Source organism: Ranitomeya imitator, chromosome 2, assembly GCF_032444005.1.
Source record: "Ranitomeya imitator isolate aRanImi1 chromosome 2, aRanImi1.pri, whole genome shotgun sequence".
Taxonomy (NCBI): Eukaryota; Metazoa; Chordata; class Amphibia; order Anura; family Dendrobatidae; genus Ranitomeya; species Ranitomeya imitator.
In genome coordinates, this window is record NC_091283.1 from 508990906 (window position 1) to 509062994 (window position 72089).

The 72089-nt window shown below is 43.6% G+C and overlaps 2 protein-coding genes across 3 annotated transcripts in view; one reads left to right on the forward strand and one right to left on the reverse strand.

Moving 5' to 3' along the window:
* Positions 1 to 14117: 14117 nt before the first annotated feature.
* Positions 14118 to 48168, forward strand: FBXL20 (F-box and leucine rich repeat protein 20). Of its 2 annotated transcripts, none has more exons than XM_069751670.1 (15): positions 14118 to 14413; positions 21217 to 21278; positions 21386 to 21440; positions 21636 to 21710; positions 21808 to 21902; positions 22989 to 23057; positions 25057 to 25152; positions 30598 to 30724; positions 39912 to 39986; positions 41799 to 41929; positions 43778 to 43838; positions 44378 to 44422; positions 44527 to 44583; positions 46879 to 47091; positions 47188 to 48168. In XM_069751670.1, the coding sequence occupies exons 1-15, from the start codon at positions 14372 to 14374 to the stop codon at positions 47293 to 47295; spliced, it is 1311 nt and encodes a 436-aa protein (XP_069607771.1). In that variant the 5' UTR covers positions 14118 to 14371; the 3' UTR covers positions 47296 to 48168. The 2 variants fall into 2 exon arrangements, with proteins under 2 accessions (XP_069607771.1, XP_069607770.1); XM_069751669.1 differs by having other exon boundaries at positions 14124 to 14413; positions 41796 to 41929.
* An 18082-nt stretch (positions 48169 to 66250) lies between these two features.
* Positions 66251 to 72089, reverse strand: part of LOC138664728 (transcription factor CP2-like protein 1) — a 22097-nt gene continuing 16258 nt past the window's right edge. The window contains exons 13-15 of the mRNA XM_069751671.1: positions 71926 to 72071; positions 68890 to 68941; positions 66251 to 66524 (exon numbers count right to left, since the gene is read on the reverse strand). Coding sequence (XP_069607772.1) covers positions 66487 to 66524; positions 68890 to 68941; positions 71926 to 72071 — 236 coding nt within the window. The 3' untranslated portion in view covers positions 66251 to 66486. The remainder of the gene's footprint in view (positions 66525 to 68889; positions 68942 to 71925; positions 72072 to 72089) is intronic.

A 72089-nucleotide genomic window follows, 5' to 3' on the forward strand; every position in this document is an offset into this window, starting at 1 on the left:
AAACGAAATGACACAGGATTAAGAACTTCAGAAATCTTATACGGACCAATGAAACGAGGCTTAAACTTAGGAGAGGAAACCTTCATAGGAACATAATGAGACGACAACCAAACCAAATCCCCAACACGAAGTCGGGGACCAACACAGCGCCGGCGGTTAGCGAAACGTTGAGCCTTCTCCTGGGACAATGTCAAATTGTCCACCACATGAGTCCAAATCTGCTGCAACCTGTCCACCACAGTATCCACACCAGGACAGTCCGAAGGCTCAACCTGCCCTGAAGAGAAACGAGGATGAAAACCAGAATTACAGAAAAACGGCGAAACCAAAGTAGCCGAGCTGGCCTGATTATTAAGGGCAAACTCAGCCAAAGGCAAGAAGGACACCCAATCATCCTGATCAGCAGAAACAAAGCATCTCAGATATGTTTCCAAAGTCTGATTAGTTCGTTCGGTTTGGCCATTTGTCTGAGGATGGAAAGCCGAAGAAAAAGACAAATCAATGCCCATCTTAGCACAAAAGGACCGCCAAAACCTCGAAACAAACTGGGAACCTCTGTCCGAGACGATGTTCTCCGGAATGCCATGCAAACGAACCACATGCTGGAAAAACAATGGCACCAAATCAGAGGAGGAAGGCAATTTAGACAAGGGTACCAAATGGACCATCTTAGAAAAGCGATCACAAACCACCCAAATGACCGACATCCTTTGAGAGACAGGGAGATCTGAAATAAAATCCATGGAAATATGCGTCCAGGGCCTCTTCGGCACCAGCAAGGGCAAAAGCAACCCACTGGCACGAGAACAGCAGGGCTTAGCCCGAGCACAAGTCCCACAGGACTGCACAAAAGAACGCATATCCCGTGACAAAGAAGGCCACCAAAAGGATGTAGCCACCAAATCTCTGGTACCAAAGATTCCAGGATGACCAGCCAACACCGAACAATTAACCTCAGAGATAACTCTACTAGTCCATCTATCAGGGACAAACAGTTTCTCCGCTGGACAACGGTCAGGTCTATCAGCCTGAAACTTCTGCAGCACCCGCCGCAAATCAGGGGAGATGGCAGACAAAATTACCCCCTCTTTGAGAATACCCGCCGGCTCAGGAACACCCGGAGAGTCAGGCACAAAACTCCTTGACAGGGCATCAGCCTTCACATTATTAGAGCCCGGAAGGTACGAAACCACAAAATCAAAACGGGAGAAAAACAGCGACCATTGAGCCTGTCTAGGATTCAACCGTTTGGCAGACTCGAGATAAGTCAAATTCTTGTGATCCGTGAAAACCACCACGCGATGCTTGGCTCCTTCAAGCCAATGTCGCCACTCCTCGAATGCCCACTTCATGGCCAACAACTCTCGATTGCCAACATCATAATTGCGCTCAGCAGGCGAGAACTTTCTAGAAAAGAAGGCACATGGTTTCATCACCGAGCCATCAGAACTTCTTTGCGACAAAACAGCCCCTGCTCCAATCTCAGAAGCATCAACCTCGACCTGAAACGGGAGCGAAACATCTGGCTGGCACAACACAGGGGCAGAAGAAAAACGACGCTTCAACTCCTGAAAAGCCTCTACAGCCGCAGAGGACCAATTGACCACATCATCACCTTTCTTGGTCAAATCAGTCAACGGTTTAGCCACACTAGAAATATTAGCGATGAAGCGACGGTAAAAATTAGCAAAGCCCAGGAACTTCTGCAGGCTCTTCACAGATGTCGGCTGAGTCCAATCATAAATGGCCTGAACTTTAACAGGGTCCATCTCGATAGTAGAAGGGGAAAAAATGAAACCCAAAAATGAAACCTTCTGAACTCCAAAGAGACACTTTGGCCCCTTCACAAACAAGGAATTCGCACGAAGGACCTGGAACACCATTCTGACCTGCTTTACATGAGACTCCCAATCATCCGAAAAGACCAAAATATCATCCAAATATACAATCATGAATCTATCCAGGTACTCTCGGAAGATGTCATGCATAAAGGACTGAAATACAGATGGAGCATTAGAAAGCCCGAATGGCATAACCAGGTACTCAAAATGGCCCTTGGGCGTATTAAATGCTGTTTTCCATTCATCGCCCTGTTTAATACACACAAGATTACACGCCCCTCGAACATCTATCTTGGTGAACCAACTAGCCCCCTTAATCCGAGCAAACAAATCAGACAGCAGCGGCAAAGGGTACTGAAATTTGACTGTGATCTTATTAAGAAGGCGGTAATCAATACAAGGTCTCAAAGAACCATCCTTCTTGGTCACAAAAAAGAACCCTGCTCCCAACGGTGATGACGACGGGCGAATATGACCTTTCTCCAAGGATTCCTTTATATATCTCCGCATAGCGGCGTGCTCTGGCACAGATAAATTGAACAGTCGGCCCTTAGGAAACTTACTACCAGTAATCAAATTAATAGCACAATCGCAATCCCTATGAGGAGGTAAGGTACTAGATTTGGGCTCATCAAATACATCCCGGTAATCCGACAAAAATTCATGGACTTCCGAAGGAGTGGAAGGCGAAATTGACAGCAATGGAACATCACCATGTACCCCTTGACAACCCCAGCTGGACACAGACATAGATTTCCAATCCAATATTGGATTATGGACCTGTAGCCATGGCAACCCCAAAACGACCACATCATGGAGATTATGCAACACCAAAAAGCGAATATCCTCCTGATGTGCAGGAGCCATGCACATGGTCAATTGAGTCTAGTACTGAGGCTTATTCTTGGCCAAAGGCGTAGCATCAATTCCTCTCAATGGAATAGGATACTGCAAGGGCTCCAAGAAAAAACCACAGCGCCTGGCAAACTCCAAGTCCATCAAATTCAGGGCAGCGCCTGAATCCACAAATGCCATAACAGAATAGGACGACAAAGAGCAAATCAGAGTAACGGACAAAAGAAATTTAGACTGTACCATACCAATAGTGGCAGACCTAGCGAACCGCTTAGTGCTCTTAGGACACTCGGAGATAGCATGAGTGGAATCACCACAGTAAAAACACAGCCCATTCCGACGTCTGTGTTCTTGCCGTTCAGCTCTGTTCAAAGTCCTATGACATTGCATAGGCTCAGGCCTATGCTCAGAGAATACCGCCAAATGGTGCACAGCTTTGCGCTCCCGCAAGCGCCGATCGATCTGAATGGCCAAGGACATAGACTCATTCAGACCAGCAGGCGTGGGAAATCCCACCATGACATCCTTAAGGGTTTCAGAAAGACCCTTTCTGAAAATTGCTGCCAGGGCACACCCATTCCACTGAGTAAGCACAGACCACTTCCTAAACTTCTGACAATATACCTCCGCTTCATCCTGACCCTGACACAAAGCCAGCAAGATTTTCTCTGCCTGATCCACTGAATTTGGTTCATCATAAAGCAATCCAAGCGCCAGAAAAAACGCATCAACATCACGCAATGCAGGATCTCCTGGTGCAAGGGAAAATGCCCAATCTTGAGGGTCACCACGCAGCAAAGAAATAATGATTTTTACTTGTTGAACGGGGTCACCAGAGGAGCGGGGTTTCAAAGCAAGAAACAGTTTACAATTATTTTTGAAATTCAGGAACTTAGATCTATCCCCAGAAAACAAATCAGGAATTGGAATTCTAGGCTCTAACATAGGATTCTGAACCACAAAATCTTGAATGTTTTGTACCCTTGCAGTGAGATGATCCACACAAGAGGACAGACCTTGAATGTCCATATCTACACCTGTGTCCTGAACCACCCAGAGGTTAAGGGGAAAAGAAAGACAAAACACACTGCAGAGAAAAAAAAATGGTCTCAGAACTTCTCTTATCCCTCTATTGAGATGCATTAATACTTTGGGCCAGCTGTACTGTTATGGACCTGGTGGTTAGGAGCACCTGGAATGACCTGATGGTTAAACTAACAAGAACAAGCTCTGGCAAGTGGGAGCTCTGCTGACCGCAACCCCTAATCCTATCACACACACTAGAAATAACCGTGGAGCGTACCTAACGCTACCTAGACGCCTCTTCACAGCCTAAGAGCTAACTAGCCCTAGAGATAAAAAATAAAGCCTACCTTGCCTCAGAGAAATTCCCCAAAGGAAAAGGCAGCCCCCCACGTATATTGACTGTGAGTTAAGATGAAAGTCACAAACACAGGAATGAAACAAGTTTCAGCAAAGGGAGGCCAGACTGTCATGATTCCAATGGCAGGGAATCACAAAAGGACAAGCACCAACGAGCTCTAGGGTGATGGAACCTGAGCTGACCGCGACCCTAAACCTGAACACACAAATAACAATAGCCGGGGAACGTGCCTACGTTGATCCTAGACGTCTCGCACCAGCCGAAGATCTAACTTCCCCTATTAGAAGAAACACAGACCTCTCTTGCCTCCAGAGAAATACCCCACAGAAATAGCAGCCCCCCACATATAATGACGGTGAAATGAGAGGAAGGCACATACACAGTATGAAAACAGATTCAGCAAAATGAGGCCCGCTAAAACTAGATAGCAGAGGATACAAAAGTAAACTGCGCGGTCAGCAAAAAACCCTTCAAAAAACCATCCTGTAATTACTTGAACTCATGTTCCAACTCATGGAACATGAGGAGCAATTACAGCCCACTAAAGCAACCAGCAGCAAAGAGACAATTATATGCAAGCTGGACAAGACAAAAATAAAGCAAAACGTGGAACAAGAAAATCAAAACTTAGCTTGTCCTGAAGATTACTGAAGCCAGAAGCTGAGGTAACAAAACACTCTGATAACCTTGATAGCCGGCGGGGAAATGACAAGAAAGCCCGGTTAAATAGGAAACTCCCAAATCCTAATAGAACAGGTGGACACCAGAGACAGCAGAACACAAATCACCCAGTACCATCAGTAACCACCAGAGGGAGCCCAAAAACAGAACTCACAACACCAGACTAACTAAACAGACTGAGGATAGGAAAGGTATCTTTGCGGTCAGCACAAAAAACTACAAAAGACCACGCAGAGTGTGCAAAAAGACCTCCGCACCAACTCACGGTGCGGAGGTGCCACTCTGCATCCCAGAGCTTCCAGCTAGCAAGGAAAAATCATGATAGCCAGCTTGACAAGAAAACAATGAACAAATAATAAACTAGCAGGGACTTAGCTTCTGCTGGAGTAGACAGGTCACCCGAAAGATCCAAGAGCGAACTGAACCAGTACAAGAACATTGACAGCTGGCATAGAGTAACGATCTGAGTGGAGTTAAATAGAGCAGCCAGCCAAAGAATAAGCTACGTCACCTGTGGAAGGAACCTCAGAAGCAGCAGCTCCACTCACAGCCACCAGAGGGAGTCCATGGACAGAACTCGCCGAAGTACCATTCATGACCACAGGAGGGAGTTCGATAACAGAATTCACAACAGGCTGTGCTCACAGACCAACACTGTGCAAGACACTTTACATTTGCCACAGAACACCAGGATTGGCAAATTTGCCACTGGCGCCCTGTGCTCTTCACAGATGAAAGCAAGTTCACACTGAGCACATGTGACAGACATGACAGAGTCTGGAGATGCCGTGGAGAGCGATTTGCTGCCTGCAACATCCTTCAGCGTGACCGGTTTGGCAGTGGGTCAGTAATGGTGTGGGGTGGCATTCCTTTGGAGGGCCGCACAGCCCTCCATGTGCTCGCCAGAGGTAGCCTGACTGCCATTAGGTACCGAGATGAGATCCTCAGACCCCTTGTGAGACCATATGCTGGTGCGGTTGTCCCTGGGTTTCTCCTAATGCAGGACAATGCCAGACCTCATGTGGCTGGAGTGTGTTAGCAGTTCCTGCAAGATGAACGCACTGAAGCTATGGACTGGGCCGCCCATTCCCCAGACCTGAATACGATTGAACACATCTGGGACATCATGTCTCGCACCACCAGCGTTACATTGAACCACAGATTGTCCAGGAGTTGGCGGATGCTTTAGTCCAGGTCTGGGAGGAGATCCCTCAGGAGCATGCCCAGGCGTTGTAGAGAGGTAATACAGGCATGTGGAGGCCACACACTACTGAGCATCATTTCCTTGTCTTGAGGCATTTCCACTGAAGGTGGATCAGCCTGTAACTTCATTTTCCACTTTGATTTTGAGCAACATTCCAACTCCAGACCTGCGATATTAGTTGTGATTTACGTTAATAATTTGTAGATTTTATTGTTCTCAACACATTCCACTATGTAATGAATAAAGATTTACAACTGGAATATTTCATTCAGTGATATGTAGGATGTGGGATTTTATTATTATTATTATTATTATTTATTTATATAGCACCATTAGTTCCATGGTGCTGTACATGAGAAATGGGTTACATATAGAGTTATAGATATATTTACAGTAAACAAATTTATATTGACAGACTGGTGCAGAGGGGAGAGGACCCTGTCCTTGTGGACTTAGACTCTATGGGATAATGGGGAAGAGACAGAAGGTTGGGGGTGCAGCAGCTCGGGTGGTTGCTGAGGCGGTAGCTTCAGTAGTGGTGAGGCGGCAGAATGGTTATTGCAGGCTGTAGGCTTTCCTTAAGAGATGGGTTTTCAGGTTCCGTCTGAAGGATCCGAGGGTGGTGAATAATTGGACGTGTTGAGGAGTGTAATTCCAGAGGATGGGGGATATTCGGGAGAAATCTTGGAGGCGGTTGTGTGAGAAATGAATAAGTGTGGAGGAGAGTAGGAGGTCTTGGGAGGATCGGAGATTACGTGAGGGAAGACATTGGGAGATTAGTTCAGAGATATAGGGAGGGGACAGGTTTTGGATGGCTTTGTAGATCATTGTTAGTAGTTTGAACTGGATTTGTTGGGGAATTGGGAGCCAGTGGAGGGATTTGCCAAGGAGAGAAACAGAGGAGTAGCGAGGAGAGAGGTGGATTAGCCGGGCAGCAGAGTTGAGGACAGACTGGAGTGGTGCAAGAGAGTTAGCGGGGAGGCCACAGAGTGTTCCCTTCATTTTTTGAGCAGCGTGTATAGTTTGTTTTACTCTCTTCATGTCAAATCAAGGAGGTATTGGCAGAAATGTAGAATTGTATGAAATGTCATTAACTGTCTCCACTTTTGTCTGGTCCAGCCACTTAATCCTAATCATTGCACCATTGCTGTACTGGACTGGGAGGTCCCAACCCAATTAAAATATCCCAGATGGATTTTCCCTTGTAAGTGGTTGTACAGGATTAATAACGCAGGGCTATTTTCTTTCAGAGACGGCGCCACACTTATTGACGGCGCCTCTCATCTCTTCTTCTCACAACCACATCCAAGACTTCTCCCGTGATTCCCCCATACTCTGGAACTCTCTACCCCAACACATCAGACTCTCGCCTACCATAGAAACCTTCAAAAAGAACCTAAGACTCACCTCTTCCGACCAGGGTTGCCATCAGGGCATTACAGCCGTTACTGCTGTATGGGGCCCGGTCAGCAGCAGTACACAGAGGGGCCCCACTGTTGTGCGTCTACTGATCGGGCCCCATCATGCACTAAAATACTGTGCACTGCGGCGCACACGTCGGCGCTGGGGCCCGGGAGCCGTTTTGGAGCTGTGCACGGCCGTCTCACCTAGTCGGCTGCGCAGCTCCTGCTCGGCTGTAGCATGTATGGGCTCCCTGCAGGTCCTGACTACAGCCCATACATTCTAGCCGTCTCAGTAGTGAATGTGCTAGAATGTAGGGGCTCCTGTCAGGTCCTCTCAGCAGCCCATACATTCTAGCTGCTGCTTCACTGCTGGAAACACTAGGCGCCTCGGGAACGACTGAGGTAAGTATAAAAAACATTTTTGTTTTTTAAAATAGGTGAGGTGAGGTGGGGGGGAGTGAGACTGCAGATGATGGAGTGTGTTTTAGGGAGTACTGCACATGATGAAATAATAGGGGCTGCAAATGATGAAGTGTATTTGAGGGGGTACTGCACATGAAATGATAGGGGGCTGCAAATGATGAAGTAAGGGGGACTGCAGATGAAGTGAAGGGGGGATAGGGGACTGCAAATGATGATGTGGGGGTGATGGGAACTGCAAATGATGATGTGGGGGTGATGGGGACTGCAAATGATGATGTGGAGGAGATGGGGACTGCAAATGATGATGTGGGGGTGATGGGGACTGCAAATGATGTGGGGGTGATGGGGACTGCAAATGATGTGGGGGTGATGAGGACTGCAAATGATGTGGGGGTGATGGGGACTGCAAATGATGTGGGGGTGATGGGAACTGCACACGATGTGGGGGTGATGGGGACTGCAAATGATGTGGGGGTGATGGGGACTGCAAATGATGTGGGGGTGATGGGGACTGCAAATGATGTGGAGGAGATGGGGACTGCAAATGATGTGGGGGTGATGGGGACTGCAAATGATGTGTGGGTGATGGGGACTGCAAATGATGTGGGGGTGATGGGGACTGCAAATGATGTGGGGGTGATCAGGACTGCAAATGATGATGTGGGGGTGATGGGGACTGCAAATGATGTGGGGGTGATGGGGACTGCAAATGATGATGTGGGGGTGATGGGGACTGCAAATGATGTGGGGGTGATGGGGACTGCAAATGATGTGGGGGTGATGGGGACTGCAAATGATGTGGGGGTGATGGGGACTGCAAATGATGTGGGGGTGATGGGGACTGCAAATGATGTGGAGGAGATGGGGACTGCAAATGATGTGGGGGTGATGGGGACTGCAAATGATGTATGGGTGATGGGGACTGCAAATGATGTGGGGGTGATGGGGACTGCAAATGATGTGGGGGTGATCAGGACTGCAAATGATGATGTGGGGGTGATGGGGACTGCAAATGATGTGGGGGTGATGTGGACTGCAAATGATGATGTGGGGGTGATGAGGACTGCAAATGATGTGGGGGTGATGGGGACTGCAAATGATGATGTGGAGGAGATGGGGACTGCAAATGATGTGGGGGTGATGGGGACTGCAAATGATGTGGGGGTGATGGGGACTGCAAATGATGTGGGGGTGATGGGGACTGCAAATGATGTGGGGGTGATGGGAACTGCACACGATGTGGGGGTGATGGGGACTGCAAATGATGTGGGGGTGATGGGGACTGCAAATGATGTGGGGGTGATGGGGACTGCAAATGATGATGTGGAGGAGATGGGGACTGCAAATGATGTGGGGGTGATGGGGACTGCAAATGATGTGTGGGTGATGGGGACTGCAAATGATGTGGGGGTGATGGGGACTGCAAATGATGTGGGGGTGATCAGGACTGCAAATGATGATGTGGGGGTGATGGGGACTGCAAATGATGTGGGGGTGATGGGGACTGCAAATGATGTGGGGGCGATGGGGACTGCAAATGATGTGGGGGTGATGGGGACTGCAAATGATGATGTGGGGGTGGTGGGGACTGCAAATGATGTGGGGGTGATGGGGACTGCAAATGATGATGTGGGGGTGGTGGGGACTGCAAATGACGTGGGGGGACTGCAAATGATGATGTGGGGGTGATGGGGACTGCAAATGATGTGGGGGGACTGCAAATGATGATGTGGGGGAGATGTGGACTGCAAATGATGATGTGGGGGTGATGGGGACTGCAAATGATGTAGGGGTGATGGGGACTGCAAATAATGATGTGGGGGTGATGGGGACTGCAAATGATGTGGGGGTGATGGGGACTGCAAATGATGTGGGGGTGATGGGGACTGCAAATGATGTGGGGGTGATGGGGACTGCAAATGATGTGGGGGTGATGGGGACTGCAAATGATGTGGAGGAGATGGGGACTGCAAATGATGTGGGGGTGATGGGGACTGCAAATGATGTATGGGTGATGGGGACTGCAAATGATGTGGGGGTGATGGGGACTGCAAATGATGTGGGGGTGATCAGGACTGCAAATGATGATGTGGGGGTGATGGGGACTGCAAATGATGATGTGGGGGTGATGGGAACTGCAAATGATGATGTGGGGGTGATGAGGACTGCAAATGATGTGGGGGTGATGGGGACTGCAAATGATGATGTGGAGGAGATGGGGACTGCAAATGATGTGGGGGTGATGGGGACTGCAAATGATGTGGGGGTGATGGGGACTGCAAATGATGTGGGGGTGATGGGGACTGCAAATGATGTGGGGGTGATGGGAACTGCACACGATGTGGGGGTGATGGGGACTGCAAATGATGTGGGGGTGATGGGGACTGCAAATGATGTGGGGGTGATGGGGACTGCAAATGATGATGTGGAGGAGATGGGGACTGCAAATGATGTGGGGGTGATGGGGACTGCAAATGATGTGTGGGTGATGGGGACTGCAAATGATGTGGGGGTGATGGGGACTGCAAATGATGTGGGGGTGATCAGGACTGCAAATGATGATGTGGGGGTGATGGGGACTGCAAATGATGTGGGGGTGATGGGGACTGCAAATGATGTGGGGGCGATGGGGACTGCAAATGATGTGGGGGTGATGGGGACTGCAAATGATGATGTGGGGGTGGTGGGGACTGCAAATGATGTGGGGGTGATGGGGACTGCAAATGATGATGTGGGGGTGGTGGGGACTGCAAATGACGTGGGGGGACTGCAAATGATGATGTGGGGGTGATGGGGACTGCAAATGATGTGGGGGGACTGCAAATGATGATGTGGGGGAGATGTGGACTGCAAATGATGATGTGGGGGTGATGGGGACTGCAAATGATGTAGGGGTGATGGGGACTGCAAATAATGATGTGGGGGTGATGGGGACTGCAAATGATGTGGGGGGACTGCAAATGATGTGGGGGTGATGGGGACTGCAAATGATGTGGGGGTGATGGGGACTGCAAATGATGATGTGGGGGTGATGGGGACTGCAAATGATGATGTGGGGGTGATGGGGACTGCAAATGATGTGGGGGGACTGCAAATGATGATGTGGGGGAGATGGGGACTGCAAATGATGATGTGGGGGTGATGGGGACTGCAAATGATGTGGGGGTGATGGGGACTGCAAATGATGTAGGGGGACTGCAAATGATGATGTGGGGGTGATGGGGACTGCAAATGATGTGGGGGGACTGCAAATGATGATGTGGGGGTGATGAGGACTGCAAATGATGTGGGGGTGATGGGGACTGCAAATGATGATGTGGGGGAGATGGGGACTGCAAATGATGATGTGGGGGTGATGGGGACTGCAAATGATGTGGGGGTGATGGGGACTGCAAATGATGTGGTGGGACTGCAAATGATGATGTGGGGGTGATGGGGACTGCAAATGATGTAGGGGTGATGGGGACTGCAAATAATGATGTGGGGGTGATGGGGACTGCAAATGATGTGGGGGGACTGCAAATGATGTGGGGGTGATGGGGACTGCAAATGATGTGGGGGTGATGGGGACTGCAAATGATGATGTGGGGGTGATGGGGACTGCAAATGATGATGTGGGGGTGATGGGGACTGCAAATGATGTGGGGGTGATCAGGACTGCAAATGATGTGGGGGTGATGGGGACTGCAAATGATGATGTGGGGGTGATGGGGACTGCAAATGATATGGGGGGACTGCAAATGATGATGTGGGGGTGATGAGGACTGCAAATGATGGGGACTGCAAATGATGTGGGGGTGATGGGGACTGCAAATGATGATGTGGGGGTGATGGGGACTGAACGTCTGAAGTCAGATGTGTAGTGTAGAAGAAAGGGAAAAAATGGGGAATGTGCTCTGGAAGCGGTGCTCTAGATAACTGTGTTATTTTATGCAGAGACGAGTCCTGGCAGAAAGAAGTGATAGCGGTCTGCGCTGGATTAAAAAGAAATGCAAAGATGAAAGACTTTAGCTAGAGACGTCACTGGTGAGTATGTTACCTGTACACTGACACCATACACTGTATACTGTATACAGAGCTCATGTCACTGGTGATCACTATATTATCTGTACACTATACACTATATACAGAGCTCCTGTGTATAATGTAACTGGTGATCCCTGTATTACCTGTACACTGACACTATATAAAGAGCTCCTGTGTATAATGGCATCGGTGACCACTGTATTACCTGTACACTGACACTATATGAAGAGCTCCTGTGTATAATGGCATCGGTGACCACTGTATTACCTGTACACACACTGCATACTAAGTACAGATCTCCTGTGTATAATGGCACTTATGGTGATAGTATTTTTTTAAAATTAATGATTAGTATTGTACTATTCAGTCACAATGTGGTGGTAATATGTTTTCCGGCCATGGTGTAGCAGTATTTGTTCCTTGTACGTGCTATTATTCGGTCACTGTGTGGTGGTAATATGTGGTCTTTTCATGTTGTGTTGGTATTTGTTCCTTGTATGTAGTTGGTCACCATGTGATGGTAATATGTGGTCTGGACATGCTGCGGTGGTATTTGTCCCTTGTATGTGATATTGTTCGGTCACTGTGGTGGTAATATGTGGTCTGCACATGGTGTGGCGGTATTTGTTCCTTGTAGATAGTATTATAGGTCGCTATGTTGTGATAATATGGTGTCTGGTCATGGTGTTGTGGTATTTGTCCCTTGTATGTGGTATTATTGGTCATTTGAAAAATTAAAAAATAAATAAAAATACACCTAAATTGTATTGCATATTTTAACAAATGTTTAATAGGTTAGAGTAGAGTAGGGCCCGGCCAAAAGAGTCTACCTTGTTGTCGTCTCAGATTAAAAAACATCTTTTGGACAAAACAAAAGCTGCTGGCTATGTGTTTGATCTGGTGATGGGAACTGTTAATGTGTGATTTGTGAGAAGTGTAGTTTTGCCAAGAGACAGCGGTGGGGCTGTGGACAGTTCGAGGGGTGGAGGCGGGGCTGGGGTGGAGCCTGGGCGGAGTCTTAAGGGGGCCCTGAAAATTTTGCCAGTATGGGGCCCTGAAATTCCTAGTGGCAGCCCTGCTTCCGACAAGCCTACAGCCTGCAGTGATCCTGAAGTTACTGAACCGCCGCACAACCTGCCCTACCCTCTCCTAGTGTTTTATCACCCACCCCCTGCAGACTGTGAGCCCTCGCGGGCAGGGTCCTCCCTCCTTATGTATCCGTGTGCCTTGTTATCTGCTCATGCTTAATGTACTTGTCTATATTTGCCCCGTATTCACATGTAAAGCGCCATGGAATAAATGGCGCTATAAAAATGTATAATAATAATAAAATTGATAGGTTGTGTCTGGTACTGCATCTAAGCGCGCCATTTTTTTTCTAATCTCATCCATGCATGACTTTTCCAGGAGAATCTTAGTTACTTGATTGCAGACAATAAATAGGAAACCGTTTCTCCGCTCCTGATAAATCTATCGATGGACCTAGGTCTTTTTCCGACCTGTGTAATATGGAGGTAGACTTTCCTGACAACAATGGACATGGAGGAAGCCAATCACCAGTTCTGGTCTCTGAATTCGTCGCTATATTCATTTCGTACAGACAAGGCCGGATGGTGATCCGCTGCCGGAGACTTTCTACCTCCTTTCCTGAAATTGATTTAATCCTCCAGGTGACTGATCTATTCTCTCTCTGAAATCCCCGGCTAAATCTTCTTACTCACGGGTTTAAGATAGAAAAACGCAGCGGACAAAGAGGATTAACCCATGAAAACACTTGGCCATGAGTCCACAACCCTGCACCTATGAAAAAAAATAAACTAATAAAAAACCCCGCAGTGACCCTAAAGTGTGCAGATACTAGAGAAGAAGTGCAGCTGGTACACGGGGGCAGACCTCATCTCCACGAGCATGTAGCTGTGACTGGATACAGAGCAATGATCCCACCACAGCCAGCCTCGCCCTAGTCTGCAACGGCTGCTTACAGGGAACAATAGATTGCATACACTTCAGGGTACGAGCCCTTTAAATCTCTAGTCTTCACAGTGTAAGGATTCCCGCGATAATGACGTCACGTTTAAATGCCCGTGCTCTTTCTTATTGGCTAAAGCTATACTAAAGGAAGGAGGGGAACTCGGGGCCCCTAGGGGCCCGATCCGCCGGCGGAGCGTCAGACTGTCAGCCGGGAGTAGGCGGCAGTTTCCGGCCTCTGCTCCAGTCCCCGGTGCCGGCTTTCCCATTAGTCCCTGGGGCTACGATCAGCTGTCAGCTGGTAACCCCGCCCTCTTTTACCTCACTCAGCCAATCACAGGCGCCGATGCTGGCAGGTGCGGGTGTTATTGTTTTGGGCTAAAGTTAAAGGCCTTAGAGACGGGAGAGGATCCCGGGCAGCCCCGGTGACAGCACAGGACACAGCCCGGGGAGCGGAGCTCCTGCCACGGCCGCTCTGCTGCCTCTACCCGGTCACTGCTGCTGGGACAGGCGGCGCCCCTGTCACTACTCGGCGGATCCCGGACACAAAGGGGCTCAGCACCCCGAGAGCGCCCACAGCGCCCCCATGCGGAGAGAGATGAACGGGGTGACCAAGAGCCGGTTTGAGGTGCGACTCCTGTACCGGGTGTTGTGTGTGGGTGATGGGAGGGCTTTCTGGGGGTATATGGATGATGGAGGGGCAGGATGGTGACAGTGACCTCTGATGTTGGGGTAGTTCTGGGATGTGACCCATGGCCTTTACCTGTAACCATCACACTGATGGCTCTGACCTCAGGAAACCATGGGATCGGCTCTAAAATGTATAATAATTCCTGAGTGGCATGGTGCCGCTTATCCCAGCACTGTAACAGTTAATCGTGAGAGGAAGCGATTCTCCATAGCGAATTATTGTAACGTTGCGTCTATCACCAGTTTTGGGACTGAGCGATGGATGAAGTCCAATGTGTCTGCTCCATCCCCCGCACCCTGGTAACATTAGTGCCATTCAGGCTGATGTCCCCCACTACGTGAGGGATCGGGGGTCTCTGGCAGCCCCTCGCCTCCCTCACATCTGCACCCACAGGTTTAGTTGGTTTTAGGGTGCTGTCCTCATCTTTGGCCTCGGCTTATGGAAATACAACCTTATTGTTCATAGACTGCGCCCCCTCTTGTGCCTGCAGGGGGTCCCAGGGGCTGTGCGGCACCTCTCACTTTCACATCCGGCATTAGGAGACACTGCAGCATGCTGGGACTAGTGGTGCTTGTGTCCATGGAGCTGGTGGTTCATGGCTGCAGCGTCAGGTGTCTCAATGGCAAAGTAAAATAAAAATCTCCCATCAGCTCCACCTGTCTGGGTATCGTGTGATAAGGGTGCGGACCACGGGCCAGCTCCAGGGTGGAAATGCTCACGGAGAAGGCAGGAAGACCTCCAGCAACCGTAATGGAAAGGACTATAAAAACATTATTAGTTCCTATCAAAATGGGGAAAAATAGAAACCCGCTAGGCCGATGCGTTTCACTAATCGCAGCCCATTAAGAACCTTTGTGATCAAAACGGGTAGCCCTGGTGTGTTTCTATTTTTTTATTTTGATATTTAATAGGTACTAATAATGTTTGTATAGTCCTTCAGCAAATCAAGTCTGTGCAGATTTTCAGTCTCTGTGAATGGAAAGTATTGCCCTGATTCACTGACCAGAAACAGCTCCTGAAAACGGCAAATAAGGTTGCCCAAGTTCTCCCTGTTCGGGCTCGCTCGCACTGCTGAATATTTTCTCCTGCTAGAGAATGAGGCCGATTATTCTAATGACACTCGGATCAAACCCTGTCAGAGATGGATCTAGCTCTCGCATGAGAGGATTGTAGTACAGGTACGGAGAAATTAATTTCTCCATCTTCTACTCTGTGTCTATGGATGTCGGACTGCACTCAGATGACGTCTGAGTGCAGTCCGATGTTTCACAATCACCCATAGACTTATATGGGTGCGAGTGATCTGAAATTCTGAGCCGACATGAGAAAATATTCACTGATCTGCGCTGTCCCCTAGCACTTGGCACAAGGTTATACTATCAGATAAAACATTGGAGAGCACTCAGCTGTGTTATACACCAGTGTACGCTAGCTCTAAAACTGATAATTTTGTAGTTCTGATGCAGGAAAAGAGTCGGAATAAAAATTCCCACTTTTTTATACTTGTATGTAGTTGATTGCAGCTCTGAAGGTCCAGGGTATGCAATTCTGCCTGGGCCTGCTCTGATAATCTGGGTGTAGGGCTTATTATAGGGCTGCACTCCTACATCAGTAAGAGGAAGATTGTCACATGTCTCAACAGGCCTCTTGTGGACTGTAACAATGGGCGCTTGGGGAACTGCCTAAATAACAACTCCTAGGAAATGCTCCCTGTAGCTGGAATGTAGTAAAGGGCATTTCCTCACATTGTGCCACCATTATCCGTGGTCGGATCAGTGTGCCCCTTGGTGATTACTAGAAGGAAGCAGTCGGCTCCACAGGGCTATTGTCTGTCACAAAGATGATGCCGTCCTTCTCTGAGTAGGGCCTCAGTGGGCACCAACTGCAGTGTGACTCCGGGTGGGCACTACAGACGATATGTGGTGTTAGATGGTGCCTATATGCTATAGAGGGCAGCCATATATGCTATAAATGACTATGTTGGGATAACACAAGCGAACTCCCGAGGGTCTGTCCGTTTAATGTTTGGCTGGTGGGGTCCTACGAGTGTGATGTCCTTCATTATTATCAGTGGCTCTCCCATATGGGTAGCTGCCGCTGGTACCACTGCTCTTACATAAATGAGACTGGCGGACCCCCCTTCACGGTGCTGGAACATTGATGGTCTACCCTACAGCTGCCCACACAGCTATTTCTCCTTTTTCCCCCTCTAAAGTGCCCGCTCATATGCATATGGTTTATTGGGGGGAGGTAAATGGCCTTCTTTCCCTGCCGACTACTGTCTGAGGAGATTTAGAAAGCCCCCTCATTGTGTACTGCTGCCTAGGTCATTACTCTTTCTAATGCCCCTTGGTGCCAGCCGATGCCAGCAGCAGGCGAAAAGGCACATTAATGACTTGTATGTTCTCCTGTTGCTAAACTCTGCAGGGCTTTCTGGGCCATGTAGTGCACCTCTGCCTGCTTCTTTCATGGTAATACCCTGTGTTATGGGTGGTGGTGGTATGATGGCTGCCCTGGGAGGTTCGCTTTATATGCAGGCTAACACTGAAATTAATTTCTGCTGGTGCCAACGCTGTGTAACTTCCCTGAGAGATGTAATGATGCCGCGGGTTCGGCTGTATGTTTAATTAAACCTGCCACCTCCACCCGGCCATCAGCGTGGAGTCTGGGACCGTGTATCAGAGCGATGTCTCCTCGCCATTCAATGCAGCTAGATGACCGAGACGGGGGGTGTTATGAGAGGATCAGAGGACTACTGGGACATAAAAGCTTGTGCGTGCCCTCGTCACCCTCACAGGAGGAGCCTGGAAAGCCTCTGCCAATTGTGCCCCGAGTGTTCAGCCCTTTATAGACGGGCAGAATAAGACCACCAACTAATATCGCTCACATAGATGTAAGGAGGTATAGGAGGGCAGAGACTTTCACTGTAATTCCGTTGCTGGTTTGATGCGGCTGATAACAGAGAACAATTGACTACATAGACACCAGGTTATTGTTCCTTTCACAAGCTGAGGTATTTGCATACTGACATGTTGACACGGAGATAAAGCGAGCAGCATTGTGTTTCTAGCTGTATGCAAAAGTCCCTGCCCTGTGTATACCGCCATATATGTGGCTCCAGCCGCCACTGTACAGGAATGTTATCAGCTCCTCTCCTGCCCGACTACAGGAATAACGACATTTCTCTACTTGCCCTGCAGACTTCTGGACACAGACTGTCCTAAAGGCTATGTGCACACGGTGCGGATTCGTGTGCGGATTTTTCCACACAGTCTTTGAAAAATCCACAGGTAAAGCGCACTGTTTTTACCAGCGGATTTACTGCGGATTTCTTGCAGTTTTTTTTTTTTTTGTGCGGATTCCACCTGCGGTTTTACACCTGTGGATTCCTATTATGGAGCTTCCCCAACATCAGAACTACTACAATTTAAGCTACCTGCATTTTCTTCTGAGATTCCATAAATTCCTTATGGGGTCATTCCGCTTTTTAAGAGGTTAGGGCCAAAAGACTCTCTAGGGGGGCTACCACTTTGGTAGTCCTGGCCCATCTACTCATTATACACTGTCGTCATTCCTGTAAATGGCTTTCTGATAATAGCTGCTCTCCGGCAATTGGAGGACCCGGTTCAGAGGTGATCAGCCGGTTACCAGTTTGGTAGATTAGCAATAAGCAGAGGACGGGTGAATGGGAGTGCAATGGCAGGATCAGACTACACAAGCATTGTTGTCATCTGTTACTATGGAGACAGATTTCCATAGCAGCTATAGATTAACCCATAGTAATTTTTTAAAAGGTTTTATACTGATGACTGATCCTCAGGATAACTCACAAGTATCAGATCAGTGGGGTCCACCACCAGGCAATCCCACCAATCATCAGTTGTGGAGCTGAACAGCACAGATCAGTCACCTGTGTATCAGCCAGGTACCGCCGATGTCCAAGAAAAAAAAAAAAATATATATATATATTATTCTTTCTTTTAGATGACGTATGAGCAGGCCTGGAGGTCAGGAAGGGTTTTCATCCCCTAGATGTAAATGATCTTGAGACTGGTGGCCCAATGAAATATACAACCCCTAATGCCACTATATGTGAAATGTTAGCAGATCATTCTGGATTGATGAAGGGGAGTTGTAGGAGAGTCTGCAGATGGCTCATTGCTGAGCTCCTCAATCTAGCCTGCCGCTACCAACCCAATCATTATTCCTACTGAACTGCCCAGCCACCATGTGTTCCTCTATAAATCCCAGAAATATTCTATATATCAATTAATTCTGTTCACATCCTGTAATTATAATAAATGACTAGAACTCCTCGGTACTTATATTCTCTTCCCCCCCCCCCGCCCCCAGTGTGCTACTGACCTGAATGATGCATAAGAAATAATTCCTAAATTGTCACTTCCTATCTTTTACCTGTGTCTATAGCAGCCCGCAAGTCGGCAGGAGGCGCCTCTTACAGCAGAGTCTGAGCAGCACCTATATAGGAATAATTTGTTTCTATAGCGCCAACATATTCCGCAGTACGGTACATTTCAGAGGGATATAGTAACATCATACATAAATATAAAGCACCAGCGCCCTCTCTGTGCCACCAGGAAACTGCAGTCCTCATTGGGTTGCACTGTAATCCCTGTCCTTTGGAGTTGGGCTATGACCAAGCTGTCTGGGCCATAGAAGGACATGTGTAATAGTCCAGCTGCATGCACTAGTTACCGGGCATACATCTATTCATGGCTGGCCACACGGCTCCCACCAGGGATGTTTCTGTAGCATTTGTTCAACCCTGGATTTTGAGGTTTCGTGGAAGTTCTAGGAAGAATCCTTTCTTTAAAAAAAAAAAAAAAAAAAATTCTGTTTATTTGCCATCTTATGACCTACAAACGTCAAGTGGCGGTTTCACACCACTTTAAGGCTGGCTCACACTATACTGGGCAGAGCTAAGGCGAGGCATGACGAAGCCCACCCATTAAACTCATCAAAACTTACATCCTCTTCTAGCAAACTTTTAGCTTTGGGCTCAGTTGTGTACCTCCAAAGTCTGTGGGGTGCAAAATTTCGACTCCTCCACCACTTTCAAATCGGCAGCACTGGCAAGTAGTGTCCCTGCGTCTTGGAGCAGTGCTAACAGCTCTGTGCTGCCTGTGCAGGAGCGGAGATGGGGTTTGTCATCGGCTTTTGCTCTCTGCATGGGCAGCAGCAGAGATAGCAGATGTCGGTACAATGAAGTGAGCGCTGTCATCTGTTACTGCCTATGCAGAGCCCATTGGGGATATAAAAGTTCAAATCGCCGCCCCCCCCCCCTTTTTTTTTTCCATCTGTAAAAATATAGAATAGTGGTATTGTTACGTCCATAAAAGTTCGATCTGTCATTGTATGAAATTGATTAACTCGATCTGTCAACTCTGCAGCAATAAAATAAAACCAAAACACTGGAACTGTGGTTTTCAGGCTGCTGCAATATCTCAAAGAATGTGATCAGAAGCATCAAAACATCGTTTCTACCCGAAAATGGGATAAATAAATGCGTCTCCTCATAGGACAAAAAACAAGCCCTCACCCAGCCCCGTCTACTGACGGCTGAACATGGCACAGGTCTCGGAATATGGGGACATCAGAACTTATTTACTGATTTAGCTTACAAATGTATTAATTTGTTTAACAAAAAAAAAACAAAACCTATGAATATCTGCTATCCCCATGACTGTACTGACACTGAGAATCGTACATATTTCCAGGTAGTTTTCACGGTAACGAACACGTAATGAACACTGTAAATAATCCCCCACAAAAAAAAAGCAATGCCTTTTTTTTTTTTTTTTTTTTTCTTTTAAAGCACTTTTTCTAACCCTAAGGTATGTGCACACGCTCCGGATTTTTTGTGTTTTTTTTTTTTTTTCCGGCAGCTTTTCGCTGCAAAAAAAGCTTAAACGCATACATTAAGCATCCCATCATTTTTAATGGTTTCCGCAATTTTTGTGCACATGTTGCTTTTTTTTTCCGCCAAAAAAAAGCATGCGGAAAAATACACAGCATGTTCATTAATTTTGGGGATTTTAAGTTGATTTCCCACTATATTGCATTGGAAAGCTCCAGGAAAAATCGCACAAAATACGCAATAAAAATGTGTGCAGAATTCCTGCGGAAAACCTCCATGATTTTCTCAGGAAATTTCTGCATTCTTTCCGGACGTGTGCACATACCCTAAATAGGGCTAGCATTAGGAATACGGTTCAGATAATTGTATAAATAAAAATAATCACAAGGAACAGAACAAATTAGAGGGGCAAATTCTAATTGCATCAGTATTTAGTGGACTGGTGGAAAGGACTGGTGGAGTGCTAATGATTCGCCAGATACTTTAGATTTCTTTAGTATTTCCATGTTTTTCAGACTTTTATTAAACATTTGCCCTTGAGGCTAAGTTCACACTAAACGTTTTTGCTGCCTTTTTTTATGCTAATTTCAGAAATCTGTATTTTGTGCTTTGCTTGTTTGGTTTATATGTGGAAATACGTCACTTCTTTCAGCGGTTTTTTTTTTTTTTTCTTTGTGTTTTTCACCCATTGAATGGGAAAAAACGCTGCAAAACTTGCAGCTTCTTTCCTGCCAAGCACTCAGGTTTTGCTGCAGGAAAAAAACTCAGCGTGTACTTGGCCTTGTCCCCCCCCCTTCTTGTTTCCTCTTATTAGCCTTTCCATTTTTATTTATTTATTTTCTATTGCTTGTCTTTCTTTCAGATGTTCTCAAACAATGATGAGGCTCTAATCAACAAGAAGCTTCCAAAGGAGCTTCTGCTTAGGTAAGCTATTGCCTTTAGCAATGGAAATGTGGCTGAACATCCATTACTCTGGTCATTCTTGGCAGGACAGTTCATAATGTTGTCTTGTTTTATCTTCCTCTCTCTAGGATCTTCTCCTTTTTAGATGTTGTAACCTTATGTCGATGTGCTCAAGTCTCCAGGGTAAGTGAAGACCAGTGAGGTCAATCGATCCCTTCTCATTGACCATGGCTGTCTCCCGTGATGAAGTCCTAGGTGTAGTTGGATCCCAGTAATGCCCCCGTGAGGAGGATTACACTTTTTGGATGATGTCCATAGATCCAGCTTGTCTCTTATTTTAGAGATAAACATCTCTAAGATCATTGATTTCTCTTTCAGGCCTGGAATGTTCTCGCACTTGATGGAAGCAACTGGCAGCGAATTGACTTGTTTGACTTCCAGAGGGACATAGAGGTAATTAATCAATCGAGCAGTTTTTCATGTTTTTTTTCCTTCCCTCAGGTTAAATATTTTGATTCCTTCATCTCTTGTTATCACTATTATGTTCCAGGGTCGCGTGGTAGAGAATATATCAAAGAGATGTGGGGGCTTTCTCCGAAAGCTCAGTTTACGTGGATGCCTTGGCGTAGGGGATAATGCTCTGAGGTATGTGTGGACCAACATTGTGGAATCTACTGTAATGAGATGACTTTACTACAGAGACTATTCGTATATCTCCATGACCAAGGCTATGTAGAACGGCAGTAGAAATACATGGGTTTCTCAGCAGATTGTACATCACACACAAACTCGAAAATGCCTTAAGGTGCTTACAACGTTATTGCCCACGTTCAGTGGTCCCTTCGGTTGTTGCATCCAAACTCCCCCACAAAATGGGTTTTGGGCCTACGTGGGACCATTGACTATAATGGAGCAGACGGGGTCACCTTGTGCTCTGTCATGAATCATTTTCGGATGTATACGAACACCCAGACGTAGTCATTATCACACTAGCCGATACCAGTTTTGACGGGGATTCAGACGTAAGCCCTGACTGGACCACTGAACTTGGTGAAGAACGCAGTGTGAAAGGGCCCTTACACTTCAAACTACTGTGCGATAAGGCAGGCTATGGGAAATTGCTTCCTCAGAATATGTAATTGAACGCTCTCACACTTCTGGGAATACAGATTATCGCCTTGTGTGGCCATTTACTTCAGGGCACATCATGGTTGTGCCAGTATTGGCACTATACACTGTGCCATCATTGGGAATATACACTGTGCCATCTGCCCCCCCCCCCCCCCCTCCACCCCATTGAGAAAAATCATTAAAAAATTTAAATTCATCAAGAGCTTTTTATGGTGCACACAGCCTGATATGACTTTGTGTCTAGGCCCATCCCTGACCTGGCAATGGCTGATTGTAAACCCTATGATCCTTCCTCTATACCATCGACCTCAGCCAGCAAGAACGTAGCTATGGGAGGCCAATCGGCTGCTTCACACTGTAACCTTCCTTCTGCCTCTCTGGTTAAGGGTTGTCGAACTCCATGGCTTCCTGACTGTTCAGGAGAGATCGCTCCTCTTCTCTCTATGATCAGTGTACAGGAGGACCCCAGCCCTGGAATTGGCCTACAAGCTCAGTACTATCTGCTGCATTCCTAAATGTCTGGAAACCTTTTTTTAATTTTCAATGCTTTTCTTCTCCTTTCAGATACTTACAAAGTCTTTTTTTTTTTCCCCTTTACAGAACATTTGCCCAGAACTGTAGGAATATTGAGGTATTAAATCTAAATGGCTGCACCAAAATCACTGACACGTGAGTAATAATGCGTGGTATATGGGAGGTCCACGTAACAATGGACTTTGTTGGTGAGTCATCCTTATTGGATGAGACCTAGATTAGAAAAGGGTTATTCTTTTGTTATATTTTCTAGGCACAGCACCACTTCTACACATGGGCTGTGTCTGGTATTGCAGCTTAGTCTAAACGCAGCTCATGGACAAGTGTAGTACTGTTTCTTCCCATCGCCCCTCCCCATAAATATATAATATGATTGTTTTCTAATTCCGTACACACTCTCTAATGTATAAGCTTCTTAAGATTATATGCAATCAAAGGTGTTTATTTTTAAATGGGTGGTATTGTAAAGTGCTTATATAAAGTGCTTTTTCAGATTACCGCTTAATAAAAATCCTCTCCATTCTTTGAACGAAGGGATTTTTATTTCTCTTGTGTACTGCTAATTCCTAAGGTAACTGGCTACCTCGTAGGTGGTCGGTCTCCTTGGCAAAGGGCACGCTGAACATGCGGAGCATACTGCTGGATCCGGCCAGCCTCTGTCTTTCCACATGTTCTCCTGTGTTGCAGAGGGAAAGTCGCTTCCGTTAGCAGCGTCGAGTAGCGCTCTGTTTGGGCCGTCGGGGAGTATTGTGAGCCTTTAGGAGCACACTGCCCCCGTCAACCAGGAAGTTGAGAGGCAGGGTAGCGGTGGGCTCCTGAAGACTGGAACATCAGACAACCTCGTCATTTGTGGTTTACAAAAATCATATCCAGGCTCACATGTTGAAATCTTCTTGGTGCCCAAGTGGGCATCATCCAGTTCATTCACTTTGTTTTGGTTTTTTTAAAGGGTGGCATGTTGATATAATGGCAATGCCACATCCCCAGCTCTATAATGTAATAGTTATACACAGGAAACCGTGTCACATAACTGTAGGGTCGACCGTTTTAAAAGGGATTTACACTTGGAATGTCTCATCAGAAAATTTACCTCTTGTTTAATTCAGGTTTTTATGTTAATTGTATTTTTTATAATCTTGTGAGTTGGTGGTGGTTGTTTTAATTTTTCTCCAATTTCTTATCACTATCTGCATAGAAAAATCTAAGATCTTACTGTTTTCACACTGGTATCTAGGCCTTCTGCTAAACTTGTGCTTCCTGTGCTATTCAGATGACGTCTCATCAGTGTTAATATTGTCACAAACAGGATTACAATGGAGGGATTATATATATATATACTTTTTTTTTTTTTTTAATTCTTTTTAACCTTACATATTTTTACTATTGATGCTGCCTAGGCAGCATCAATAGTAAAAAACTCGGTCATACAGGGTTAATAGCAGCGGTTACAGAGTGCAGTATCCATGGCCCGTTACCGCTGGCATTAACCCTGTGTGAATGGTGAGTGGAGAGGAGTATGCGGGTGCCGGGCACTGACTGCAGGGGAGTAGGGAGGGACTAATCAGACTGTGTCCGTCGCTGATTGGTCGCGGCAGCCATTACAGACAGCTGACGAGACCAATCAGCGATGCGGGATTTCCGTGACTGAATGAAAATATATATTCACTATGGATGACACAGGATCCACCATCTGCCATTCACAATACACTGTTAAAATTTATTATAGCCTTTGCCTGGATCAGAGCATGCCCATGTTGTTCTTCTAGACAGGAAGCAGGAGTCTAATATTAGGCCTAGTGGCCAGTATGAAAATTGCAAGAATAGATGTTTTGTTTGGTTTGGTTTTTGTTTTTTTTCAAATCCGTAGCCCAAATGTCTTACAAATACCATTATTATAACCGGTTTTCTGATTACACATTCCCTTTAATATGGTGATTGTGCCAGTGAGGGGGTCATCCCTACAGACCCAGAATAACGTCCAGTGCACAGGGGTCTTTAGTGACAGCCAGATCTCTTCTCTGATTGGGTATGGGTCACTTGCAAAGCTTGTAATAGTCTGTGCAGAAATCTTTGATCCCAGCCTTTTGCAGGCTGTATGGCGCCACTGACTTCTTGTGCTTGTCCTTCCTTCCAGAACCTCGTCTAGTCTCAGTAAATTTTGCTGTAAATTGAAACATTTGGACCTGGCCTCATGCACATCCATTACCAACCTCTCCCTCAAGGCTCTCAGGTGAGCATTACCTTTACCTTGCAGGGCACAAATATAACTTGCTGCTCCATCCCATGTGAACTGTGCTCTTTCTATACCTCTGTTTGATCTTTATGATTTATTCCATAATATTCTTATAGTCTGAATGCATGTTATTGGTTGAGTACTATAATGGCCCTCAGGACGCTGAAGGGTTAACACTGAGGCTGTTGCCTATGGGCAGTTCCTAGTATTCCAACATGCCTCCATAGCACTGAGCTGCAAAGCTAGACATTGCATGTACTCCAGAAACTGAATTCCCCCTCCCCCAATTGTAGACCACTTCTTGCAAGGAAGCTATAGCTGGTAATATCGCCACTTGTGCCCTAGGCTGCATGGAGCGGGTGGGAGGCAGAGAAGGAAGACCTGGCCGAGCGCTCACACACAGAAGATTTTAGTTCTCAGTTTCAATTTAAAAATGTGAAAAATGAGCAATGGGGTCAAAGTGAAGGATGACTTTAAGGCTATGTGCCCACGTTGCATTTTTTTCCCGCTGCGGAAATGCTTACAAAACGCATCCCATTATTTTTAATGGAATTCCGCGTTGTTATGCTCATGCTGCGTTTTTTTTCCGCAGCCAAAACACATCGCGGAAAAATCCAGAATGTTCATTAACCCCTTCATGACAGTGGGATTTTCCGTGTTCGTTTTTCGCTCCCCTCCTTCCCAGAGCCATAACTTTTTTTTTTTAATTATTTTTCCGTCAATATGGCCATGTGAGGGCTTGTTTTTTTGTGGGACAAGTTTTACGTTTGAATGACATCATTGGTTTTACCATTTCTTGTACTAGAAAATGGGAAAAAATTCCAAGTGCGGTGAAATTGCAAAAAAAAAAAAAAAAAAAGGGCAATCTCACACTTGTTTTTTTTTGCTTGGTTATTTTGCTAGGTTCACTAAATGCTAAAACTGACCTGCCATTGTGATTCTCCATGTCATTGCGAATTCATAAACACCAAACATGTCTAGGTTCTTTATCGAAGTGGTAAAAAAAATTCCAAACTTTGCTTAAAAAAAAAAAATTGCGCCATTTTCCGATACCCGTAGCGTCTCCATTTTTTGTGATCTCCGGTTGGGTGAGGGCTTATTTTTTGTGTGCCGAGCTGACGTTTTTAATGATACCATTTTGGTGCAGATACTTTCTTTTGATCGCCCGTTATTGCATTTTAAACGTGATTCTGAACGCGGCGATATCAATTGTGTAGGTTTTATTTATTTTATTTTTTTTTATTTTAATATTTTGATTGGGGCGAAAGGGAGGTGTTTTAAATATAAATATATATATATATATATATATATATATATATATATATATATATATATATATATATATATATATATATATATATATATATATATATATATATTATTTTTTTTTTTTTTTTTTTTTTTTTTTTTTTTTTACTTTTGCCATGCTTCAATAGTTGAGGCTAGAAACTGGCACAACTGGATCGGCTTAGCTACATAGGAGCAATCATCAAATTGTTCCTATGTAGCTGAATTACAGGCTTGCTATGAGCACCAACCACAGGGTGGCGCTCACAGCAAGCCGGCATCAACAACCATAGAGGTCTCAAGAAGACCTCAGATTGTCATGCTGATGCATCGCTGACCCCCGATCACGTGATGGGGGTCGGTGATGCGCTCATTTCCTGCCCAATGGCCAGAAGCTGTAGTTATTCTGCTGTCAGCGTTTGACAGCGGCATTTACCTAGTTAATAGCGGCGGGTGGATTGCAATTCCACCTGTTGCTATTGCGGGCACATGTCAGCTGTTCAAAGCAGCTGACATGTTCCGGCTTTGATGCGGGCTCACCGCCGGAGCCCGCATCAAAGCAGGGTATCTGACTTTGGACATGCTATTCCGTCCGAGGTCAGAAATGGGTTAATTTTGCAGAATTGCGCTGATTTTGCTGCTATATAATTGTATTGGGATGCATGGAGGAAAAAAAAAAGCATGAAAAATGCGAGAGAAAAAGGCAAAAAAACGCTAGAAAATGCGAGCAGATTACCTGGCAAGGGACTCCGGTTTTTGTCAGGGAAATTCTGTTTGCATTCTGCAACGTGGGCACATAGCCTAAAAGACGAATTTCCGGGATATATATATTTTATGTTTTGTACATTTACTGTACTATTTAAATAAGATTAAAATAGATAAATCTCCGGGTCCGGATGGCATACACCCACGAGTACTAAGGGAACTAAGTAATGTAATAGATAAACCATTATTTCTTATTTTTAGTGACTCTATAGCGACAGGGTCTGTTCCGCAGGACTGGCGCATAGCAAATGTGGTGCCAATATTCAAAAAGGGCTCTAAAAGTGAACCTAGAAATTATAGGCCAGTAAGTCTAACCTCTATTGTTGGTAAAATATTTGAAGGGTTTCTGAGGGATGTTATTCTGGATTATCTCAATGAGAATAACTGTTTAACTCCATATCAGCATGGGTTTATGAGAAATCGCTCCTGTCAAACCAATCTAATCAGTTTTTATGAAGAGGTAAGCTATAGACTGGACCACGGTGAGTCATTGGACGTGGTATATCTCGATTTTTCCAAAGCGTTTGATACCGTGCCGCACAAGAGGTTGGTACACAAAATGAGAATGCTTGGTCTGGGGGAAAATGTGTGTAAATGGGTTAGTAACTGGCTTAGTGATAGAAAGCAGAGGGTGGTTATAAATGGTATAGTCTCTAACTGGGTCGCTGTGACCAGTGGGGTACCGCAGGGGTCAGTATTGGGACCTGTTCTCTTCAACATATTCATTAATGATCTGGTAGAAGGTTTACACAGTAAAATATCGATATTTGCAGATGATACAAAACTATGTAAAGCAGTTAATACAAGAGAAGATAGTATTCTGCTACAGATGGATCTGGATAAGTTGGAAACTTGGGCTGAAAGGTGGCAGATGAGGTTTAACAATGATAAATGTAAGGTTATACACATGGGAAGAGGGAATCAATATCACCATTACACACTGAACGGGAAACCACTGGGTAAATCTGACAGGGAGAAGGACTTGGGGATCCTAGTTAATGATAAACTTACCTGGAGCAGCCAGTGCCAGGCAGCAGCTGCCAAGGCAAACAGGATCATGGGGTGCATTAAAAGAGGTCTGGATACACATGATGAGAGCATTATACTGCCTCTGTACAAATCCCTAGTTAGACCGCACATGGAGTACTGTGTCCAGTTTTGGGCACCGGTGCTCAGGAAGGATATAATGGAACTAGAGAGAGTACAAAGGAGGGCAACAAAATTAATAAAGGGGATGGGAGAACTACAATACCCAGATAGATTAGCGAAATTAGGATTATTTAGTCTAGAAAAAAGACGACTGAGGGGCGATCTAATAACCATGTATAAGTATATAAGGGGACAATACAAATATCTCGCTGAGGATCTGTTTATACCAAGGAAGGTGACGGGCACAAGGGGGCATTCTTTGCGTCTGGAGGAGAGAAGGTTTTTCCACCAACATAGAAGAGGATTCTTTACTGTTAGGGCAGTGAGAATCTGGAATTGCTTGCCTGAGGAGGTGGTGATGGCGAACTCAGTCGAGGGGTTCAAGAGAGGCCTGGATGTCTTCCTGGAGCAGAACAATATTGTATCATACAATTATTAGGTTCTGTAGAAGGACGTAGATCTGGGTATTTATTATGATGGAATATAGGCTGAACTGGATGGACAAATGTCTTTTTTCGGCCTTACTAACTATGTTACTATGTTACTATGTTACTATGATTGCTCCATGATGAGACTGATTCTGCCTGGTCAGTGTCTCTAAGGTTTTAACCTCCTTTTACAGTGTCCAGCACAATAAGGAGACAGTTTGAGCAGATTGGAAAGTAATGACATTACCATAACTCCTTCTCATCATATGACGTACGCGACTCCTTTCGCTTCAATGGGCTTCTTGAAGGCCTCCATGCCCCCCAATAATGGTGCTCCTGTGAGGACCAGTGTGTAACTGTACTTCATAAGAGTTTGTGAATTATTATTATTATATTTTTTTTATTATAACTATGCTGCAATACTATGGTGTGCAGTCGGGGCCGGACTGGCCATCGGGTGCCAGTAGTGGGCCGATGCACTCTTCCCCCCCCCCCGTCAGTGCCGCCGCCGCATTCAACTATACCGCCGTCTGACGCCGGTACAGTTGAATGCAATGATGGAGGAGAGGGCGTCTGCTGACGCTCCCTCTCCCATCATTCCGCGCTCTGCCTCTGACACTGCGGGTGCGCGATGACGTCATATCATCGCACACCTGCTGTGTCCCGGGCAGACTGCAGCCGCAGACAGGCAAGAGGAGAGAGGTGTGTGTTTGTGTATGTGTGTGTGTGTGTGTGTGTGTGTTGTTTTTTTTTTTTTGTTTGTTTTCTTTTTTTCCTCTGGACTGTGGGGCCATTATCGGGGGGGGGGGGGGGTGGGGGGGGGGACAGATGAGATGTGGGCTGTGCTAGTCTGTCATTGCCTCAGTTACAGTTGTGTGGGCTGGGCTGTGTATATACTACTGTGTGGGCTGTGCTGTGTATATACTACTGTGTGGGCTGTGCTGTGTATATACTACTGTGTGGGCTGTGCTGTGTATATACTACTGTGTGGGCTGGGCTGTGTATATACTACTGTGTGGGCTGGGCTGTGTATATACTACTGTGTGGGCTGGGCTGTGTATATACTACTGTGTGGGCTGGGCTGTGTATATACTACTGTGTGGGCTGTGCTGTGTATATACTACTGTGTGGGCTGGGCTGTGTATATACTACTGTGTGGGCTGGGCTGTGTATATACTACTGTGTGGGCTGGGCTGTGTATATACTACTGTGTGGGCTGGGCTGTGTATATACTACTGTGTGGGCTGGGCTGTGTATATACTACTGTGTGGGCTGTGCTGTGTATATACTACGGGGGTATACTATATCCTATGGGGGAGGCTGTGATATATACTATTGCGGGGTATATTCTATTCTATGGGGAGGCTCATTTGCATAACCATAGGTTCAAGTCCTTGAAAATCCATTTTTTTTTTCTCTCTTCCTCCCCCAATTGAAAATATATATTTTTTAAAATAACATTTATACATATTTGGTGTTGGGTACTGTAAATTAAAGAAATTTAAAAAAAAAAAAGCTATCTTTCACACTGCTCCACTGACCAAAAAGAAATTAAACTGTGGAAACTTGGAAAATGGCGATACAAGCAAAAGTTTTTTTTTTTTTTTTGTTTTTTTTTCCTGCACAATGAATTGAATGCCACAAAAAGAAAATCCAAAGGAACAATTACAGAATTGTTTTGTTTTTTTTTTTCTACAATTTTACCAATCTTCAATTTGTGTTGTGTTTTTTTTTTTTTTTTTTTTTTTTTTTTCTATTTTCCATTATATCATATCATATAAAATGAATTGTCCTGTTTTTTTCCATGTGACAGTGAGGGCTGCCCCCTTCTGGAGCAGCTGAACATCTCTTGGTGTGATCAGATCAGCAAGGACGGGATCCAGGCTCTGGTAAAGGGCTGTGGGGGGCTGCGGTTTCTATCCCTCAAGGGTTGCACTCAGGTATGACCTACTTTTTTTTCTATTTTCTTTTTTTTTTTTTTTTTTTTCTCTCTGCATTTGATTTGGGGTTAAATCAATTAGGCTACGTTCAGACTAGCGTTGCGCGCCGCTGCGTCGGCGACGCACACAAAAACGCGGCAAAACGCACGCAAAAACGCTGCGTTTTGCGACGCGTGCGTCGTTTTTTGCCGAAAATCGGACGCAAGAAAAATGCAACTTGCTGCGTTTTCTTGGTCCGACGCTAGCGGCAAAAAAGACGCAAGTGTTGCAAAACGCAACACACAAAAATGCATGCGTCCCCCGTGTTAAACATAGGGGCGCATGACGCGTGCGTCGCCGCTGCGTCGCCCGACGCTAAGGCGACGCACACTAGCAGAACGCTAGTGTGAACGTAGCCTTAAAAACCGTCATCTAACGGTAATATTCCTTTAAAAGGGGGTTGTCTGGGTTAACATGAGAAGTCTGCAGTCACTTTGTGTCCCTGCAGACTTGTGAATCTTCTCAGGACACGCTGTGGGGATTCGCCCTGGGAAGGGCGGTCCAGTATGAGATATGCATACTCCTGGGCAGAACCTGTCTGGTGGGTGCAGCCTCGCGCAATACACTCTTAATTTTAGATTGTACAACCCCTTTAAGATAACCAAAATTGTAGAAGCTCCACTGACTTATGGAGATGCTGCCAGGGGAGGTCAGGTGGTCCGATGCCAGAACCGCGTTTATAAAGCTCCTGCTTCAGCATTTGACAATGGCCCTGCAGCATCCTCCCCAGAAGTGTTGCATATCCTGCATAAATCTACAATTGTAACAACCAAATAAACTGGACTTGCAGATTTGTCTTAATCTCTTAAAGGGAAGGTACCGCGTTTGTAGGTCATTAATAAATCACTGTAATGTAGCATAACATGCTGCTATAAGCAAGTTTGAAATGCATGTGAAACAGATTTCATGTGTGTTATGAGTTTAAAGAATGCACTGGGGGCTGACATCTTGGTTTTGCAGCAGTAGCAGGGCACTATCCGTGTCAGATTACGGCACCCCATGGACATAGGGTCAGCGCCGGTCTATTGTCTCCTATCTGTAACATTGCAGCAGCATTAGCAGTGAGCTGGGCACGCCTCTGTGGGCTGCCCAACTCACTGCTGTAGGTGTGACTAGCTGCCATTTTATTATAGCCCTGTGCTATGTGCCGAGCTCCACTTACTCTCCATCGCAGGACAGAAGAAGCGCTCACTGCTCCTCTGTACTCCAGTCCAGGCATGCCCTGGGGCAGACATCCTCTGCTCATATGCTGCCCTGTGTGCTTCTCCTGCTGTGTCTCCGCCTCCCCCTCACACACAGTCCCTGTGATCTCCAGTAAGCTGCACTCACAGCCTGCAGAGAGGGAGGTGACACCTTGAGAGAGAGAGCAGGGCAGCTGACAGGACAGGGATTAAGATGGGGGAAGGGGGATAGCAAGAATGTTATTCACAAAAAATGCTGCTGAGTCCACTGTTCTGCTCCTCTGTAAACAAGCTGTGCCTCTGATGCAGTAACTGCTGGTGATAGCAGGTCACAGGGCAGTCACACACAAAATGGCGCTGTCCTGTGATGCTGCTCTTCATTCTGCCCCAGGGATATTAGACCACCCAAAAGGGGAGGGAAATGGTGATGTCAGCAGTTACTGCCCCAATTTTGCTGCTGGTAAATCTTACTATAGCTGCTTGAGGTCTAAAACGGAAAATGCTCCCCCTAGTGGTAAATATGTATATTTGTAGAAAAATATATAATATTTTTCATATAGAAATGTGTGCAAACATTGCATTAATACATTTTAATTACTATTTTAAGCTTCATTTCACAAAAAAACAAAATACAAGAAAACTGGTGGCACCTTCCCTGTAAGCCCCAAGGGTGGTTTGCACGTTAATGACCGGGCCAATATTTACAATTCTGACCACTGTCCCTTTATGAGGTTATAACTCTGGAACGCTTCAACGGATCCTGGTGATTCTGAGATTGTTTTCTCTTGTACTTCATGATAGTGGTAAAATTTCTTTGATATTACCTGCGTTTATTTGTGAAAAAAATGGGAATTTGGCGAAAATTTTGAAAATTTTGCAATTTTCCAACTTTGCATTTTTATACAATTAAATCACACAGATATCTCACACAAAATACATCAGCACAATTTTGGAACCAAATTTTTTTTTAGTTAGGGAGTTATAAGGGTTAAAAGCTGACCAGAAATTTCTCATTTTTACAACACCATTTTGAGGGGTCTATATGATAGAAAATACCCAGGTGTGACACCATTCTAAAAACTGCACCCCTCAAGGTGCTCGAAACCACATTCGAGAAGTTTATTAACCCTTCAGGTGTTTCACAGGAATTTTTGGAATGTTTAAATAAAAATGAACATTTAACTTTTTTTCACAAATTTACTTCAGCTCCAATTTGTTTTATTTTACCAAGGGTAACAGGAGAAAATGGACCCCAAGAGTTGTTGTACAATTTGTCCTGAGTACGCTGATACCCCATTTGTGGGGGTAAACCACTGTTTGGGTGCATGGCAGAGCTCGGAAGCGAATGAGCGCCATTTGACTTTTCAATGCAAAATTTACTGGAATTGAGATGGGACGCCATGTTGCGTTTGGAGAGCCCCTGATGTGCCTAAACATTGAAACCCCCCAATTATAACTGAAACCCTAATCCAAACACACCCCTATCCCTAATCCCAACGGTAACCCTAATCCCAACCCTATTCCCAACCGTAAATGTAATCCAAACCCTAACCCTAATGGGAAAATGGAAATAAATTCATTTTTTTAAATTTTTCCCTAACTAAGGGGGTGATGAAGGGGGGTTTGATTTACTTTTTATAGCGGGTTTTTTAGCGGATTTTTATGATTGGCACCGTCACACACTAAAAGACGCTTTTTATTGCAAAAAAATTTTTTTGCGTTACCACACTTTGAGAGCTATAATTTTTCCATATTTGGGTCAACAGAGTCATGTGAGGTCTTGTTTTTTGCGGGACGAGTTGACGTTTTTATTGGTAACATTTTCGGGCACGTGACATTTTTTGATCGCTTTTTATTCCGATTTTTGTGAGGCAGAATGACCAAAAATCAGCTATTCATGAATTTCTTTTGGGGGAGGCGTTTACACCGTGCCGCGTTTGGTAAAATGGATAAAGCAGTTTTATTCTTCGGGTCAGTACGATTACAGCGATACCTCATTTATATCCTTCTTTTATGTTTTGGTGCTTTTATACAATAAACTTTTTTATAGAAAAAATTATTTTTTGCATCGCTTTATTCTGAGGACTATAACTTTTTAAATTTTTCTTTGACGTTTTCAGCGGTACCATGGTTATTTATATCAATCTTTTTATTGTTTTTTTTATTTATTTATTTTTTTTTATTTAAAGAAATGTATTTATAGGAAAAAAATAAATATAGATATATAATTTTTTTATTTTTTTTTTTACACATGTGAATATTTTTTATTTTTTATTTTTACATCATAACATTGCTCCGGGGGGGGGAAGGGGCATCATGGTATTGTGTAAGATCGCTGATCTGACACTTTGCTGTGCACTGTCAGATCAGTGATCTGACGTGTACTCCTGGAGGCTTCCCGGCGCCTGCTCTGAGCAGGCGCTGTGAAGCCACCTCCCTGCAGGACCCGGATGCAGCCCTGTGGCCATTTTGGATCCGGGCCTGCTGCAGGGAGGAGGAGGTAAGAGACCCTCGAGCATCGCGTTGCTCCGGGGGTCTCGGGGAAGCACGCAGGGAGCCTCCTCCCTGCACGATGCTTCCCTATACTGCCGGAACACTGCGATCATGTTTGATCGTAGTGTTCCGGGGGTTAAGGTGTCGGGGGTGGTCCGTGACCGCTCTTGGCAGTTAGTGCCGAATGTCAGCTGCGATAGTCAGCTGACACTCGGCCGCCCACCAACCCCCCCCCCTCTGAGCGCAGCTGATCGTGCTGGATGTACTATCCCATCACTGGGAATTAAGTCCCAGGTCACCTTGACGGGATAGTACGCCCAACGGGATTAAGGGGTTAATGACAGCCAATGCGTCTTTTAACTGACCTGAGATATGAGAATAGCCTCCCCACACATGTGACAATCCAGCAGCTGACGGCTGTCCACTATAGCTGACAACTTGCTGTATCAGCCACAGTCAGTGTTTGCACCATCCAAATCTGTTTAACCCTTTAGATGCTGCTGTCAATAGTGACTACATCATTATAAATGGTTAACAGAGTGTGGGGGCTTCCTCTTAATCCCAATTGGTGCCCTCAGATCATGATTGTTTGGTCCTGATGTTTGCCATGGCTATTAATGACCAAATAGCGGCCTTACAGTCTGACAGCTCCAGTAATCTGTTCAGAAGTTAGAGGCATTTAGGTGGTAAAAATACACATTTTCATTTGTCATACCACTTTGCATTAATTCCTGAAAAGCACCTGAAGGGTTAATAAACTACCTGACTGCAGTTTTCAATGTCAGGGGGTGCTGTTTTTAAAATGGTGTAACGTTTCCAATATTAGACCCCTAAAGGCACTTCAAACATGGATAAGTGCCTTTAAAGAAAAAAAAAAAATTGTAAATTTCCTTGAAACAAATGAAAAAATTACTGCTACATTTACTGATGTGGGAAATGTCATTTATTAATAGTTTGCTGTGGTATGACTATCTGGTTTAAATGGGATAATCATTCAAATTGGTTCTTGGAGACAGGAGTACCGCTTCAAGTCCAAGTGGGTGTACTTCGATATTATTCTCTGTGGGCGTGTACTTCTGCTTCCTTTATGACGCTGACCAATCATAAGCAGGCAGCAACAGGGACGTGCAGAAAGACCTGTGATGTCATCAGGGTCACATGACCAGAGGTCATGCCTTAATAAGCACTGTGGTTATATTACACCGCACAGAAGTCCTGGGAGGATCAGCTGGAGTTAATGGCTGCACACTTTGGTGGAATAGAAAACAAAGAAAAACTTTATTCTGCTACCACAATTCTATGGTGTCCAGTTCAATATAAAAAATAAATGTGGTGACGGGTCCTCTCCTGAGGGGGCTGAACCAGTGTTTAGCTTGGTGTCTGGAGGAGCAGACATCGCACATCATGGCAGAGGAGTTCTTGGCAGGCTGGTCAGGGCACCAGATCCGATTCCTTCTGCTCCTCTGGCCATGGGGCAGTGCAGTAACGCTTGATAAGTGGTTTGCTTTGCAATGATGGTGTCTTAATTTCAGCTAAGGACAACATCTTCAAGATCCCTGAATAGCCTGCAAGTAGGCCTTCTAAGTAGGCCAGGGTCCTCACTGCTCCAGCACGCTGTCACTTGTTTGTCTCATCCACACAGTTTTAGCCTGTGTGCACACGTTCAGGATCTTTCGCGTTTTTTTTCGCTATAAAAACGCGATTTAAAGACACATGTATGCATCCCATCATTTATAATGAATTCCGCAATTTTTGTGCATATGTCGCGTTTTTTTCACTGAAAAAAACGCATTGCGGTAAAACGCAGCATGTTCATTAATTTTGCTGATTATTTTTTATTTTTTTTTATTTTTGCGTTTTTCCCACGATATTATTGCATTGGGAGCCTCCAGGAAAAAACCCACGAAAAACATGAAAAAAATGCATGCGGATTTCTTGCATTAAATATCCGGTTTTGTTCAGGAAATTTCTGCAAGAAATCCTGACGTGTGCACATAGCCTTAAGGCTGAGCCATCGGACTCTGGTTTGGACAGTTATTCTCTGATACTTTCTTCCAAGCTGTCCACCATAGTCTTGTCAATGACAGTTTGCAGGTACAGGCCCTTCTCCTGCCTTTCTCTACCAGCTAACACTTCTATTGTGTGTGCCATGATGTCTTATCCTTCCAGGTCTGCAACAGCTAAATGCCTTTTCCTGAAGTGGGTCCGTTTGCTTCTTCAGAGTAAAGGTACCTTCACACATAACGATATAGTTGCTTTTTGTGACGTAGCAACGATATCGTTAAGGAAATTGTTATGTGTGACAGCGACCAACGATCAGGCCCCTGCTGGGAGATCATTGGTCGCTGAGGAAAGTCCAGAACTTTATTTCGTCGCTGGATCTCCCGCTGACATCGCTGGATCGGCGTGTGTGACGCCGATCCAGCGATGTCTTCACTGGTAACCAGGGTAAACATCGGGTAACTAAGCGCAGGGCCGCGCTTAGTAACCCGATGTTTACCCTGGTTACCAGCATAAACGTTAAAAAAACAAACACTACATACTTACCTTCAGCTGTCTGTCCCCGGCGCTCTGCTTCTCTGCACTCCTCCTGCATCCTGTGTCAGCTCCGGCCGGCCGGAAAGCACAGCGGTGACGTCACCTCTCTGCTTTCCGGCTGACTGGCGCTGACAGTGCAGAGGAAAGCGGAGCGCCGGAGGACAGACAGCTGAAGGTAAGTATGTAGTGTTTGTTTTTTTAACGTTTATGCTGGTAACCATGGTAAACATCGGGTTACTAAGCACGGCCCTGCGCTTAGTAACCCGATGTTTACCCTGGTTACCGGGGACCTCGGGATCGTTGGTCGCTGGAGAGCTGTCTGTGTGACAGCTCTCCAGCGACCAAACAGCGACGCTGCAGCGATCGACATCGTTCTCGGTATCGCTGCTGCATCGCTTATTGTGAAGGTACCTTAATGTTTCGGGTCTACCCTTTGAGGACTGAAAATACTGCTCAAACGCCATGATAGACCACCTTGGCTTTACTGCAAGCCATAGACAAAAGCCTTATCAATCCTGAATGATTGTCTTGCTGGGCTATCTTTTTCATGACAAGTTTTGTCTAATCTGTCTTAAAACATTATCCTGCTAAAGGTACCTTCACACTAAACGACGCTGCAGCGATCCAGACAACGATCCGGATCGCTGCAGCGTCGCTGGAGAGCTGTCACACAGACCGCTCTCCAGCGACCAACGATGCCGGTAACCAGGGTAAACATCGGGTTACTAAGCGCAGGTTCGCGCTTAGTAACCCGATGTTTACCCTGGATACCATCCTAAAAGTAAAAAAAAACAAACGCTACATACTTTCCTACCGCTGTCTGTCCCCGGCGCTCTGCTTCTCTGTACTGGCTGTGAGCACAGCGGCCGGAAAGCAGAGCGGTGACGTCACCGCTCTGCTTTCCGGCTGCTGTGCTCACAGTGAGTGCAGGAAAGCACAGCGCCGGGGACAGACAGCCGAAGGTAAGTATGTAGCGTTTGTTTTTTTTTTACTTTTAGGATGGTATCCAGGGTAAACATCGGGTTACTAAGCGCGGCCCTGCGCTTAGTAACCCGATGTTTACCCTGGTTACCAGCGAAGACATCGCTGAATCGGTGTCACACACGTCGATTCAGCGATGTCAGCGGGAGTCCAGCGACCAAAGAAAGTGCTGGCCCTCTAGCCCCGACCAACGACATCACAGCAGGATTCTGATCGCTGCTGCGTGTCAAACTGAACGATATCGCTAGCGAGGACGCTGCAACGTCACGGATCGCTAGCGATATCGTTTAGTGTGAAGGTACCTTAAGAGCTGTCCCTATTCCTCAACATTTCCCACAGGACAAGGCCCAAAAAGATTACAGAGATCTTCCTCTGGACAGCACCTTTCGTGGGGTACGTCGTAACTGCTTGTGGGTTCCTCATCGTAAGGCCACGTTCACATGTTCAGTATTTGGTCAGTATTTTACCTCAGTATGTGTAAGCCAAAACCAGGAGTGGAACAATCGGAGGAAAAGTATAATAGAAACATATGCACCACTAAGGTATCTGTCACCCACTCCTGGTTTTGGCTGAGACATACTGATGTAAAAAACTGAACATGTGAACGTGGCTTAACATTAGAGCAGCAAATTCCTAACTCTTTTCTGTGGGAAGTATAGACCCTTCCTTATCAGCATATATTGCCCTTTAATGTCTTGGGGTTTGATCCATTTTTTTTTCTGGGCATCGAGACAGGATTTTGTTTTATTCGCTTGATATTTTATATGGGCAGTGTTGCCCAGATTTCATGCAAGTCTTTTGCTCTCTTTCCATGAGGTTTGTTCAGCTCCGCCTCAGACTGGCTGTTTTGATCCATCCTCTAGACAGTCTTGCCGAGGTTGTCTTCACACCTCTGTCCTTTTCTGGAATGAGCGAGGTATCTAGCCCTAGCCTGGTTGTTGTTTTCGAACTCCGCTATATCTGTGCCCTTCCTATTTGTATTTTCTACATCACTATGGGTAGGCACAAGGGTACGTTTCATCCATTTTCCATACCTGGACCTCATGATGAGGGCGTCCTTACCTTGCCTGACCTCGGCTATCCTCAACTCCAGTTCAGACAAGGACCATTTGTTTTTCGGGGAAAAACTCTTCTCCCTTCAATAGATTGTCCGGCTGTTTCCAGCATACATGCAAGTTGTTTCCTTCGTTGTGTTTTTTTTTTTTTTTTTATAAATATGAGCGTTGGTCCTCTTGATCTTTCTTGGACTTTTTTTTTTTTTTTTCACAGCTCCATACTCCACCCCTTCAATTTATTTATTTATTTTTTTTTATCCCACCTACCATCTTTCTCCGTGATACAAGTTAGCAACATTTTGGGTAACATCGTTATTGTTCTTTGGTCACTTCGTGGTTCTCCAACAGTGATCTCTCTACCCCAGGGTGACACTAGCCACTCTTTTTTCCAAAACTATTGTTGGTTGTATTTCAGATGGGCTCTCCTGCGACTTATTGGTTCAAGTCATATGGACTCCACCCTAATCCATTCTCCTCTCGATTCTCGATCTGCATGAACAGGCCCACCTTCTTGTCAGGGGTTGAATAAGCAATGCCAATCCACTTGACTACCTTAAGGTCTTGCAGCAACTCGGTCATTTCATAATTTTTCATAAAAATCTGTTTCACATGGGTGTAACACAGTCTGGGCCTTTTAGATAACAGTCTGATTCATTCTGGTCGCAGATTGAAGATTTGGTATGATTTAATTAACAGGGGCAGATCTCCCAGTTCTGTAAATGCTGAGCTCTGTATTACCTCACCCACACCACAGATTGGCAGCTTTCTGCCTATGCACAGTGTACACAGAAAGCCACCAATTGTTGAGGGTGGGTTGTTCACAGCTCATGAATATGAGTATAACAGTCTTGTATGTGGATAATAATTTTACATGTCTCCTTTTGTTTGCCTCCTGTGTAGCTAGAAGATGAAGCTCTTAAGTATATTGGATCACACTGTCCAGAGCTTGTTACATTAAATCTACAGGCGTGTTCAGTAAGTGGACTTGAGATTCAAAGGTTGCATGTGTAATTATCACTGTCTGCTAGGTAACTTGAAGAATCTCCCAAATAAAGTGTCTTAACTGTCAGTGAGGAGCCATCTAATTTTATTGGGTATGGATGGGTAAGTCTCAGCCACTGAAGTAACGTGAAGCTCTTGGTCTTCAATGTAAAAAATTAACTTTTTTTATGTCGTTATTAGTAGTGGCCTAACTAATATAGGGCAAAAGTATCTTCTGAGGCCACTCAGGCTCCTCGATCCAGCTACAACTACTGCACTTTCAGTATAGTCACACACCTTGTCTGGGCCACACACAGTTATTTACACTCCTAAACATAGAATTTGCAACACTAAGAATTATTTAAATCAATGGACATGTTGATGATGGAATAAATGGAAGCAAAATTCTCAAAACTTCTTGATTATTCATTGTCGAGTATGAGTGCCTCGCACAGAATTCCCTGCACTTAAACGCATTGGTTGCTATCAAAAAAGTTATTAATGGTTGTCTGAGGAATGTTCTTAAATTTAGAATGCACTTGGGCACACTAATTGTCAAAATCCGCTGCTGGCAGCTACCTTTGCAATTGCTGATCAATGACGTCTCAGACACTGTAGACCAAGGTAGCAGGTTTAAGCCAACGCAGTCTGCTCACATTAGTACAAGTAATAGCCTGGCTTTGATGTGTTAAACAACGTCTTAAGGGACACTTTGAAGAAATGGCTGTACAATTGGTTCCAAGCTGTGTGAGTATTTCTGCACAGCTTGCTCATACTCCAGATACTGAATGAATCAAGCTGTTTTGACATTTTTGTTTCCATTTTTTTTTCATGATCTGCATATCATTAGCATGTCTATCAATCTTGTGATTTCCATAAATCCATGACTTTTCCTTCTTGTTGTTGGAATTTCAATGTTAAGTGTAGATTCCGATTCAACTAGTCACAAAAAAGCCTAATATGTAAGAGGAGACAGCACAAGAAATGACCGTGTTGAAATCTCGATTAGATTTTCCTTTTAATCACATTGTCGTTTACTATGCGATAATCTCATCAAAATCAATAATTGGGTTGGATACATTTTTATGCAGGTCCGATTAAATATGGGAGTGCCTGATGTCCTGGATTAGTGATCTCCAATATGTTAATCGCCAGCTTTTAGAAAACCGCTATTGCCGTAATTCCAGCTGGAATTTTACATTTTGCAAAAGCTGTAGAGCCACAGGTTGGAGACCGATGATCTGAACCATTTAAGATTGGCGATTATTGGTTGGGAAAATGATGCTTGGTAAATCCAGCCTGACATGGGGTCACTTAAAGGGGGTTTTCAATGCCGAAATACATTTGATGGTTTTAAAAGAATAAATGAAGACATACTCTCCTTTGATACAGCACAGGCGGCTGTGGAGGTCTGCGCCAGCTCCAGAAGCCACTTTTGTATGGATGTTTCAGGACTGCTGGAGCCGATGATGGTTTTCTGGTGAGTCGCTCATCTAGTCTCCTGACCACTGCAGAGGTCCTGTGACTTGTGGATGGAGCAGACATGCCTTCCAATGCTGGGGCAGACCTCCGGGGCTGGATCTGTGGGGAGTGCTCTCCAGCTGGTTTGATATTGAGGTACTTAGATTTTTAGGGTTCCTTCTATTCACCTCCCTGTCTATAACCTATCTGAGGTCTGTCTTATAACCCCACTCTCTAAATCTGGTGACACCTGACTCTTCCATCCCTGCCCACTCGCCTGGGCCCAAGCCACGGCAGCGCTGCTTTTAGCTCATGTCCCAGCTCTCACTGCCTCTGTCCCAGCAGCAAATAACGGATGACGGTCTCATCACGATTTGCCGTGGATGCCACAAGCTGCAATCTCTCTGTGCCTCCGGCTGCTCCAACATCACAGACTCCATTCTTAATGCACTGGGACAGAACTGCCCCCGGCTCAGGTAACGGGCAGGGTTGAATTGTATATACACAGTTACTGAGGCAGAAATGTATATATTCCCCTCCCTATCCCATATAGAGCAATATTCTACACTTTACTGACACCATTCAGGGGTAAAATGATTAATTTGCTTTATTTAAATGGTAGGACCTAATGAATAGAATAAACTATTTCCAATAAAATACTACTCTTCATCTAAATGAATTATTTGAAAAGAAAATAATTTTTCAGGGTCTAAAAGGGTAGTCCAGGGCTTAAATATTGAAGATCTATCAGATCGACGGACGTCTAGTAGCATTTAACAGTTGTTTGCAGGTACACAATGGCCGGAAATAATTTGTGTACAGAGCAGGGACACCACAGGTCCATACTTTATAGTGGCTATTCTTGGCTAAGCGCCCGTACATTTCAGTAGGAGCTGAGCTGCAGTACCTGGAATGGCCACTACAACGTGTATGGAGCTGAGGTGTTGCCGCTCTGTACACTATTTGTCTTTGGCTACCGAGGGGAAGAGGGCCCACAAATGATTGTCGGACGCACTGTCAGTTACTTATTGATTGCCTAAGTGCTTTCACATTCAGATAGATCTCTACACTTATCCTATCCTCCATTTTTAAGAAGTCACGGGGTTGTTCAGTAATTTTTTATTAGTGGTTTATCCTTGGATTGGTCATCAATATCAGATCTGTGGAGAACCCCCGCCAATCAACCAGTTTCTGGCTCCGGCGGTAGCAGAAGAGCACAGCTCTGCTAACTGTATAGTGGCTGCAGTGAGGTACTGTAGATCCAGTCCTGTTCATTCCTTCAATAGCCATGCATGTGCAGTACCCACTGTGGCCACTATACAGTTGATGGAGCTATACTGTTCTGCTCAGATACTGATGACATCCAGACACCGCTGGAATCGCGAACAGCTGATCTGTGGCAGTGCCAGATGTCGCACGCCCACGGATCTGATATTGATAAGCTACCCTAAGGATTAAATCGTCTTTCTAAAAGTAGTGGACAAACCCTTTTTAAAGTGCTTTTCCTTCCAGCTTACTCGGGTGTAGTATTATGTAGAGTAGTTTCATCCTTTTTATTAACTAGTTTTGTTGCTGCATTATGTAACATGTATTGTAGGCTGTCCACTATATAACATTTGATGACCTATCCTTAGGATAGGTCATCAATGTCTGATCGGTGGAGGTGCTACACGCAGCTATCCCCCCCCCCGATCAGCTGTTCTTGGTGGCTGGATGTGCTCATATCGGTAGGGGAGGATGTGCCTTACCTGGCCGTTGCCCCGATCAGTAGATTGAGCAGCTCCGTAACTGAGCCCTTCCGGCCGACTACTGGAACAGGTGATCGGTGGGTGCCGGGTCGGACATTGATGACCTCTCCCAAAGAGAGGTCATCATTGTTAAACTAGTGACAATCTCTTTTAAATTGTGTACAGGTCCATGCCCTGCTGGCCTTGGCCAGTTTGGTGAATTTTTCAAAAGGAAGCTTACAAAAAAAAAAAAAAAAAAGATTCCCAAGGTCCAGGCATTAAAGGAATCTCCAATTAAATCTAATACGTTGGGGAGGTAGTAAATGATCCTGAACCCAGAAAGATGACTCTGTAACTAATTACAGTATTATCAGGGGGAAAGTGTCCTTCAGTTTCCACCATTGTGTTCAGTGCAATCACTGAGGATTATGAGAACTGTGGGGCTTTGCACTAAAAGTTAATTTCTGTAGCCATGATAGACGTATAAGCGGTGACCGGAGCAGTTATCATGATGCCGGAAATCCAATATTGTTGGTGGCCATGAATGTTGTCTATATTACGTACATATAATATGTTATATATTTTTTTTTCTTGCAGAATACTTGAAGTAGCTCGATGTTCACAGCTGACAGATCTGGGGTTCACCACTCTTGCAAAAGTAAGGCTGGTGATTTCTGCTACGGCATTCATATTGGTGGTCTTACCTGCTTTGTTTTCTATGTCCTTACGTCATCTAGGGTGGGGAATAATCTGTTCTACCTGTCAAAATGCTATAGGGGAAATTGGTGACAGATCAGATGACACTCCATGTATACAATGACCATGAGTCTTATGGTGCACTCAGTGCTGTGTGCCGGTAGGATATTCTGAGTCTGATCCTCGGCAGGGCTCCCCATGGGGTAGCGCACTAGGGAGACTTAAAGACATTAGTCTGTTCATCCTTCTGTGGCATCTGGTAAATGAGATCCATTGCAGGCAAGGGCATCCGTACTAGGTAAACCGTTAATGTTCCTCCGTTGTAGCTTTGTGCTAGGTTTAAGTTGGTTGTTTTTCACTATAGTATAACCCATTTTCTTGGGGTTGTGAGACATCAGGTCCATAGCAATCAGTCTGACTCAACCCAAGGTCATTTTGTCGCGAAGGTGAGATACACTTGACAGCACTAAAACCTTCCTCTTTTTTTCCCCCACTTCTTAGAACTGCCATGAGTTGGAGAAGATGGATCTTGAGGAATGTGTACAGGTGAGCTGTCACCTGCCTGAGACTGGGGATTACATGACCTTAGGTTTCTGTGTGGACGCGTGTTAAAAAAAAAAAATACTAACATCCCCACTGTTCTGCTGCAGATCACAGACAGCACTCTCATCCAGCTCTCCATACACTGTCCACGGCTGCAGGTGCTGGTAAGTATTACAAGTAATTGTGTCTGAACCCAGCAGCATACACTCCAAACTATTAGTCTTTCTATGGAAGTCTTAAGTACGAAGCTAAAATATATCACACAGGTACGTATTATTCATTATTGGTGTTGTACCTAAAAGTAACATTTCGGCACTTTTTGATCTAGTACAGCACATGTAATTAATGAGGAAAAATGTAAAGGCTCTTGTATGTCTTGTACAGTTGATTTGCCATTTTTTAGTTGTCAGTTTATTAATTGTAAAGTACTGCGGAATATGTTGGCGTTCTAGCAATAAAATGTATTCATTCTTCGCCTCTTATATGGTTTCCCCTAAAGCAGGCTACACTTCCCATGATAACTTTTTAATGGAAATACCCATTTAACAACAACGTTGATGCAATAGGCAGAAACTCCAAAACAAGTATAAATCAAGCGATAATAGTGTATTTAACCCATGAAAAATGCTTTTATTTATACTATGTTAAAACGAAACAAAATCAATTTAATAAAGAAACTAAAGCAGAGGCTGCTGTCCTTGGGCAGAGACAATTCACAAAATTCCGGGTGTTGGTTTGGATATCATAGCCTAAACTAATGATTCAATCCTTCCAGGATACATATCCCACAAAAATTTATGGTAGGCACATAAAAAAAGAAAAGACTTGCATGGTGTGACCACTGGTGTGTTGTCTCCACTGCCCCAACGCACGTTTTGATGTTATCTTCATCAGGATGCATGTGTTGGGGAGGTGGTGGACATCATTAAATAGAAAAAGCTAACGTATCAGTGTGCTTACTCAAAGAGGTGTGTTAGTCACATGCTCCTCTGTGTGTGTGTGTCTTGTGTCTGGTTAATTTACATTAATGGTAAGTTTTGGGGCAGGGAATCCTCCTTTTTCCCAAGATGCCTCCAAGCTTTGCAGGGAAATTTTATCATGGATATATGGGACATAAGTGATCAGTTACTGCTGTCGGCTGACTTTCACACTGCAAATTCCAGTTTCTTATGCGTTGCAGCTTCGACCTTCCTCTGCTGTCTTCTGCTTGTGATGGGTTTCTCTCTGTTGGCTCTTATAAGCAGGAGGGACGGGCTGAATTTGCATCTCGTAGAAATACACAGAAAATTCTGTGCACAGAGCGCTGTGGACTATTTTTCTGACTTGGCAAGAGAGCCGTGATCTAGTAGACAAATCCATACAATGTTATCTTTGGATACATTGGGGGCATTTATATCAAGGAGAAGGGTAAGGAAGAGTTTGAGGGCTGTCGAGGGATTATGGGTCATGATGGCAGCCCATCAACTGCAGGTAGTGAGAGATTGACCCCCTATACATGAGTTTGTACAGAACTGGTGGTCAGACTGGGATTGCACACACACCGAAATCTTATGAGACTAGTCTTCACTTCACACGTCTTCTGTTTTATGATCTATTTCTGTCTTTGGCTTCAAAAACTGCCTAAAGATACTTGAATATGGAAACGTATCCTAAAGACTGAAGACTAAAAAGCTTCTCCTTGCACTGCTTCTGTTGACAGGTCTCTGCATACATACACATTAGTGATGAGTGAGTGTACTGGTTGCTCGGGTGACCTCCGAGTATTTGACTGCTCGGAGATTAAGTTTTCATTGCTTCAGCAGCATGATTTACAGCTATTAGCCAGCTTGATTACATGTGGGGATTACCTGGCAACCTCCACATGTACTCAGCCTGGCTAATAGCTGTAAATCATTCAGCTGCTGTGATAACTAAATATCCGAACTCTAACAAATACTCGGAGGTCATCCGAGCGTGCTCGGAAAAACCTGAGCAACGAGTATACTCGCTCATCACTAATACACATATGATTTGTGCTGTAGCCTATTGCTGCATGTAGTTTGTCATGAGAAATCAAATAAATCATATCCAAATCAAGCTAGAAGTGCACTGTGGGCATGTCAAAGTTACATAGTTTCTTCCATTATCACTCCCCTAGTGTTCTAGCGGCCTAATTTGCGTACGACTTCTATACTAGATCCCCATGGCCTGTACATTGGATTTCTACGGGGAAAAAAGTGTTACAATGTTCCCTTTTAAGGGTATCTTTAAATGGATTAGTGTGGACCCCAGTATCTGTGAACTATGACGATCCTCAGCGATCTTACCCTGTTGATGGGTGCTCAGTTTTCATGAAAAAGGTTGTCCCATAAACAGATATTTAAGTTGTTTTTTTTTTTTTTTTTCTTTTGTTAGTTGTTGTAACTGAGATGTAGCTTTATATATAAAGGGAAGTCCATCTATTGTTTTTCTGCACACAGAGCCTATCCCACTGCGAGTTAATAACTGATGATGGGATCCGTCACCTGGGCAATGGTGCCTGTGCCCATGATCGCCTGGAGGTCATCGAGTTAGATAATTGTCCTCTAATTACCGATGCATCCCTTGAGCACCTCAAAAGTTGCCAGAGTTTGGAACGTATTGAGTTGTATGACTGCCAACAAATATCAAGGGCTGGAATCAAGAGGCTGCGGGTGAGCGTAACATTTTTTGGAATTTTTATTTTTGGGATACTTTTATTATTCACTACTCTTCTAATCTATTTGTACCCAACCTTCTTCTTTTTCCAGACACATCTCCCCAACATCAAAGTCCATGCCTACTTTGCTCCAGTCACACCCCCTCCTTCAGTAGGGGGCAGCAGGCAACGGTTCTGCAGATGCTGTGCCATCCTATGAGAAGAGACACACTTTTGGGTCTCCTCCCACCACACCTGTGTGGGTTTAGAGGTGGACTCATTCAAAGGACAATGCGCCAGCTTACTGAGGTGATGGTGGGTGGAGGTGAGACTTCCCTCCCGTATGTAAGACGCACATGCCCACTACGGACAAGGCAGGGTCCAGCAACCCACACAAGTTCGTGTTTTGTTATTTTTATTTTATTTTATTTTTTTCATTTTTTATTTTCTTGTTACGTTATTCAGACTGGTGGAAAATTGAAGAGAGAAAGGTAACACTCCAGGATATTACTCCTCAACAATGGAATGGGAGGATATTTACAATTTTGTGGTCTGGACCTACGACCTTTTTAGGCCCTATCCGCCTAGTCCTCTCGTGGTTAATGGGCAACCTTGTAAGGATGGGGGAGGGGGCATCTGTCCGTTTTGGTGGGAGAAGGTATCGACCTTTTCTCTATGGCTTTGATTTGAGTTAGGACCCGGTTTTCCCCTTGCTGTAGTACCAGAGGAGACCATGTGGACTCGGGAGCAATGATAAATATTCAAGGACCTAATCTAATTGCTCCAGCGCTGAATTCCACATCTAACCGTGGCAGTGCAACAGGGAAGCGGCTGCGGGCAACCACCATGCACCCTTCTTGCCCTCCCCCCAGGTTGCACATGTTAGACTCTCTCGAATCATCATAATGCATTCCCCAACAAATGAAATGGAAATTTAAAAAAAAGATACAAGAAAGGAGTTAAATATTATATAGACTTTGTACAATATATAATTTTAATGATATGATGGGATGCTCCCCCCTCACGTGGATGTGATAATGATGCCAATTACAGAAGTAAAAATGGAAGCAGAAGACCATGTTCAGTTACTAAATGTCTTCTCGCCTGTGTATGTGTCTGGCTTCATGTGTTCGAGAGCTGCCAAAGCTTTTTTTTTTTTTTTTTTTTTGTGTGGTTGTGGGCTGCAGTATTAGCCTTTGTTCATCCTGTGCGTCTTGGCTGCTGCAGTAAAGTTTGACATTATAGTGAAGGGGAAAAGAAAAAAAAATGCAGCAGAAATCTACACCTATAGACAATGGCCTATCTTTTACTACTTATTTATCTTGTGTTTTTTTTTTTTTTTGCTTTTTTCTTTTTTTTTTAAGGGGGCAATACATGGGTAAAATTGTAGTACTGCAGTCCTTTTCATGTGTTACCGTTCACAATGATATGAGTCATAAAGTGACGTACTTTGTATTTATTAATGAGTTGCACCATTTTTAATTTTGTCCAGTTACCTGTACTACAACTTTGACTGGGTTGAACTTTTTGGGCACAAAATACTGGCAAACATGTACTTACAACCAGTTAAGCACCTATAACCTATTGTGTAAGTATATTATATATTACACATAGTACGCCATTTTGATAAATTTAGCAGAACTTGCCCCATATTACGGTTTAATTTTCCACCCATCCATTATACTTGTGGTGCTATCAATGAATGGGCATCTGTATTGTTGATGTTGGCACAATGAGAACGTAACCTTGTGTATTGCGTTAGTGATTGCAGACTGAAAGGCCAAGTTCACACATTGTGGTGGGTTTGTTGTAAACTGTTAAAAATCTGTGCTGATTTAAGGCGGTGCGATAAAATTCAACCCTTTGCTATGCCCCAGATTTTTTTTTTTTTCTCTCCAAATTTTGCTACCGATATTACCTGTTTTTCTAATACATTATAGGATTTTGGCAAGCCATCAACTGTGGGTTAAGGGTATGGTATGACCCTGCGCCAAATGGGGGCTCCATTTTACATTTTCCTTTTTCTACCGTAACTCCAGCTGCCTCTGCTGAGAAAATACCGTGATCTAGTGCTTTGCTATGATTGCAAGCTGCTCCTTACCCAACTACAGTCGTGACCAAAAGTTTTGAGACTAACACTAATTTTAGTTTTCATAGTTTAATGCTTCAGTGTTTTTTTTTTGTTTTTAGATCTTTTGGGCCAATGTTTCTGTGGTTACTGAAGTACAAGTATCAGCCTTACATGTCTTCAAACTTTTATTGACAAATACATGAATTTTTTGCAAAAACTCATTATTTACAGTGGTGATCCTAATTTTTCAAGACTTGTGCAATTTTCCCTGGCAGCTGGAATTCAGTTTCTGTGCCAAATCCTGACAGCTGACAACACATTCTTGTCTAATCACAATTTGTTTTTTTTTTTTGTTTTAGTTTCTCACCACTGGTTGTTAAAGTTAGGCCGGCCTCACACTAGCGTGTTTTATGGACGTAAGAGAGGTGCTGAAAATACGGATTGCATATGGTACAATGATTCTCTATGGCCCAGCTCCTATCTGCCGTATTTTACTGATCCGTATTATACGGTGTTCTACGGCTGTAGAAAATCGCAGCATGCTGCGTTTGTCACCGTATTGCGCAAAAAATACGTCAATGAAAGTCAATGGGGGCCAGAAAAATACGGATTACACACGGCCTAACAGTGTGACGTGCGAGAAATACGCAGCAGTGTTCTATAGAAAAGCTGGCAATTCAGTGCGGTGTACAGTAAAATCACACTGACAGGTTAGAATAGAATAGCTAAAATAGGTGTCTACACATAGGATAGGGGTGTGTATGTATATGTGTGTGTATATGTATGTATATGTATGTATATATATGTATATGTATATATATATATATATATATATATATATATATATATATATATATATATATATATATATATATATATATATAAAAATAAATATATATATATATATATATATATATATATATATATATATATATATATATATATATATATATATATATATATATATATATATATATATATATATATATATATATATATATATATATATATATATTACTTTTTTTTTTTTTTTTTTCTGGTGGATGCGCCTATTCTGGCACTTGGCCACTCTCTTCCCATTCCCGTGTAGCGGTGGGATATGGGGTAATGAAGGGTTAATGTCACCTTGCTATTGTAAGGTGACATTAAGCCAGATTAATAATGGAGAGGCATCAATTATGACACCTATCCATTATTAATCCAATAGTATGAAATGGTTAAAAACCCACACATTATTACAAAGTCTTTTAATGAAATAAATACACAGGTTTTTGTAATATTTTATTATACTGGTAATCCACCTGAAGACCCTCGTTCTGTAAAAAAGGTAAAATAAACAAACAATATCCCATACCTTCCATCGATCTGTCACGTCCAACGATGTAAATCCATCTGAAGGGGTTAACTAATTTTACAAGCAGAAGCTCTGCTAATACAGCTGTGCTCCTGCCTGTAAAACCCCGGGGAATGAATGGAATGTAGGTCAATGACCTGTAGTTACCTTCAGTCGCGGTGATGCGCCCTCTGCTGGATGTTCTCATATGAACTCAAGCCTGGGAAAATATTCTGAAAAGTGCCCAGAAAATCTCGCAGTACGGATGCCATACGGATTACATACGGAGGATGCCATGCGCAAAATACGCTGACACACCCTGCCTACGGATGACATACGGACCACTATTTTGGGGACTTTTCTGCGTATTACGGCCGTAAATAACGGACCGTATTTTTATACACTGAGTGTGAGGCCGGCCTTATTGCAATCTGGGGAGTTTCCTGGCCATAGATCGAAAATTTCAATGTCTGTTTCACCAAGCCACTTAGTTATCACATTTGCCTTCTGACGTGGTCTTCATCATGCTGGAAAAAGCAGTGTTCATCACAGAAATTGCTCCTGCATTGTATTCTGGCATAAAAAGTTTTGGAAAGTGGAATAATGTTGACACAACTCGAATCTGTGCTAAAGCGTTGAGACTTTTGGTTTTGTCACGCTATTTTCATCCAGTTTTGACAGTGGGTACACATTGGGTGGTACGCAGGCATGTTGATCACCGCTCAAGTTCATGACAAGCGGTGACAATTGCTACTTCACAAATATTACTCCAGTATATCTCTTTATCATAACGACAATGGTCTTGATGAATTTGGCCCAATGGTTTCCAGCACCAGCCCCCTTATTTTTAAAGCTCTTACAATTCAACATGGTGTCAGCTGCCACGTTCTTAATAGAACTTTCTAATGAGCTAATAAGAAGAATAACAAAAAAGATGTAAGCAGGTCATTTTGTGGTAAAATGAGGATTGAAAAAAAAGTGAAAATTAGGATTTTGTGATTCAGGCTATTTTCACACTAGCGTCGGATTCGGCCCGTCGCGTTGCGTTGGGCCGAGATTTTGACGCTAGCGTTTGATGCGCCGCACAACGGGTGCAGCGGATGCATTTCTCCGGCTCATCCGCTGCCCCATTGTGAGGTGCAGGAAGGTGGGAGCGGAGTTCCGGCCGCGCATGCGCGGTCGGAAAACGGTCCGTCGGCAGCAAAAAACGTTACATTTAACATTTTTTGCTCCCGACGGTCTGCCACAACACGGCGCCACCGTCGCACGACGGTGGCGACGTGTGACAATACGTCACAATGCGTCGGTAATGTTACTCTATGGGGCAGAAACGCATCCTGCAAACAACTTTTGCAGGATGCGTTTTTTCCCCTAAACGATGCATTGCGACGTATTAAAAAAAACGCTATTGTGAAAGTAGCCTTAGTTAATTTTCATGGTGATAAATTACAGCAATTTTTGTGCAAATTATCCTAACAATCTAGAGTTTGTGGAAATAGCCACTTAAAACTGAAGCCGAAAACCTTTGTCAAAATTTGTGTTAGGGCCCCTTTCCACTTGTGTGAGAAAAAAACGGTCCGATTTACGGACCGAAAACTGATGTAACGTCTGCGAGTGCCATGCGATTTTTTTTTTTTTTTTTTTTTTTTTTTCTCTCTCTCTCTCTCTCCCTCTCCCTCTCCCTCTCCCTCTCCCTCTCCCTCTCCCTCTCCCTCTCCCTCTCCCTCTCCCTCTCCCTCTCCCTCTCCCTCTCCCTCTCCCTCTCCCTCTCCCTCTCCCTCTCCCTCTCCCTCGCCCTCTCCCTCTCCCTCGCCCTCTCCCTCTCCCTCGCCCTCGCCCTCGCCCTCGCCCTCGCCGCCTCACCGCAAATGCAGGTAAATATAGGTCATTGACCTACTTTACCTTCATTCCCTGGGGTTTTGCAGCGAGGAGTAGCGTTGCATTAGCAGAACTCCTGGCTGCAAAATATTTTAACCCCTTCAGAAGGATTTACATCGTTGGACTTTACAGATCCTCGGAAGGTATGTATATTGTTGGTTTATTATGTTTTTTTTATTTACAGATTGAGGGTCTTCAGCGATTGGATTGGGCGTTAAATAAAATATTACAACAACCTTTGTTTTTATTTCATTAACATAATTTTTAATAATGTGTTTGTGTAATTTTTTTAACCCTTTACTAGTATTGGATTCATAATGGATAGGTGTCATAATTGACGCCTCTCCATTATTAATTAGGCTTAATGTCACCTTACAATAGCAAGGTGGCATTAACCCTTCATTAGCCCATATCCCACCGCTACACGGGAATGGGAAGAGAGTGGCCAAGTGCCAGAATAGGCGCATCTTCCAGATGTGCCTTTTCTGGGGTGGCTGGGGGCAGGTATTTTTAGCCAGGGGGGGCCAATAACCGTGGACCCTCTCCAGGCTATTAATATCTGCCCTCAGTCACTGGCTTTACTACTCTGGCGGAGAAAATTGCGCGGGAGCCCACGCCAATTTTTCTGCCATTTAACCCTTAAATATAATAGCTAGAACGGCCAAATTTTGCATATACACACTACTGACATTAGTAGTGTGGAATATGCAAAAAAATGGTGATATGAGATGGTTTACTGTATGTAAACCAGGTCTCATATCATGTCGGGTTTAGGAAGGAGAAAGCAAAAGCCGATAATTGAATTACCAGCTTTAAAGCTGTCTCACGCTGCAATATATATATATATATATATATATATATATATATATATATATATATATATATATATATACACATACAGTGGGGCAAAAAAGTATTTAGTCAGTCAGCAATAGTGCAAGTTCCACCACTTAAAAAGATGAGGCGTCTGTAATTTACATCATAGGTAGACCTCAACTATGGGAGACAAACTGAGAAAAAAAAATCCAGAAAATCACATTGTCTGTTTTTTTAACATTTTATTTGCATATTATGGTGGAAAATAAGTATTTGGTCAGAAACAAAATTTCATCTCAACACTTTGTAATATATCCTTTGTTGGCAATGACAGAGTTCAAACGTTTTCTGTAAGTCTTCACAAGGTTGCCATACACTGTTGTTGGTATGTTGGCCCATTCCTCCATGCAGATCTCCTCTAGAGCAGTGATACTTTTGGCTTTTCGCTTGGCAACACAGACTTTCAACTCCCTCCAAAGGTTTTCTATAGGGTTGAGATCTGGAGACTGGCTAGGCCACTCCAGGACCTTGAAATGCTTCTTACGAAGCCATTCCTTCGTTGCCCTGGCGGTGTGCTTTGGATCATTGTCATGTTGAAAGACCCAGCCACGTTTCATCTTCAATGCCCTTGCTGATGGAAGGAGGTTTGCACTCAAAATCTCACGATACATGGCCCCATTCATTCTTTCATGTACCCGGATCAGTCGTCCTGGCCCCTTTGCAGAGAAACAGCCCAAAAGCATGATGTTTCCACCACCATGCATTACAGTAGGTATGGTGTTTGATGGATGCAACTCAGTATTCTTTTTCCTCCAAACACGACAAGTTGTGTTTCTACCAAACAGTTCCAGTTTGGTTTCATCAGACCATAGGACATTCTCCCAAAACTCCTCTGGATCATCCAAATGCTCTCTAGCAAACTTCAGACGGGCCCGGACATGTACTGGCTTAAGCAGTGGGACACGTCTGGCACTGCAGGATCTGAGTCCATGGTGGCGTAGTGTGTTACTTATGGTAGGCCTTGTTACATTGGTCCCAGCTCTCTGCAGTTCATGCACTAGGTCCCCCCGCGTGGTTCTGGGATTTTTGCTCACCGTTCTTGTGATCATTCTGACCCCACGGGGTGGGATTTTGCGTGGAGCCCCAGATCGAGGGAGATTATCAGTGGTCTTGTATGTCTTCCATTTTCTAATTAATGCTCCCACTGTTGATTTCTTCACTCCAAGCTGGTTGGCTATTGCAGATTCAGTCTTCCCAGCCTGGTGCAGGGCTACAATTTTGTTTCTGGTGTCCTTTGACAGCTCTTTGGTCTTCACCATAGTGGAGTTTGGAGTCAGACTGTTTGAGGGTGTGCACAGGTGTCTTTGTATACTGATAACAAGTTTAAACAGGTGCCATTACTACAGGTAATGAGTGGAGGAAAGAGGAAACTCTTAAAGAAGAAGTTACAGGTCTGTGAGAGCCAGAAATCTTGATTGTTTGTTTCTGACCAAATACTTATTTTCCACCAAAATATGCAAAAAAATGACAAAAAAACAGACAATGTGATTTTCTGGATTTTTTTTTCTCAGTTTGTCTCCCATAGTTGAGGTCTACCTATGATGTAAATTACAGACGCCTCTCATCTTTTTAAGTGGTGGAACTTGCACTATTGCTGACTGACTAAATACTTTTTTGCCCCACTGTGTATATATATATATATATATATATATATATATATATATATATATATATATATATATATATATATATATATATATATATATATATATATATATATATATATATATATATATATATATATCTATCCCTGACGTATGTATACCTATTCTATGTGTATATATCTAATCTAACCTGTCAGTGTGATTTTACTGTACTCTGCGCTGAATTGCCGGCTTTTCTAAGGACACGGGTGCGTAAAAATCGGACAGCACTCGCATGGTGCGAGTGCTGTGCGTTTTTTTTTTTTTTCTCGCACCCATTGACTTGCATTGGCGAGTCTCGTCCGAGAATCTCAGCAATACGCAGCATGCTGCGATTTTTTTTTTTTCTCAGCCGACACAGATTTTTCTCAGTCCGATTTCGGCTGGGAAAGAAATCGCTAATGGAATGTCACCTATTGAAAAACATTGGTCCGAGTGCAATCCGATTTTTTTTTTTTTTTTTTTTATCGGATTGCACTCGTCCGTTTTTCTCACAAGTGGAAAGGGGCCCTTAAAGTGAGATAATTGTCAACTGTAGAATTTATTTTAATGGACCATTGAGGCGGCCATTACTATTTGTTTTGTGTAAAACTCAGTGATTAGTAAGGCTGGGTTCACACTGCATTGTGTGAACCCGTTTAACGGACTACGTTACACCGCGGCATAACGCGGTGTAACGTAGTCCGTTAACGCCGCCATTACTTGCAATGGCGAACGCATCACTAGCGCACGCCCACAATGGGCGTGCGCTAGCGATGTGCCGTCATTGAGTGACGGACCTGAGACGCGGGCTGCAGCGTTTCCGGGTCCGTCACTGCTAGCGCAGATGGAGCTAGCAGATGCTCCATCTGCGCTAGCGCAGTGCCAAAGTCGGCACTTGCGCTAGTGCAGTCCGTTTAACGGATTTGTTGAACGGATTGCACAACGCAAGTGTGAACCTAGCCTAAGGCTGGTTCTACACTGTCCATGTACATGGGCTGTGCTCTGATCGGAAGCCCAGGCCCGACCTAACTGCTTCTTCATAATCATTTTATGAATCAGTTAACTCAGGTCGGGGTCTTCCAATCTGAGCACAAGTCCGTTTCACATGGTTCATGTAAACAGATGACCTGCCCCTTATTTAAAGGGGTTTTCCCACTAACAAAGTACATTTTAATAGATCTTGGCATTAATTGGATCCACGATTGGATTTGATGTGTTTAAAAATGCCCCTGTGCTGAGATAATCTTATAAATGTGCCCCTGCTGTGTACTGTGTAATGGCCGTGTCTGACTGTGCAGTAACATGGTCTGATCATACCACAGCTCCTGGGCAGGTGAGGAAGCAAAAGTTAATGTACAGACAGGACAGCATAGGATCACAGCTGCTTTCTGTGAGGTAAAACCTTTCACTGCCTGTCCTTTCTGTAGACTCCTTTTTTTTTCCCTCCCTTGCCCAGGAGCTGTGGTATGATCAGACCATGTTCCTGCGCAGTCAGACACAGCCATTACACTGCACACAACAGGGGCACATTTATAAGATTATCTCAGCACAGGAACTTTTTTTTTTTTTTAAAACATACAATTGTGAAACTTCTTTTAATTCAAGATTTATTTATTTATTTTTTTTAAGTTGGGTACACACATCAGTGCTCGTATGGGCGCAGTCAGATGACCTTATAACACTGATGATGATCGTATCACAGTGCTCGGGACTGGTTATCAGCCATCCTGACTCTAGTGTGCCTAGAAATACTTACCATCACGCTTGAGTCAGGAGGGCTGCCGGCCAGTTCAAGCATTGCAATGCGATCGTTGTCAGTGTTACAGGGCGGTCTGGCTGCTGTTCAGCCTAATATTTCTGCCCCTTTGTTCAGCACAATTTTGACATTTATTGGTATTAAGCCCCCATGTCAATTTAGAGACCGTTTAAAAACCACTTTCAAAAACTTTTTTTTTTTTTTTGATTCGGTTCACGTTTTTTGAGTGGCTGATATATTAGAAACCCTGCACAAGTGTCCCTATTTAAAAAAAATTAATAAAAAAAAAAAATTATATCACACTTTTTAACCTCTTCACTACATGCGCCATACAAGTAAGTACCGCGCATGTCAGACTCCGTCCCTTTGATGTGGGCTCTGGCGCTGAGCCCACATCTTTCCCAGCACATGTCAGCTGTTTTGAAAATGCTGACATGTGCCCCTGACAGCCGATGGTGGAATCCCGATTCACCCATGGCTGTTAACTATTTAAATGCTGCATTTAATGTGATCGCGCTGGAAGCACATCACGAATACCACCCATTGGTGACCCCGTCACATGATTGCGGGTCACTGATGGGTCGGCTTGACAACCAGAGGCCTCCCGCAAACCACTATGGTTGTCGTAGCCAGATTGCTATGCGCGCCTCCCGGTGGTTCTGCGCTCATAGCAAGTGAGCATTTGTGCTACAGACAAGCGATCTGATCATCGCCTGTATGTAGCAGAGGCGATCGGGTTATCACAGCTTCTAGTCTCCGATGACGTCGCGGTCACGTCTTCATGGAAGGTCCTTCACTCACTGCATTCTTAGGAACGGAGGCGGACGCTTGCACCGCTGAGAGCCAGGGTCCGTCGGAGGGGTGAGTATATCCATATTTTTTATTTGTATTCTTTATTTTTCACATGAATATGGATCCCCCCCATTTGCCCCATTGAAAATAAAATTAAAAAAATACATATATTTGGTATTGCTGCGTTCAGGATTGCTTGATTTTATCAAACTATAAAAATAATTAATCTTATTGGTAAACAGTGTAGCGGAAGTCAAAATGCCAGAATTACTTTTTTTGGTCGCCGCAGCATTGCATTAAAATGTAACAACGGGCAATCAAAACCTCATATCCACACCAAAATGGTATAATTTAAAAAAACGTCAGTTCAGCACACAAAAAATAGACCCTCACCTAACCCCAGAGCACGAAAAATAGAGATGCTACGGGTCTTAGAAACTGACACAATTTTATTTTATTTTTTTACTCCATTTAAATAGAAAACTATCTATACATGTTTGGTATCTACAAACTCGTAATGACCTGGAGAATCATAATGACAGGTCAGTTTTAGCAGTTGGTGAACATGGTGTATAAAAAAAATTCCACTTTTTATGCAATTTCACCGCACTTGGTATTTTTTTTTTTTTTTCCCGTTTTCGAGTACCCGTTATGGTAAAACTAATTGTGTCGTTTAAAATTACAACTTGTCCCGCAAAAAACAAGCCGTCACATGGCTGTATTGGCGGAAAAATAAAAAAAGTTATGCACTCTACTGTTTTGGCTGCACAGCAGTCGCAGAAAGGAAAGATTGCCATTTTGGCTTTTGTACTGCAAATTTTTGAGTTTGTTTTTATTAGCCATATTGTGTTTGTAGAGCCCCTGAAGAATTGCTACAGAGGAAACCCCAACCCCTCCATAAAAAAACTACATTAAATGCGTTTGGGAAGCTACACTTTTAAGGAATTCATTCAGGGCTATAGTGAATATAGTACTGGTTTACCATGGAGCTGTGAAATGAAAATGTTTTTAGGTAAATCTACATTATATTAACACCCAATTTTTTATTTCTACAAAAGGTAATTAAAAAACTGTATCCCCTAATGTATTATGCCATTTCTGCCAAGTACAGTAATGTCCTAATATGTGGTCATTCATTATCTTTTGGGCACCCAGTGAGTTTCAGAAGGCAAGGGGCACCATTCGGAGTGGCAATTTTGCTGGAATGGTTACCCGTCACCACATTGTATTTGCAGAGCTCCTGAGGGATAAGTACAGAGGAAACACCTCCACCTGAAATTACCTCCTTTATGGAAACTGAACTTGTGGCTTTTATCAAGTGTCTTCAAGAAATTTATTTGTATTAGATGGCAAAGAGTGATAATTACAATATTTTTTCCCAATTGGGTCTTTTTTTTTTTTTTAAATCTCCCCAACGCTGACCGTGTGGTTTGTGACATATTAACTTTATTCTGTGGGTCAGTCCAGTTAAGGAGATACCAAATTTATATTGTTTTATTTATGTTTTACTATGTTTGCACAATAAAAATTCTTTGTAAAAAAAAAAAAAAATTATTAAAAAAATATGTATATATTTGTCCCCAGATTCAAAGACATACAGTAATTTATTTATTTTCTGTAGGACAAGTATTATTGGTTCCATTTTGTAGCGTATGACTCTTCTATTTCACTTTTTTTTTATTCCATATTTTATGATCCAACTTGACCTAATATCAGCAATTTCCTTTTAATTATGACCATGGGTGCACCAATCTTTACAAGCCACTGTAATAAGTAAAATGGGTTACTTGCATTTTTGTTTTTCATTGTATGGTAGTGTTTTTTTTTTTTTTTTACATGCACTCTTATCATGTTTTTGACCCTGCATTTTTTTTTTTGTTTTGTCTTGTTGGTGTCAGCTGCTTTATTTGGCTTGATACAAAACTTGATAGTCGTGTGCGGATTACATGCGTTTTTGATGAGTTTCTGCTGCGGAAACGCACTAAACTACCTGTGTATGTTTTTACCTGCAGGTAAATCCCATACACTTTAGGGCAGGGGTGTCAAACTGCAATCCTCGAGGGCTGCAAACAGGTCATGTTTTCAGGATTTCCTTGCATTGCACAGGTGATAATTTAAGCACCTGCAGAGAATGATTCCAGCACCTTTGTGCAATGCTAAGGAAATCTTGAAAACACGCATGGTTTGCGGCCCTCGAGGAATGCAGTTTGACACCCATGCTTTAGGGTATGTGCACACGTTGCAGATCCGCCGCAGTTTTCCATGCGGTGTACAGTACCATGTAAACCTATGGAAAACCAAATCCGCAGTACACATGCTGTGGAAAATTCCGCGGTTTATTTTCCACAGCATGTCAATTCTTTGTGCGGATTCTGCAGCGTTTTACACCTGCTCCTCTATAGGAATCCGCAGGTGAAAGCCGCACAAAATCTGCATATAATCCGCAGGTAAAACGCAGGGCGTTTAACCTGCAGATTCTACAGAATCTGTGGCGAAAAATCCGCAATGGAATCCGCAACGTGTGCACATAGCCTTATTGAAACTGTAACATGCTGTGTTTTTGACACCATGAAAAAATTATATGTCAAAAACTCACCAAAAACTGATTGTGGTCATACAGTTTTATCATTTGGATAATTTCAGACACCACTATGAAAAATATGTAATTTTTCTTTTTTTTTTTTTTTTTGTCATGGAGTACCTGTTTGTTTAACCCCTTAACGACCTATGACGTTTTATGCACGTCATAGGTCTCCTTCCCCTCTTTAGTGCAGTTCTCCATATGTAGTCAGAAAATCGTGTTTTGGGCACATAGCAGGGTTCAGAGGGGAAAGATCACTATTTGACTTCTGGAATGCTAAATTGAATAGAATAGATTGCAGACACAATGTGGAATTGTTAAGGGCTTGTCTATTTTTGGATATGTAAGAGCTTTTTTCCCTTCTACTTTTCTGAAGATAAGATGTACAAAAAAATAGCAATTCTGACATTAAATTTATTTTAAGTATTTTATCTTTACGCCATTCATTGTGCAGCAAAGATGACATGACATTTAGGCTATGTGCTCACGTTGTGTTATTTTTAAGCATCTTTTTTCTGCTGCTGCATCACATTATTTTTCCTCAGCGGAAACTCACCACGGGAAAAAACGCAGCATGTTCATTAATTTTGCGGAATTGCAGCAATTTTGCCGCTATAGAATTGTAGTGGGACGCATGAAATAAAAACTAGAGAAAAACGTGAAAAAAAAACGCTTGAAAAAAGAGCGGATTTTCTGGCAAGGAAGTCTGGTTTTGATGAGGAAAATTCTGCTTACATTCTGCAACGTGGGCACATAGCATAACATTGGCCCGCAGAATGAGGCTGTTTTTTTTTTTTTTTTTTCTTATGCTTTACTACTTTGACACAATAAAAACCCTTTAGTTAAGAGAGGTTTTTGTCACCATAATCTGAGGTACAACATTTTAATTTTTGCATTGACAGACCTGAGTAGGGGCTCTTTTTTTTTTTTTTTTTTGGTACCAGTTTGGGGTACATAACTTCTCGTGATCACTTTTTAACCCCATAACACTCAATGACTGATTATATCCGTCATAGAGCACCTCTCCCTCTTTGATGCAGGCTTTGGAGCTGAGCCGGCACCTTTTCTGGCACATGACAGCTTAGCTTATTAGCTGTCATGGGCCCCTAACAGCCACGGGTGGAATCGCGATCCACCCACGGCTCTTAACTAGTTCATTGCCACAGTCAATATCTGACAGTGGCATTTAACTAGCGCAAACCGGATGGGCATCTTGGCTCTGCCTATAGGCGCTTGTCACGTAACTGTGTTGTGCAGAAGTCTGGTGGATACACAGCTGATAGTCCTACTGAATAGACTGTTAGAATTTGTATTATAGCAAGAAAAAAAGCAGCTAAGTAAAGAAAAACAAGTGGCCATCATTACTTTAAGAAATGAAGGTCAGTCAGTACGTAAAATTAGGAAACTTTGAAAGTGTCCCCAAGTGCAGTGGCAAAAACCATCAAGCGCTACAAAGAAACTGGCTCACATGAGGACCGCCCCAGGAAAGGAAGACTAAGAGTCATCTCTGCTTCTGAGGATAAGTTTATCCAAGTCACCAGCCTCAGAAATCGCAGGTTAACAGCAGCTCAGATTAGAGACCAGCTCAATGCCACACAGAGTTCTAGCAGCAGACACATCTCTACAACAACTGTTAAGAGGAGCATTTGTGCAGCAGGCCTTCATGGTAAAATAGCTGCTAGGAAACCACTGCTAAAGACAGGCAACAAGCAGAAGAGACTTGTTTGGGCTAACGAACACAAGGAATGGACATTAGACCAGTGGAAATCTGTGCTTTGGTCTGATGAGTCCAAATTTGAGGTCTTTGGTTCCAACCACTGTGTCTTTGTGTGACGCAGAAAAGGTGAGCGGATGAACTCTACATGCCTGGTTCCCACCATGAAGCATGGAGGAGGAGGTGTGATGGTGTGGCGGTGCTTTGCTGGTGATACTGTTAGGAATTTATTCAAAATTGAAGGCATACTGAACCAGCATGGCTACCACAGCATCTTGCAGCGGCATGCTATTTCATCTGGTTTTCGTTTAGTTGGACCATCATTTATTTTTCAACAGGACAATAAGCCCAAACACACCTCCAGGCTGTGTAAGGGCTATTTGACCAAGAAGGAGAGTGATGGGGTGCTACGCCAGATGACCTGGCCTCCAGTCACCAGACCTGAACCCAATCGAGATGGTTTGGGGTGAGCTGGAACTCCTTCAAGAATGTTGGAAGACCATTCCCAGTGACTACCTTTTGAAGCTCATCAAGAGAAGGCCAAGAGTGTGCAAAGTAGTCATCAAAGCAAAAGATGGCTACTTTGAAGAACCTAGAATATAAGACATATTTTCAGTTATTTCACACTTTTTTGTTAAGTATATAATTCCACAAGTGTTAATTCATAGTTTTCAATTGCCGGCTTTTGCTATCTCCTTATCAATCCCGAAACGATACGAGACCTGGTTTACATACGGTAATCCATTTCATATCCCTTATTTTTTTTTTACATACTCCTCACTAATAATGTTAGAAGTGTCTGTGTTTAAAATTTGGGAGCTCTCTGTGTTAAAATAAAGGGTTAAATCATGGAAAAAAACTGGCGTCGGCTCCCGCGCAATTTTCTGTTAGAGTGGGAAAGCCAGTGACTGAGGGCAGATATTAATAGCCTAGAGAGGGACCATGGTTAGTAGACCTTTATTATATCTATTCTAACCTGTCAGTGTGATTTTACTGTACACCGCTCTGAATTGCCGGCTTTTCTATAGGACACCGCTGCGTATTTCTCGCAAGTCACACGCATGTTCCGTGTGTAATCCGTATTTTTCTCGCCCCCATAGATTTTCATTGGCGGATATTTTTGTGCAATACGCTGCCAAATGCAGCATGCTTCGTTTTTTTTTTTTTTTCCCAGCCTGTGAAATACGACTGAGAAATACATGGCAGATAGTAGCTGCCCCACAGAGAAACATTGGTCCGTGTGCAATGTGTTGTTTTTGCGTCTCTTACATCCATATTCCTCTCTAGTGTGACCCCGGCCTAATACTTGTGACAACAGTGTGCTGCATCAGTGCCACATGTACCAGCGCTTGCTAAGCAGCTGTACAGCACTGTTCCCTGGCGCCGGGTGCTAAAGACCATTCTCCTCATTCTCACCTGCTCTGCCGGCGATCAGCATGAGCAGGAGAGAATGTTTAGTTGTTTTCAACTGATAATAACGAGAGTAGGCTGCGGCTGATGGTTGTATTCATCAGCCGCCGTCTGTGCTATAAACAAATTTAAAAACGCTGTGGGTTCCCCTGTATTTTTCATAACCAGCCAGGCAAAACTGACAACTGCTGCAGCTGTCAGCTTCAGCAAGGCTGGTTATCAAGAATAGAGGGGTCCCCATGCTGGATTTTTTTATTATTGTTTAAATGAGATTTTTTTTTTTTTTTAAATTTATTTATTTTTTTAGGCTGCCGTCACACTAGCAGTATTTGGTCAGTATTTTACATCAGTATTTGTAAGCCAAAACCAGGAGTGGGTGATAAATGCAGAAGTGGTGTATATGTTTCTATTATACTTTTCCTCTATTTGTTCCACTCCTGGTTTTGGCTACAAATACTGAGGTAAAATACTGACCAGATACTGCTAGTGTGACGGCAGCCTTATTTGCATTTTGCAGTGAGAAATAAGCATTTGATCCCTCTGGCAAACGAGACTTAATACTTAATGGCAAAACCCTTGATGGCAAGCACAGCAGTCAGATGTTTTTTGTAGTTGATGATGAGGTTTGCGCACATGTCAGGAGGAATTTTTGTCCACTTCCCTTTGCAGATCATCTCTAAATCATTAAGATTTTGAGGCTGTCGCTTGGCAACTCGGAAATTCAACTCCCTCCATAAGTTGTTTTTTTTTTTTTTTTTTTTTTTATGGGATTAATGTCTGGAGACTGGCTAGGGCACTCCATGACCTTAATGTGCTTCTTTATGAGCCACTCCTTTGTTGCCTTGGCTGTATGTTTTGGGTCATTGCCTTGCTGGGAGACCCAGCCACGACCCATTTTTAATGTCCTGGCAGATGGAAGGAGGTTGTCAATCAGGATTTCACGGTACATGGCTCCATCCATTCTCCCACTGATGCGGTGAAGTAGTCCTGTGCCCTTAGCAGAGAAACACCCCCAAAACATAATGTTTCCAACCTACATGCTTGACAGTAGTGACAGTATTCTTTGGGTCATAGGCAGTATTTCTCTTCTTCCAAACACGGTGAGTTAATGCCAAAGAGCTCAATTTTTCTCTGACCACAGCACCTTCTCCCAATCACTCACAGAATCATCCAGTTGTTCATTGGCAAGCTTCAGATGGGCCTGCACATGTGTCTTCTTGAGCAGGGGGACGTTGCTGGCACTGTAGGATCTTAAACCTTTTACGGCATAATGTTACCAGTGGTTTTCTTGGTGACTATGGCCCCAGCTGCCTTGAGATCATTAACAAGTTCCCTCCCCCCCCCCCCCCCCCCCCGTGTAGTTTTAGGCTGTTCTCTCACCTTCCTCATGATTAAGGCTACCCCACGAGGTGAGATTTTGCATGGTGCCCCAGATTGATGTTGATTGACAGTCATTTTCTTACTATTGCACCAACAGTTGTCTTCTAACCCACCGTGTTACTTATGGTTTTGTAACCCATTCCAACTTTGTGCAGGTTTATGATCTTATCCCTGACATCCTTATAAAGCTCTTTGGTCTTGCCCATGTTGTAGAGGTTAGTCTGACTGATTTTAGTCTGCGGTCAGGAGTCTTTTATAAAGGGGACTATTTAAGACAGCTGTCAGTAAGGCAGGTAACGAGTTGATTAGGAGCGTGTAACTGGTCTGTAGGAGCCAGAACTTAATGGTTGGTAGGGGATCAAATACTTATCACTGCAAAATGCTAATTTGTATAATTTATACAATGTGATTTTCGAATTTCTATCTCTCTCAATGTTAAAATTAACCTACCCGTAAAATTGTAAGTTTGTCCACTGATGTGAACAGTCTACAAAGTCAGCAAGGGATCAAATACTTATTTCCCCCACTGTATATATTTTTTATATATAAAAGCTGGTTTTGACAACCAGCCTTGCTAAAGCAGACAGCTCTGTGCTGGTATTCTCAGGCTGGTAAGGGGCCATGGATATTAACCCCCCCACCACCACCCCAGCCTAAAAATGGCAGCCCGCAGACACCCACAAAAGGCACATCTATTGGATGCACCAGTTCTAGTTCATTGCCCGACTCTTCCTACTTGCCCTGTAGTGGTGGCAAGTGGGGTAATATTTGTGGGGTTGTCACCTTTTGTATTGTCTGGTGATATCAAGCCCACAGCTTAGTAATGGAGAGACATCCTATAAGATACCTATCCATTGCTGATCCTATAGTTGTATTGTAAATAAACACACAGCAAGTATAAAGTCTTTTATTTGAAATAAAAACAAAACACACTTTTCCATTTTTATTCAAAAATAACCAATGGGTATACTCGCCTAATACACATTCCATTGAAGCCAACGTCGCAAAAAAAACAAAAAAAAACTATCTCTCACCTGCAGAAGATCAACCAGAGCTGCAGCAATAATAGACAGAGGCTGATGAGTATAATACTAAGGGCAGGAAACTTTATTAGTGGCACCACCTCAGCGGTAAAATGACAAAACCCCACTGGAGTGGCACTTTAAAAGTGACTGGATTAGAGGTATTCTGTGTAACTCTCTGGATGACAGTATTACTCCTTACCTGCCAACTGTTTTGGAGGTTTCCTTTTTTTTTTTTTTTCCTGGGATTCTCCAGTGTATTCCCAGACTCAAGAACTGCCTATTAATCCAGGTGCTGACAAAACCTCACAAAGCATCTTTTCCAAAAGATTTCAGTTATGTTCCATCATTTGACGGAGCTCCACTATCTGAACATTTTAGTTCCCACTGATTTTTTATTTTTTTTGCACTCCAAATTCACTGGCCGAAAATCCGCTGTGATATACTATGGCAGCATGGTGCGTAAGATTGTGAAAAATATATCGACATAAATTGAGGGCACAGCATGTAATCTTATGCTGTGGCTGTAGGTGCGAGTTTCACCCTTTGCAATGCTTAGCGCAGTGCAGAGATTACTGGAGAATGTGGCATTAGGGGAGATGAAGCGCGTGCAGGGATCTTTTTATATTTGCCAAGTTTTTGAAATGCAATTTTGAAAGTATCTTAGGAACCTTGTAGATTTCCTCTCCTGATTTTTATTTGGAACTGGATTGCCAGTATAAATGTGACTATTCAAGTGATTTTGTAAGAAACTTTTATTATCAAATATTATATACACAAAAATATAAAAAATATCCAAACTATTTCTTGTATGTAGAAGCGCAGCAATTGGAGGCTTTTTCTAAGAACAGGACCAGGTTTGTTAAGCATCATGCTTTGCCATCCGTTCATCCATTGATGTGACTGGCAGTGTTAGAAGCTGCTGATCTCCTCTTGTGTGGAGCTGGCAGTGCAGGGGTGTCAACAGTGCTCATTACCGGAGAATACAATGGTAGCCATCTGGGTTTTGCACTAAAAAATACAAATACAATAAAAATAAACTCGGCATATGTAAGAATACAGTCTTCTGACAGCTGTTTTTGGGTTTTCTCAAATATGACAGTGTTGGTTATCTGTCATAAGATCCTTTTAGTCGCAGCTGTAGGCAAATGTAATTTTGTTATTGGATTATTTGGTAAAAGATTAGGGGTGCAATGTTTAATATAAGGCTGTGTTTGAACAAAAATACAAAAAAACTTCTTATTTCAGATCCTAACAGAAATTTAGATCCATCCAGTGATGGGCCCAAATGGCTCCTGATTAGCCCCCAATCACTATAATAAATCCTGTGATTTACAGGAAAAAAATATTGCTGTGAACATCTTTTAAATTTTTCACTTTTTCACTGCAACCATTTAGTAAATTCAAAAAAATTCATTTTTTTTCTCAATGTATACTCTGCACCCCATCTTGACAAAAAAAAAATGTACTTTTTGCAAATTTATTAAGAGAAGCTGAAATATCAAATGGGCTTAAGTATTCAGACCCTTTGCTCAGTATTGAGTAGAAGTACCCTTTTGAGCTAGTACAGCCATGAGTCTTCTTGGGAATGATGCAACAAGTTTTGCACACCTGGATTTTCGGATCTCTCCAGAGATGCTCAATTGGGTTTATGTCAGGGCTCTGGAAGGGCCAGTCAAGAATGGTCACAGAGTTGTTCTGAAGCCACTCCTTTGTTATTTTAACTGTGTGCTTAGGATTATTGTCTTGTTGGAAGGTGAACCTTCGGCCAAGTCTGAGGTCCAGAGCACTCTGGAAGAGGTTTTCATCCAGGATATTTCTGTACTTGGCCGCATTCATGTTTCCTTCAGTGACAACCAGTCGTCCTGACCCTGCAGCTGAAAAACACACCCATAGCTTGATGCTATCACCACCATGTTTCACTGTTGGGATTGTATTGGACAGGTGATGAGCAGTGCCTGGTTTTCTCCACAAATACCGCTTAGAATTATGACCAAAAAGGTCTATCTTCATCTCATCAGACCAGAGAATCTTATTTTTCATAGACTGGGAGTCCATCATGTGTTTGTTTTTTTTTTAGCAAACTCTATGCGGGCTTTCATGAGGCTTCCGTCGGGCCACTCTGCCATAAAGGCCCGACCAGTGGAGGGCAGCAGTGATAGTTGACTTTGTGGAACTTTCTACCATCTCCCTACTGCGTCTCTGGAGCTCAGCCACAGTGATCTTGGGGTTTTTTCTTTACGTCTCTCACCAAGTCTCTTCTCCCACGAATGCTCAGTTTGACTGGACGGCCAGGTCTAGGAAGACTTCTGGTTGTCCCACACTTCCATTTAAGGATTATGGAGGCCACTGCGCTCTTAGGAACCTTGAGTACTGAAGAAGTTGGAACCTTGGCCAGATTTGTGCCTTGCCACAATTGTCTCTGAGCTCCTAGACCAGTTCCTTTGACCTCATGATTCTCATTTGGTCTGACAGGCACTGTGAGCTGTGAGGTCTTATATAGACAGGTGTGTGACTTTCCAAATCAAGTCATATCAGTTTAATTAAATAAAGCTGGACTCCAATGAAGGAGTAGAACCATCTCAAGGGGGAACACAAGGAAATGGACAGGATGTGACTTAAATATTAGTGTCTGAGCAAAGAGTCTGAATACTTATGACCATGTGATATTTCAGTTTTTCTTTAATAAATTTGCATTAATTTGCATTGCATTAATTTATATTTCTGTTTTTTTTTAAGTAAAGATGGGGTGCAGAATGTACATTAATGTGAAAAAATGAAATTTTTTTTGAATTTACCAAATGGCAGCAATGAAACGGGGTGAAAAATTTAAAGGGGACTGAATACTTTCTGTACCCACTGTATCTCAGTTCCCTTCACTACTTAATGCCCATTTAGTTGGTTGTGACGCTTGTATGTTAGGAACAATAAGCTCCATCTGTCAATGATCTGCTGAAGGTTTAGTGTTCATTGTGCAAGGAGGAAAATGAAGATTCACCATCCACTTCCTCCAGTAGAAAGGTGTTACTAGGATGACCCTTACAATTAGTTTATGATTTGGGGGTCTTAATTTACGGAAAGGGGTTTTCAAAACATTTTATGTAGATAAATATCCATCTTATTTTATAGCCATAATTATTCTGGGAGTTGTAATTTAGTAACGGCTTGCTCTGTACAAGGCTCCTGGGAAATATGTAATGTACATCATGTATATTGTAATAATATGGATTATTGGACTTGTGGCATATACACAGTGGGGCCAATATAGTCTGACTAGGCAAACGGAATAGTTAATTATAGCGGAGCTATTGGTGTATCATGCATTATATATACTGTAGATGGCCAATGAGTTTGTCTACAAAACAAATGAACTCACATTTCTGTAGCGTAGCTGTAAAGCAGGATTCATCCAGCATATTTCTCACCATCTGGGGGGACACAGAATCAAGTTAGAATCTGTATATTGCCAGGAAAACTCAACATTGTACAGTATAATAATACGGTAAGGATAATGTACAAATGATGAGCTACCTGGTGCGTTGCTTTGTGTAATACTGAGCACAGTATGGAGGGAGTGCTCGATATGTCATTTGATGTGATCTGATTGCTTTTATAACAAACATGCATCTTAATCCAGCAATTAATAAGATATATTTGCTTGATGCAGCTGAAATCCATTCTCTGTCCTTGTTTTTTTGTGTTTTTGTAGTATGTGACAATTGGAGAAGTATTAAGAGTTTATTTTGCCAACTGTTGGCCAAAAGCTATTCTCTCTGCCTCTCCCACGCGAGTTAGGGCCCCATTCCACTTGCGAGGAAAACGGACGAGTGCAATCTGATAAAAAATCAGATTGCACTCGGACCAATGTTATTTAATAGGTGACATTCCATATGCGATTTTTTTTTTTTGGCAGCATGCTGCGATTCTCGGATGAGACTCGCCAATGCAAGTCAATGGGTGCGAGAAAAAAACGCACAGCACTCGCACCATGCGAGTGCTGTCCGATTTTTACGCACCGGTGTCCTTTGAAATGCCGGCTTAGATTAGAGTAGATATATACTCATAGAATAGGTATATATACATATATATGTCAGGGAGATATATATATATATATATATATTGCAGCGCTAAGTAGCAAAAGCCGGCAATTGAATTACCGGCTTTTAAGCTATCACCTTCCTATACCCGACATGATATGAGACATGGTTTACATACAGTAAACCATCTCATATCCCCATTTTTTTGCATATTCCACACTACTAATGATAGTAGTGTGTATGTGCAAAATTTGGCCGTTCTAGCTGTTATATTTAAGGGTTAAATCGCGAAAAAAATTGGCGTGGGCTCCCGCGCAATTTTCTCCGCCAGAGTGGTAAAGCCAGTGACTGAGGGCAGATATTAATAGCCTAGAGAGGGACCACGGTTATTAGCCCCTCCCTGGCTAAAAACATCTGCCCCCAGCCACCCCAGAAAAGGCACATCTGGAAGATGCGCCTATTCTGGCACTTGGCCACTCTCTTCCCATTCCCGTGTAGCGGTGGGATATAGGGTAATGAAGGGTTAATGTCGCCTTGCTATTGTAAGGTGCCATTAAGCCAGGTTAATAATGGAGAGGCGTCAATTATGACACCTATCCATTATTAATCCAATAGTCTGAAATGGTTAAAAAAACAAACACATTATTACAAAGTCTTTTAATGAAATAAAAACACAGGTTGTTGGAATATTTTATTATCCTGGTAATCCACCTGAAGACCCTCGCTCTGTAACAAAAGAAAAATAAAAAAACAATATCTCATACCTTCTGATGATCTGTCACGTCCCACGATGTAAATCCATCTGAAGGGGTTAAAAAAATTTTACAGGCAGGAGCTCTGCTAATACAGCTGTGCTCCTGGCTGTAAAACCCCAGCGAATGAATGGAAACTAGGTCAATGACCTGTAGTTACCTTCAGTCGCGGTGATGCGCCCTCTGCTGGTTGTCCTCATATGAACTCGAGCCTGGGAACTTTTCAGATTTTTTCTTTTTTTTTCCCCACGCTCGAAGGACATCCAGCAGAAGGCGCATCACCGCTAATGAAGGTAACTACAGGTCATTGACCTAGTTTCCATTCATTCGCTGGGGTTTTACAGCCAGGAGCACAGCTGCATTATAGCAGAGCTCCTGCCTGTAAAATTTTTTAACCCCTTCAGATGGATTTACATCGTGGGACGTAACAGATCATCGGAAGGTATGAGATATTGTTGTTTTTTTATTTTTCCTTTGTTACAGATATTCCAACAACCTGTGTTTTTATTTCATTAAAAGACTTTGTAGTAATGTGTGTGTTTTTTTAACCATTTCAGACTATTGGATTAATAATGGTTAGGTGTTATAATTGACGCCTCTCCATTATTAATCTGGCTTAATGTCCCCTTACAATAGCAAGGTGACATTAACCCTTCATTACCCCATATCCCACCGCTACACGGGAATGGGAAGAGAGTGGCCAAGTGCCAGAATCGGAGCATCTTCCAGATGTGCCTTTTCTAGGGTGGCTGGGGGCATATGTTTTTAGCCAGGGGGGGCCAATAACCATGGACCCTCTCCAAGCTATTAATATCTGCCCTCAGTCACTGGCTTTACTATTCTGACGGAGAAAATTGCGCGGGAGCACACGCCAATTTTTTCCCCCGCAATTTAACCCTTAAATATAATAGCTAGAGCGCCCAAATTCTGCACATACACACTACTAACAGTAATAGTGTGGAGTATGCAAAAAAAGAAAATATGAGATGGTTTACTGTATGTAAACCAGGTCTCATATCATGTCGGGTTTGTGAAGGAGATAGCTTAAAAGCCGGTAATTCAATTGCCGGCTTTTGCTATCTAGCGCTGCATTAAATATAAATATATATATATAGGTGTCTCCCTTATAGATAGATATCTCTATCTATATCTATATCCTATGTGTATATATCTAATCTAACCTGTCAGTGTGATTTTACTGTACACTGCGCTGAATTACCGGCTTTTCAAAGGAGACCCATGCGTAAAAATCTGACAGCAATACGGATGTCATACGAATGTTGCGATAAAAAAAATCGCATGACACTCGCAGACGTTACATCTGTTTTTTCGGTCCGTAATTCGGACGGTTTTTTTTTTTTCTCTCAAGTGGAAAGGGGCCCTTATCGTGTGTTTTTTCTGGGTGGAAGGAAAGAGGTTATTGCTAGACTCCTAGTAGTGTCTTCTGTAGGAAAAGGATCGGCAGTCAACATGGTTGATCATTCAGGAGAAAGTTGATGTGAGATCCCTTTTAGACATTCGTAAAGTTGGCAATCTAGTGGTTATAAACTGCTTGTAATCTAGGGAAATTGGTAAATCCCAGATATCTTCATTCTATCATTTAGCCGAACAATGAATACCTACCATGTCACTCAGCAGGATATGGATCCCATGGGGGCCGGTCCTGGAGATCCGTAAGATGTGGTTTGCTGGGACACTGAAAAGGTCTGCCAGTTTATTGGTCAGTTCGGCTGCAGTCACATCTTCCATGTAGATCTCTTGATATAGGGCTGAGAGAAATAGAAGAT

What these genes read in the sequence shown, in the direction of transcription:
- FBXL20 (XM_069751669.1), top strand. Translation starts at nt 14,372, where the DNA reads ATGCGGAGAGAGATGAACGGGGTGACCAAGAGCCGGTTTGAG. An exon ending in ACTTCCAGAGGGACATAGAG is followed by an intron (nt 21,711 to 21,807) that starts GTAATTAATCAA and finishes ATTATGTTCCAG; the next exon opens with GGTCGCGTGGTAGAGAATAT. An exon ending in CTGGAATCAAGAGGCTGCGG is followed by an intron (nt 47,092 to 47,187) that starts GTGAGCGTAACA and finishes TTCTTTTTCCAG; the next exon opens with ACACATCTCCCCAACATCAA.